Consider the following 72,089-nt stretch of genomic DNA (forward strand, 5'->3'; position numbering starts at 1 on the left):
GATTATAATCTGATTTATGCCAAGCTCTCATGCCAATTCTAGACCTGCAATCATAGCCTCATACTCCGCTTTATTGTTAGTTATGGAGTGACATTTAATAGCTTGTCGAATGGTTTCACCCGTAGGTGGTACCAAGACAATCCCTAAACCTGCACATTTTACATTAGATGAGCCATCAGTGAATAAAGTTCAAATTCCCGGGTTAGCTCCATTGAATACCTGTAATTCCTTTTCTGCTTCTAATTGCATCCCTAACTAAAATTGGCCACGAAATCAGCTAACACTTGTGATTTTATAGCAGTTCTAGGTTGGTATGTGATTTCATATTCATTTAACTCTATTTCCCACTTAGTTAACCTACCTGATAACTCATGCTTATGTAATATATTACGTAATGGGTAAGCAGTTACTACAGCGATAGGATGACACTGATAGTAAGGTCTTAACTTTCTAGATGCCATGATTAATACAAGTGCAAGTTTTTCTAACTGAGGATACCGAATCTCCGCATCTAACAAAGATTTACTAACATAATAGATAGGGGATTGTTTACATTATTCTTCTCGGACCAAAACAGTGCTTACCGCAACTTCCAAAAAAGCAAGGTAAATGAGTAGTCTTTCCCCAGCCTTTGGTTTTGCCAGCAAAGGTGGATTTGATAAGTACGTTTTCAAATTCCTGAGTGCCTGTTGACATTCCTCATTCCATTCAAAATGATCCTGCTTCTTAAGGGCTGAGAAGAATTTAAAACACTTCTCTGATGATTTAGAAATGAATCTTCCCAAGGCTGCAATTCTCCCTGTTAATCTTTGAACTTCTTTCTTATTTGAAAGTATATCAGGGATTTCTTCAATGGCCTTAATCTATGCAGGATTCACTTCAATACCACAGTTAGAAACAAGAAAACCCAAAAACTTACTTGATGCAATGCCAAATGCACATTTTTCGGGATTTAACTTCATATTAAATTTGCACAAAATTGGAAATGTGTCAGATAAGTGTGATATGTGATCTTTTGAATACTGAGTTTTAACAAGCATATCATCTATATATGCCTCCATAGTTCTTCCTAAATGCTCTTAAAACATTTTGGTAACTAACCTCTGATACATTGCACCTGCATTCTTTAGACCAAAGGGCATTACTTTATAACAGTAAGTCCCTCTGTCAGTTATGAATGAAGTTTTTTCTTCATCTCCCGGATCTATTTTAATCTGATTATAACCTGAATATGTATCTAAAAAACTTAATAGTTCGTGACCTGCAGTTGCATCAATCAATTGATCTATGTGTGGTAGTGGAAAAGAATCTTTAGGGCAGGCTTTATTAAGATCTCTGTTATCTACACAAACCCGCCACTTACCGTTCTTCTTTGGAACTACAACAGTGTTAGCTAACCAGTTAGGATACTTTACCTCACGAATGGAACCAATTTTTAGCAATTTTTGGACTTCTTCTTGAATCACCTGATTCTTGAAAGTTCCTTGCTTTCTTTTCTTTTGCTTGACAAGAGGGTATGATGGATCTTCATTTAGTTTATGAGTCATCACTTCCAGTGGTATTCCTGTCATGTTAGAGTGGGACCAAGCAAAGCAGTCCACGTTAGTTTTCAAAAATTTAATTAACTTACCTCTCATACCTTGGCTAAGATTGGCTCCAACATAGACTTTTTTATCAGGCCATTGAGCAAATAACACGACAGGCTCTAATTCCTCTATTGTTGTTTTGGTATTTTCATTCTCTTCTGGTTCTTGAATGGTATCAGGCCTTGAATCTACATCTGTTTGCCCTTGTTCAGTTGAGATTTGTGTTGTGGTGTCCTCAAGTACCTTCTGTGATTGCTATTTACCTTTATTTCTCGTGCTTGTATCTACAACAGAGTTGATAGCCCTGGCTATATGTTGATCTCCACGAATTTGACAGATTCCCCATGGCGATGGAAATTTAATAACTTGATGCAAGGTTGAAGGAAAACATCCATTTCGTGGATCTATGGTCTCCCAAGAATCATGTTGTAAGCCATCTCCATATTTACCACCTGGAACTTTGTATCTTTGACGACTCCTTCAGCGAATGTGGTGAGTGTTACCTCTCCTTTCATGAGGACACTAGAATTATCAAATCCAAATAGAGTATGCACCTTTGGTATCACTTTATCTTCAGCTTGCATCTCACGTAGTACTCTTAGCAAAATAATGTTCACGGAACTACCTAGATCAATCAAAACTCGTTTCACATTCGTATCATGTACAATTAAAGATATTACCAGTGCATCGTTATGAGGGGTTAATACGCCATCTACATCTGTGTCATTGAATGTAATATTGTCTTCCTCTAAAATATGCCGCACCCATTTCCCTTAGGTAATTATTACTTTGGAAATTTTGTTAGCTGCAGTATATGATATACCATTGACGTCTTCACCCCCACTTATAACGTTGACAGTTCTTTTGGGAGAATGTGGTTTTGCAGGCTCCTGCTTATTCTTCATGTAAGCTTGCTTGCCTTTCTCACTGAACAATTCAGTACGATATCCTTGTTTTAATAATTGATCAACTTCATTTTTTAAAAATCTGCAATCTGCTGTTTTATGTCAGTGGTCATTATGAAACTCGCACCAATGGTCAGGGTTGCGCCTGTTTGGATTCGATCTGATTTCCTTTGGCCATCGAACCTTATCTCCCATGCTTCTCAAAACAGCTACGAGCACGGAGGTGCTAACGTTGAAGTTGTAACCACTGAATCTCGCTTTTAAATTTCTATCATCATCTCGTGACTCATAGTTGTTTCGCTCGTTCCTGAATCTTGATGAAGAACCTGATTCTTTGTTTCTTGAGTTATGATCATACCTTTGATTATACTGCTTTGACCGTGAGTCTTTTCCCGCGGGTCCTATGTAAGTCTCGTACCTATTTTTACTGGATCTTTTTTGGTCTCCGCAAGTTTCGAACTTACCTTTTCTTCTTTTTGAAATCGTAGAACAGTATCTTCCTCAATCCTCAGCTTCGTGCTATACCTGTTATAAACATCATTCCACATTGTAGCTGGGAATTCTCGAAAGCTTTCCTTGAGTCTCCTCGTAGCTTCCGAGCTTTTTTCATTCAAATTACTTGTGAAAACTATAGATGCCCAGTTGTCAAGTACACGTGGCAATGTCATTCTTTCACGTTTAAATCTGTCCACGAATTCTCTAAGCAGTTCTGAGTCCCCTTGCTTGATTTTGAAAATATCCTCCATTCTTTTCTCTACTTTTTGAGCTCCTGAGTGTGCTTTGATGAAAGAATCTGCAAGCTCAGTAAAAGAATTTATAGAATTTTGGGGTAAAAGAGAATACCATGTTAGCGCTCCTTTGGTGAGCGTTTCACCAAATTTTTTGACTAATACTAATTCAATCTCCTGCTTAGTCAAATCGTTGCCTTTTACGCCCGTTGTGAATGCAGTCACGTGATCTCGTGGGTCTGTTGTTCCATCATATTTTGGAATATCAGGCATTTTGAACTTTTTTGGAATTGGGAGTGGAGCAGCACTTGGCTTCCAGGGTTGTTGCGAATATCTATCCATATCTACCCCTTTGATTATGGGTGACAGCCCGGGTATCTGCTCTATGCGCTCACTTTGCTCCTTGAGCTGTTTCTGCAAGGTTAGTACTAAATTTTGTAAATCAGAATTAATTACATTACTTAGTTCTCTCTCCTGTGATTCACTAGGAGTTCTACCGCTGCCTGAGTTAACAAGCCCGGAACGAGGGTTTTCCAAAGTATTATTATTTGGAGTAGGTGTGGGTGTTGCAACAGGTAACTGGTTAACAAGTTCCTCAATGGCTTTGTTGACCTGAGCAGCAATTAATTTCTGCAAAGCTTCATCAACAGCTTCAACATTTTCAAATTGAGCATGCTCGTTTATTTGAGACCCATCAGGAGTACCCTCACGAGATTGCCGTGGAGAGTCTCGTGGAGTAGGAACTTGAGTGTTAATATTCTGTGGATCTCTCTGATTTTGTTGGTTCTCTTGGTTTCTTTGAGTGTTGTCATTGTTGTTCGACATAATTGATGCAACAAGGAAAGTTAAGTGAAAAAAAAATAGATTATCAGTTTCCCGGTAACGGAACCAATTTGTTTAACCAAAAAATAAATTTTTAGTCAAAGCTAGAATTTAGAAGAGCACGAGTTACTGATAATCAAAAGAATGTATAAAAGGAAGTAATTTAGGTAGCAAGAGAGTAATCAAGAGAAAAAAAAGTAAACCAAAGTTTATTCCAATAGTATTTCGTGCCCTTACAATTGATTAGATATCTCCCTTTTATAGATATCTTGGAGATATACATTTTGCCCAAATCATAATGAGGTTATTATGAGTAATTAAAGACATTGAATGTTTCGTTACATAATCATTATATTCTATACAAATTCTCTAATGTATTCTACATTTAATGCCTATTAAATGCCGTACTGCATTCTTTTCTATTGTCAGATTCATTCCTTTTGATTATCGGACATAAATGACTTAGATAGGTACGGGCGTTGTTATTTGAATAATTGCCCGTGCCTCTTCCTCTGTCATTTGCTCGTATCTGTTGCAACTCGTGCCTCTTGGCTAGTTGTAATTCTTTGACTATTTGACCAGTCTACGTATCTCGACACGTCACCTTTATATTTAAATACAATTTTTCTCAATACAGGTAACAGTTAGGAGTTGCTTGCCCATAATGGATGTAATAATATACTTTGAATATCATTTCAATCCGAAAGTAAAACTATATTGTTCATTGTAGCTGGTGTCATAGAAAAAGAGAGAGTTGGTGAAGGGTGGTCAGCCGAAATTCTTAAAATACTATAATCCTATTTATAAGTCAAGTATTATATATACAAATTTGAACATTCTTAGTGAAATTTTTGATATCGCCGATGATAACATGGTATTCTAGTGGTGTTAGTCGTGTTCGCAATTTCTAAACCTTCCAATATCTAATATGGACGTTCTTGAACTTGCATGAAAATAGAAATAACTACTAGTAACAAAAAGTTATAATGTAATTTGCCAGACTTTGATAGATTACACAATATAAATGGGAATGAGCTATATAACAGGATCGTGGAGAACTGTAATGTGGAGTTGCAATTTGAGTTATATTATAAACCCAATAAGATTTGTATTACTTTATTAGCGATAGAATTGTCATTATTTAAGGTTTCAACCAAGGTAAGGCGCGAAAGCTCTCAGTAAAACGACAGAAACATAATACTCACGCACTTGTTTTTTTAAATAAACAAAAATAAACTAAATATCTTACATTGTTTATTCTAATTATTTCTGGGTTTAAGATGGAAAATGTCATCTTATATATGTGGACCAGCAGAGGTGATTGTTTGACTAAAAATATATTGAAATTTTTTCGATTAAATCAATAGAAACAATGAAGGGGTAAATCTTAGTTAAACGTAATACATTTCAGATCTATAAACTAATCGAAGAATAATGCATAAGATGAGATGAGATAATCAATCTTATTGATACTTTTCATTTTTGTCTCTCATTAATCAATGGAGGAAACCATTTTACATGTTCTCTCGGAGATTGCTTTGTTCCTCCTTTTACTAAGAAGGTTACAGAGGAAAGAGAGAGAGAGAGACCCCTTTCAGAAGGTTTTCCCCCACACATATAATTATGGAATCTTTGATATGTACTTGGTTGGATACTCTTTCATACTATGTCCGCCTTTGTCGTTCCCTGAACGTTGTTTTTTGGCTTGGGGGTATTGTGAGTACGGGATTTGGAATAAACCATGTCGTTTTTCGCTGCCTCGCCGCTTGGACGAGATGTCGGTCAAATTGACCGTAGCGATCAGATTTCGACCAATACAGTTAGTCCCTCTGTCTGCTGGGGTCGTCCCCTGTCGGGCCTGGCAGACAGACTATGATTGTTACATATCTGAGAGAAATCTGACTACTTACCCCTTGGGTTTGATCCTTAGGCTCAAGGGAGGTAACGACGCCCTTTCGATATCCTTGGACCGTTACGGCTGTTTCGGAACCGAAACATCGTTTGGACTGAAACGTTTTTTCATGGTTGACGCAATTATGACACACGTTCCTAGTGAATTAAAACGATTCATGCCCGATCAGATTCGATTGGCGACTCTTGGATTTCGTGCTTAGGGGATTTATGTCTCTTATAAATAGAAGGAGTACATCATTCGATTGACACACTTCTTTGCCTTTTACTTGAAAAAACTTTGTGAATATCCTTTCTTCCTGATACTTTGAATTTTTGATTTTCTCCAATTAGCCGAAAACTTTCATCCTTCCTTTTCTCTATCCATTTGCTTTACCAATTTGACACAATGGCTGGCGATTCTTCTTGCGCTGACCTCCCTATCACAATTCTGGCGCCGGAGAGTGATGTTCTGGCCACCGGAGGAGCAGAAGTGGTAGAGGATGAGGAGGTCCCATCGGTAGCCGAGATCTTGCCTTGCCTTGGGAAAGCATGGACCGACTTCTATAGTCCCGCCGGGGAGGAGCCGGAACCTGTTCACTCTGTTACAAATGAGGAGGCGATCGCAGAATTGAAGGCTAGGTGGGGAATTCCTCGCTACATCGAAATTCTGCCGGCGGTAGGGGACGACATAGTCCATTTTTACCGCCTAGGGCACTGCGTGTTCTACGTTTACCCCTTTCTTGTTGGATACACGCTCCCTCTCCCTTTCCTGGTGGTAGATTTGTGCCGCTTTTACCAGGTATGCCCTGCTCAACTTTCACCGTACCTGTATAAACTGTTCCTTATGTTGCTCAAGTTTGCGGATCTCGCAAGTCGTGAGATCACTTTGGGGAATATGCTCAATATCTTCGCCCTTCAACTTATTCCCGGCACGATGATTCACATACGCCATTGAGGGTCTAAGAGTCTGGTGGTGAAGATGGACGACAAGGCTAACCATCGCTTCTACGAGAATTACTTCTATGTGCGGATCGAGCACCTTGTGGCGGATCCTACGGGGTTCCCTGAGAAGTAAAACTTTGTACGTAAGTTTCTATACTTTTAGTCGGAGAGAGGTCCGATCGCTTTCCATTGTAGTACTAAACTCTGTTATGTTTTTGCAGCTGCAAAACTACCCCCTCCACCTGTTAAAAAGGGAAAAACAGAGTTTAGTACAACAATGGAAAGCGATCGGACCTCTCTCCGACTAATATTATAGAAACTTACGTACAAAGTTTAACTTCTTTTTCTCTTTTCAACAGCTCTCCACCTACAGGGTCCGCACATGGTCGACCTTTTATGAAAAATATAGACGCAAGCCCCTTATAGGTGAGATGGCATTTCTGTTCGCTATTTTTCCCTTTTCTCTTTTTACTTGGTTTTTTATGTGCTATTCGTCGATGTCAGGGAAAGTGCGGAGAGCGAGGGATCCTCCATTAGCTTTCCGCTAGCATGCATCGTTTGCTCGCCTTGATGTAGTGTCTACTGCTCGACCTTCATCGAGGGCTGCTTTGGTTGAGTCTACGGCTATGATCATACCTACAGAGGCCATCCCTTAGACTGAGGCTCCGACCCGTGTGCCTCATCCGATGGGTGAATCTTCCCGTGCTGAGGAATGAGAGGGGCCATCTAAGAGGCGGCGAGTGGAGTCTGGGACAACACACCCGGCTATAATACATTGGGAAGAAGACTCTCCCTTGATGGGATCTGGGGCGGGGGTTGATACTATTCCACCTGTACAGATGGCCAACATTGTATCTTCCCCATCGATGGAGATTCCTGCTTCTGTCGTTGATCAGCAACCTGACGCGATGGGGAAGGGGGGGTCAGACTTCTGAGGCAGTTGTTGTTGTTTCAGACGGGCCTTCGTCCTTAATACCTGGTCGTGCTTCCTCCTCGGACACTGAAAGGGGAAAGGGCGTCGTGGTCGATGACTACGAATTCGAGTCGGACCTCGATCCCGATGATGTTAGGATGTTTGAGGAGGTTCTTACCCGCTCGATGGTTCATGCAGGAGGCCCGTCCCGTATTCTTGAGATCCCATCGGATATTAATCTCTTGGGGGACACGGAAGATCTGGTGCCGCAATTCGACCTTTTGTGTTCTGGTGCCGAGAATGAGGCTCTTCGAAACGTTCCTGATATTGACTTAATGCATGAGGTGGCCACTATGGGCCTGAGGGTACGTTCTGCCATTCTTTCATCTTTCTTTTATCTTTCTAGATGATACGGTCTTAACCCATCTTTTCGTTTTTCAGACGTACATGTTGGAGATTGAGAGCGCTCGTAGGGCTGACATTCGGACTAAGATTTTCCTAAAGGTGTTGGAGAAATATAGGCGCTATCGCGATAAGTGACGTGAGATGCACGAGCGGCTGAAGGAGAATCCCGGTGCTCGATCCCTTGGTGAGGAGTTGGAGAAGAGGGACCAACAATTGATGGAGGCCATTCGCAGAAGTAGCATGCTCGAGAAGCAACTTCTTGCGAAGGATGAAGAGCTGGAGTTAGGCAAAGGGGTTGCTGCAGATGTAGACATGTGATTTTTGACCCTCCCCAAGATTTTACATATTTTAGCATTTAAATATTTAGTTTAGGTCTAATATAGCTATTTCAACTAGTTTTAACTTTTTTATTTTATTTTATCACAAAAAATAAAAATTACAAAAAATAGTTTCATTAATGTTTTGTAGTCATACTATTTTACTAGAGTTTTTATTTTTACATAATCTTGAAAAAATACCAAAAAATAGTTTCAGTTTAGGTTGATCTTTAATAGTTTATTTTAATTAATTAGGAGTGATTTTACATATTCATAGGTTCTTTATATTATTGTACAAGAAGAATTGAATTCACCAGACCCATCGCCGACACCCAATTGCCGCCTTTCCCCCTCAACCTCTGCTCATCAGATCCGGCCGCTGTCACCTTCACCCAACGGACCTTCTGCTTCTTCTCTGCCCATTTCCCTCACACCAAACATACACCAGCTCTTTTTCGCCATAGATAACCAACTGAAACTCCCATAAAACAAGACCAATACAACCCAAAATCAGTCCCAAAGAAACTCAAAAACCAGCAGAAGTTTAATTTCTATTGTTCTGGTTTAGTTCGATACTTTTGGCGAGCTTCAAGGTTGTCAGTGCTCATTGTTCAGGGGCTCCGTTACAGTCGTCCCCCACCCTTATTCACACCTAATTCAACCTTAATTTGGTTTTTTGATTTTGGTTTTCCATCTTTGATTTCAGTTTTTTTGTTTGATTTAATGCAAAAATCATAAAAAAAGAGAGATTCAGCTTCTGTTTTGACTTTTCGCTCGTGGAAATTGATTGAGAGGCCATTGACTTCGGAGTATCGGTCGCCGTTCAGTCCGATTGAGTTTACGATTTGGGTGTATCATTATTCTCAGTTTCTTCTACTTTGGTAAAAAGAGTTCCAGCTAAACAGAATCGGAAGGAACATGAAATGCTTGGATTTCTGTTTGGTCTAATTAACGTGATAGATTGATGTGAGGTTTGTGGTTCCAACTGAGTTTTATTGCTGTCTCGAGGCCCGATTGTGATCGTGACTCTATTCTGTTGGTGTAACTACTGGAACTCTCATTAAAGGAAAGCACATTTCAGGTCCATCTTTTCCCTTATCGTTTCTTTCCTTAGTATTGATTTGTGCTCGAAAGAGGTATTCGATACTCTGCTTGGTTGCTTGATGCCCTGTTTTGTTGATTAATATTCTATCATGTTTTGTCCTATGGTTTGATATATTTGAACGCAAGTGGCTGAAAAAAATGAAATCTTTAGGTAATGGCTTCATTCTGAGTTTGACTGATTGGCCTTCGACTCGTTGAAACTCTGATTCATTTGTCTTAGCTAGTTTCTTAACATCAGATTTGGGGTAATGTCTTTAGTGTTAAATACTATAATTATGTCGGGACCTTGTGGTGTTTTGATGATCAAATGTTTAATTTGTTGATTATTTCTGCCACTTAACAACTTGAATAATAGTTATGAGTTTAATCTCGAAAGGAAAGAAATTTTGGGCCTATGCCCATGATATACTGTTTATCTATTTGTAGAGTTATCCCATTTCCATGTTAATCTATAACATAGCCTACGTATTTACATAACTAGTTTTAGGGTACGCACCTTGCGCATGTACCCCACGTTAATAAATATAAAATTTTAAAAAGTTACATAAATAATAATATGCTTGAGTTATAAAATAAAAATTAAATAAAAAATATAAGTTCATGACAATGATGAATATATGGTTTTAGCCTTGTGTTTGTGGCATTCAACTTAATTTTTCTCCAAATTGTATTGTCATGTTTGTTATGCATATGTGAATCAATTTGGAGCTGAGAGACTAAATTTTGAAAGAAGATTCGCATCGTGGGAGACAATTTTAAGAATAACTTCATGCGTTTCTCGAGTTATGACGATTATTGCCTTTTTCAAAATGCATCTCTATAGACTTTTTTTTTTCTTCAGAAAATTGACTCTTGAAATATTAATGAAATCACTAAATGTAACTAAAATTCAAATTAAAGACAAATATGCTATAGTTTCCGTCTAAAAGTTCTCGTGTTGTTAGGAAAATAAAAATATAAGACATTTCTTCTGAATAAACATTTTAATTTTTATTATTTTGTAAGGTAAAATGTTAATATATTTTAAAGCCTTAAATTTTAGACTTTCTATCTGGTTTACATAAGGAAAGATTTAATAATCATATTTTTACTTATTTTTAATGTGCTAAATATTAGGAAAAATTATTAAATAACTACTTTGTTCGGTGTGAATTCTACTTTTAAGACTAAAAAAACCGAACAACATTTCACTAAGGACCTTCGTACTTTAAATATAACTGGTATTAAGATACAAGTTCTGCGCGTATCCATATTAATGAGTATATAATTTTATAAAATTATACAAATATTATTAACATTGTGTTAATTGAGTTATACAATAACACTAAAAAAGTGTCAATTCATTATTATGCTTTTGCAACTATTTATCAATTCTGGTTACGTTATGATATTCATGTTTGACAAAGATTAAAAAAATAATATGGAAAATTACCTCTAGAATAATTATATTTGGATAGGTTGAATTTGTGTGATTAAAATATCAATACATTAATTGTCGCATAAAGAAACTTAAGTGTCTTTTAATTTGACAAATGTGTTGAACTTTTTTCTCGTAAAATCTTCCAAAAGAAAAAGTTAGTCTTTGTAAAAGTTGATAAACATGTCTTTCGAATATTGAAAATTATTGTTCATGGTTGATATTTTTAAAAAAATATATAAAAAATATCAGTTTATGTAGATCTTAAAGAAAAAAAAGTCACAGATACTTATTTTCTCCTACTGTTAGAACAAATATCACCTTATTTTGATAGACAAAACAACTTTAATTAACAATCACTTCTTTACTTTTCTATTGATTCTCTTTAGTTTTTCAGTTTTGATATCACTTGTCTTTTACAAACTGATATGTTATACAAAACAAATATAAAAAGAATTTATATAAGATATTTATTACTAAAACTTTCTAAATCATTCAAATAAGGAAGAATTTAATACATAGTATTTAGTTGATTTAAAAAATCCTAAGGTTTAGGCTGAAACTCAATTGACCTAATTTAGTTTACATATGATTAAAATAATTCTTACAAAAAAAAAAGGACTAAAACTTAGACACAGATGCCTTCTACGATTCCTAAAATAAAGATCATTAAACCTAGGAAACTTAAAGTAGAAGAGTAAGATTCTTATCAGTTTTTACATAATTAGGAATAGGCGTGTAAAATTCACAAAGATCTTCGACTTCTAGGAAACTTAAAGTAGAAAAGTAGGATTTAAATAAGGAAAGTTTTAAGAATAAAATTTTTGTTGATTTTAGCATCCTAAATAGTAGGAAATATAAGTAAATTACTATTTTGTCCAATATGAATTATATTTTTTAAGGGTAAAAAAGACGAACGACATTTCGCTAAGGGCCTTCGTGCTTTTAATATAGTATAGTTTAATCCACTTGATACTCTTTAATAATGTACATAATCTATAGCCTTAGGTTAATTTCAAAGTAGTTTAGGAAAATAACTTGCAAACATTCGTAGAAATGCTTTAAGCGCGACTTAATATACCATCGTGGTTGTGTACACGTTCGGCGTGACATAATTACGATCTTAAAAATAAAATCGGAGTATCCGTTCGTGCAACTTTGACTAAAGTTTCTTAATAATAATAAAGCATCATTAATTATGGACACGTACACGTGACATAATTTTTGACGCGCCAAACAAATGAGTACATGTGCGCGTGACCTGTTTTAAGATAATTTCTTAATTAAAAGAGGTGAATGCACATAGGTTCTAAAAATAAGTAATTAGACAATTTGATTAAGCCAAGTATGATTTAAGCGACCGTGCTAAAACCACGAAACTTGAGAATGCCTAACACCTTCTTTCAGGTTAACAAAATTCCTTACCCGGATTAAAAGAGGTGAATGCACATAGGTTCTTTTAGGGATTTATAAACTTGTCAAGATCCTAACTAGTATATATATAATTTTTCATCAAATATATTGGTGTGTAAATTGATTCATCGTCTTATAACCTACTCAGATGCATCGTTGAATATTAAAAACAAAACGTCTCGACCTATATATATATATATATACTACTTTAACTACATATATAGCATGTTAGAGTATATTTTAGTGTATTCATCCCTTGTATTACAAAAGTGTTAACGGATTATATTTATATTATTTAGATAGTAAATACAAAAGTGATTTATAACTTTGATCAATGTTGACCTGAAAAGAGACCAACTTTCGTTGGTAATTATCCATAATTAAAAATTAGCGATCAACATTGGTCGCTAATTTTAAATAAGATTTATTTATATTTTATAAAATATTCTAAATAATAATATAATTATTAAATGTTATAACTGGGTCCCAAATTAGCGACCAAAGTTGGTCGCTACTTGCTTCCCCTTTCATAATCGACCAACTTTGGTCGCCAATTTTAAATAATTTTTATTTATATTTTATAAAATATTTTAAATAATAATATAATTATTAAAACGTTATAACTGGGTCCCACATTAGCGACCAAAGTTGGTCGCTAATTTCAATATTTCTTTGACCAAGCAAGTCTGACCAGCCCAGTCAACATGTTGACCATTTTATCGATCAAATAGCGACCAACCTTGGTCGGTAAATTATTTAAAATAATTATTTAATAATTTTCTCCACATTAACGACCAACGTTGGTCGCTTTTTTTGACCAACCAACTTTGGTCGCAAATTTTTGGTCGATAATTCCCAGATTTCTAGTAGTGTTTTTCATCCGCGATTTATCTTTCATAAACTCAAATCTCTTAATGTATTTTAATATAAAAATAAAATTAAATTATATTAAGAAAAATAAATATCGGCCTCCTAATTTTTATTCTTTGATAGTTTATATGTATAGCTGTTTATCAAACCTAATTAAAAGAAGCAAGTCTTGATTTCGTTAACAACATGTGGAATTGGTCGGAGTACTCCATTAAAATATGGATTTAAAATCCGGACCACTTTTTATTACATATTAATGTATGAAAACTTTGAGCAAATCTTTTTAATGAAGGTTTTGTAGATATTCGTCATTTTGAGTTCAGCACCCATGCCGCTAAAATGAGTTAACCTTTCATCGTTTGAGCTTATACATTTTTCTTTACATTTTATTTAAACCTAACACATATTTTAATAATATTTATGTTATGTTTAAAATATTTATACTCATTAATATGGGATACACGTGTAGATAGATAGATAAGCGTAACATACGTAATAAAGTACTATGCTCATGATCATAGAAATTAAGAAAAGAGAATTATTTTTTTTGAATCAAGCAACAAGGATATTACTACTAGTGTACGATTTCTAATGTAGTAGAACTCCGATCACTTGTTTTGGATGAAATAAGCAAGATGCTTTATCAAATCTTGAGATTTCTCGGCTTCAGGATTAACCACCTGAAAGCAGTGACCTTCACCTTCAACTTCGATGAACTCCAAATCTCCTCTCCACCCACTTTTCCTCATACCCTCAACAAAGCGAATCCCAATTTCTTTTGGAACATACTCATCTTTCTCCCCAATACATAACAACAATCTAGAGCACCCCAGCCCCGACAAGCATGGAAAATTAAGAGCAATGGAATAATCATTGGACTGTCAATCCCAGCATCAGATGGTGCGCTAATTGTGATCCAATTCTTGTATAATATTCCTTGTTTAATGTTCTCAAGTGGGACCAAGAAGTAAGGACAAACAAGAATTGAACTAGAGATGATAACATTTTCATTAATACCACCTTCTCTTCCAGCTCTCATGGCCATGTGATAAACAATATTACTGTATTGGAAAAAAATTGAATTTACATTGTAGGTGACGTGGCATGATACGTGGACTGGTCAAATGGTCAAAACACAATAAATAGTCAAGAGGCACGGGCGACAACAGATAAGGGAAAAAGAAAGCAACATAGGTGTGGACCGTTACTAAAATAGGTACGAGTCTCGTATCTATTCGAGTCATTTAAAGACCGAAGATCGGAAGAAGTTGAAGATACGAATCTGATGACGTAAAAGAGTCTAAATACAACATTAAATATCAAATACGTTAGAATATTTGAATTAAATAGAAATGATTGTGTAACGTTTCTTTTAATGTCATTTATTGCTCATAATTGCCTCATTAAGACAAAGGCATTACATCTTATCCTAGAATCAACTATAAAAGGAGAAGGACTCAACATATTGAGATCTTACTGAAATACAAAACTATTTACTGCTTTACCATCATTCTCAAAAACATTTTATTTTCGTCTCCTGATTATCAGTAACCCGAATTTCTTTAGCTTTGACCAAAGACTCAGATTTTTGGTTAAACAAATTGGTTCCGTTACTGGGAATCTGATAATCTTTTCTTTTAAGCTATATCTTGTCCATTGTTATCACCATGTCAAACAACAACACCGACAATAACAGTAATAACACATTGGGAAACCATGAAAATCAAATCCATCAAAATCAAGGTGACATGGTTCCCTCCCCTCCAGATTCACCATGTCAATCTCGTGAAAGCACTCCTGTTACTGAATCTCGTGCTGATCAACAAGAACAATCTGAACACTTTGAAGGAGGTACAAATGAAGCTTTACAAAAGCTAATTGATGCACAGGTCGGCAAAGCTCTTCAGACTCTAGTTAGTCGATTGCCTGCTGCACCACCCACACCAACTCCTAATAATAATACTTTGGAGAATCCCCGTTCTGGTCTTGTTAATTCTGGAAATGGAGGAACCTCCAGTGAACCACAAGAAGGGGGATCAGGTAATTCAAATAATTCCTGTTTGCAAAATTTAGTACTAACCTTGCAGAAATAGATTAAGGAACAAAATGAGCGTATTGAGCAAATCCCTGGAGTTCCGCATATAATAAAAGGAGTAGACATGGACAAATACTCACAACAACCTTGGAAGCCAAGTACTGCTCCCTTTCCAATTCCGAAAAAGTTCAAAATGCCTGACATCCCGAAATATGATGGTACTACAGACCCACGTGACCACGTGACTGCATTTACAACAGGCGTGAAAGGCAACGACTTGACCAAACAAGAAATTGAATCAGTACTGGTCAAGAAATTTGGAGAAACACTCACCAAGGGTGCATTAACCTGGTATTCTCTTTTATCTGAAAATTCTATAAATTCTTTTGCTGAGCTTGCAGATTCTTTTATTAAAGCACATTCGGGAGCACAAAAGGTTGAGAAAAGAATGGAAGATATTTTCAAAATCAAACAAGGGGATTCGGAGTTGCTTAGATATTTTGTTGATAGATTCCAGCGTGAAAGAATGACTCTACCCCGTGTGCTTGACAACTGGGCTGCAATAGCCTTTGCGAGTAATTTAAATGACAAAGGTTCTGAAGCCATGAAACGACTGAAAGAAAGCCTTCGAGAATTTCCTACAACCACGTGGAATGATGTTTACAACCGGTATAGTACAAAGTTGCGAATTGAAGAAGATACCGTACCTAAGTTTCATCATGAAGAAAGGGGTGGTTCCAGAAGATCAGAAACTGAAAAAAGATCAGGTAAAAACAGGTACGATCCATATATGGGACCTGCAGGAAAAGACCCACGGTCAAAACAAGATAGCCAGCAATATGATAAAAAATTGAGGTATAGGGACTCTGGTTCTTCTTCGAAATTCAGGAATGATCGGAACAGACAAGAGTCACGAGATGATGACAGAAGTTTAAAGGCACGATTCGGCGGATATATTTTTAATGTCTCTACCTCCGAGCTCGTGGCTATTTTGAGAAGCATGGAAGATAAGGTACGGTGGCCAAAAGAGATACAGTCAAATCCAAATAGATGCAATCCAGATCATTGGTGCGAATTCCACAATGATCACGGGCACAAAACTTCAGAATGTAGATTCTTGCAGAGTGAAGTGGATCATCTATTGAAGCAAGGGTACCTCACTGAGTTATTTAGTGAAAAAGGAAAATAAGCCTATATGAAAAATAGGCAAGAGCCACCAAAGCCTCCTTCACCCAAGAGAACAGTGAATGGTGGGGGAGAAGATATTCACGGCATAACCTACACAGCCTCCAACAAGGTTTCTAAGGTAACAATTACACACGGGAAACGGGTGCGGCAAGTTTTAGAAAATGAAAGTATTTCATTCGATGATGCAGATACCGAAGGAGCGATAACTCCACATAATGACGCTCTGGTAATATCTTTACTTGTACATGATACTAATGTAAGACGAGTTTTGATTGATCCAGGGAGTTTCGTAAATATTATACTACTAAGGGTATTACGTGAAATGCAAGATGAAGACAAAGTGATACCCAAGGCGCACACCTTGTCAGGCTTCGACAATTCAAGTGTGGTAACAAAAGGAGAGGTAATTCTAACAACTTTTGCTATAGGTGTTGTTAAAGAAACTAAATTTCAGGTAGTTGATATGGAAATGGCCTACAATATGATCATGGGGAGACCATGGATACATGATATGGATGCTGTCCCATCAACTCTACATCAAGTTATTAAATTCCCATCACCATGGGGAATTTGCCAAATTCGTGGGGATCAGCAGACATCTAGAAGTATCAACGCTGTAACAGGAACAAACACCATAAATAAAGAAAAATAGCAATTACAGGAAGCAGTTGAAGGTGTAAAAGATCAAACTTCAGCTGAACAAGAAAAGACAGATTTGGACTCGAGGCCTGATACAATTCAGGAACCTGAAGAAAATGAAAGCATCAAAACAACAATTGAAGAGCTCGAGGCAGTGATATTATTTGAGCAATGGCCTGAATGGAAGGTTTATGTCGGAGCCAATTTAAGCTCAGACATGCAAGGTATGATAATTGAATTTTTAAAAGCTAACGTAGACTGCTTTGCTTGGTCCCACGCTGATATGACAGGGATATCACCGGATGTGATGACTCACAAACTCAATGAGGACCCCTCTTTCACACCAATAAAGCAAAAGAAAAGAAAGCAAGGTGCTTTCAAGAACCAGGTGATTCAGGATGAGGTCCAAAAATTATTAAAAATCGGGTCGATCCGCGAGGTAAAGTATCCTAATTGGTTAGCTAACACGGTGGTCGTACCCAAGAAAAATGGTAAGTGGCGCGTTTGTGTGGATTATACCGATATAAATAAAGCCTGTCCAAAAGATTCTTTTCCTTTACCGCATATAAACCAACTAATTGATGCAACCGCAGGTCATGAACTTTTAAGCTTTTTAGATGCATATTCGGGATATAATCAAATTAAAATGGATCCTGGTGATGAAGAAAAAACTTCTTTCATCACAGACAGGGGAACTTACTGTTATAAAGTAATGCCCTTTGGTCTCAAAAATGCTGGGGAAACCTATCAAAGGTTGGTCACCAAAATGTTCCAAGAACATTTAGGGAAGACAATGGAGGTATATATAGACGATATGCTCGTCAAAACCCAGCAGTCTCATGATCATATTTCTCATCTATCTGTTACTTTTGATATTTTGTGAAAATTTAATATGAAACTCAACCCAGAAAAATGTGCATTTGGAGTTGCATCAGGTAAGTTTTTGGGTTTTCTTATTTCTAACCGTGGTATTGAGGTAAATCCTTCTCAGATCAAAGCAATAGAAGAAATCCCTGATATCCTTACTAATAAAAAGGAAGTCCAAAGATTAATGGGAAGAATTGCAGCTTTGGGGAGATTTATTTCCAAATCCTCAGAAAAGTGTTTTAAGTTTTTCTCTGCACTCAAAAAGCAAGATCATTTTGAATGGAATGAAGATTTTCAACAAGCCCTTAGAAATTTGAAAGCTTATTTGTCAAAACCACCGTTATTGGAAAAACCAAAGGTGGGGGAAAAACTTCTCATCTATCTGGCTGTATCTGAAGTTGCGGTAAGTGTTGTTTTAGTCCGAGAGGACCAAGGTAAACAATCTCCTATTTATTATGTAAGTAAGTCCTTATTAGATGCTGAGACACGATACCCACAGCTAGAAAAGTTAGCATTAGCTTTGATCATTACATCTAGAAAATTAAGACCTTATTTTCAATGTCATCCCATTATTGTAGTTACTGCTTTTCCGCTTCGAAATATTTTGCATAAACACGAACTTTCAGGAAGATTAGCAAAATGGGCTATAGAACTAAGTGAATACGAAATCATTTATCAACCCAGGACAACTATAAAATCTCAAGTACTAGCCGATTTCGTGGCTGATTTTAGTCAGGGGATGCATTTAGAAGCAGAAAAAGAATTACAAGTTTTTAATGGTGCAAACCTGGGGACTTGGGTTTTATTCACTGATGGTTCATCTAATGTAAAAGGGGCAGGCCTAGGGATAGTCCTCGTACCACCTACGGGTGAGACTATTAGACAGGCTATAAAATGTCACTCTATAACTAACAATGAAGCAGAGTATGAGGCTGTAATTGCAGGTCTAGAATTGGCACGAGAACTCGGCATAACACAGATTATAATCAAGAGTGATTCTCAACTCGTGGTCAATCAAATGCTGGGGACTTATACAGCCAGGGAGACGCGAATGCAAGAATACCTCGCAAAGGTACGGGAGTTAATAAAGCAATTCCAAACTTGGAAAGTAGTGCAGATCCCAAGAGATGAGAATGTAGAGGCATATACTTTAGCTAATCTCGCATATGCAGCAGACGTAGCAAATGATACAAATGCTTCAGTCATACATTTATTTCATTCCGTTCTCGAACCTGATAAAAATGAGGTAAATTTTAATCATTTAACATGGGATTGGAGAAACGAAATTGTTGCCTTTTTACAGCACGGTACCGTGCCTAATGACAAAGGAAAGGCTCAAGCGCTTCGCAAAAAAACTGCTCGATATTGTTTATATCAAAGAAATCTTTATCGAAAGATGTTCGGTGGACCACTAACAAGGTGTCTCGAACCCTCTAAAACAGAATATGTGATGAAAGAAGTGCACGAAGGACATTGTGGAAATCACGCAGGGGGGAGGTCACTGGTAAGAACATTAATTCGCGCAGGATATTATTGGCCTAAGATGGAAGAAGAGGCAAACAGTTTTGTGTCCAAATGTGATAAATGTCAAAGATTCAACAATAATATGCACATACCAGCTGAGTTACTACACCCTGTTATAGCCCCGTGGCCCTTTATGAAATGGGGAATGGATATTGTAGGTCAACTTCCACAAGCAAAAGGTCAGGTAAAGTTTCTACTTGTACTCACAGATTATTTCACTAAATGGGTAGAAGCAGGAGCATTTAAATAGGTACGAGAGAAGGAAGTTAAAGACTTCATATGGCGAAATATAATATGCCGCTTTGGAGCACCAAAGGATATCGTGTGTGACAATGGACCACAATTCATAGGAGCTCAAATCACAGAATTTCTTCGAAGTTGGAAAATTAAAAGGATAACGTCTACGCCATACCATCCAGTGGGTAATGGACAAGCGGAATCCACTAAAAAAGTCATTATCAACAACTTGAAGAAGAGGTTACAGGATTCAAAAGGTAATTGGTCTGAGGTGTTACCTGGAGTATTATGGGCTTATCGTACAACGACAAAAACAAGCACTAGAGAAACACCATTTTCAATGGTTTATGGTGTGGAAGCCTTAATTCTAGTTGAAATAGGTGAACCAAGCACACGGTATGATCGGGCAACGGAGGAATCTAATGATGAAGAGATGCGGGTCAACCTTGATTTGCTTGAAGGAAGAAGAAAAGCTGCATTGATGAGAATGGCAGCACAAAAGCAAGTAATTGAACGATATTACAATAGGAAAGCACGCCTCAGATTTTTCAAAATTGGGGACTTCGTACTTAAAAAGGCGTTCCAATCTGCAAAGGCTGCTAATTCAGGAAAGCTAAGTCCAACGTGGGAAGGACCATACAAAGTTCGTGACATTGCGGGAAAAGGAGCATACGAGTTGGAGACAATGGATGGCAAAGTTTTACCCTCACATTGGAATGCCGTCCATTTAAAGAGATATTACTTCTGAGAAAGTACCCACGGTTAGGTATCACCATGTTAAAATTTCTCTCTTGAATTATTAATGTTTTACTAATGATTTTAGATGCTAGGCAAAAACCCTAACTCGTGCCAAATGATGAGTCACAACCTGTAAGGCAAAATGGAGTATTCTTAATTTCCCATCCCAGGGTTACAATTAATCTGATGAAAATACACACGAGTTAGGCAATCTTCATCTATAATCGCACCTCCGAGTCCCATATATTTTTCTGTTTCAGGAAAAGGGCCAAAGTAAAAGAAATAAACAAGTGCTCGACGCTTCATACTTCACCGCTCAAACACTTGGGGGACTACATATTATACACAGATATTTGTAGAAAAACAGATACGAATATCGGACAAAAGTCGGCCACAAAGAGACAAGTGTTGAGAAAAAGTTACGAATTCTTCAGCATTCATGAGAACAACAAAGTCATCTCTCAAACTCATAAGCAAAGTCACCTCTCAAACCCTTCTTAATATATAAAGATAGGGTCATGACTATGTACTGAAACAGGTTATGAAGAAAAACCTTGTTTATTCTATGTTATGTACAAATCTGTTACAAGAAAAACAGTTACGAGAAAGTTGTAGATGTATTGTAATACATGTAATAGTCAAACACTTGTTAAAGTTCATGAATAAAAACTTGCCAAAGTTGTTTCATACAAAACATGTGTATTCCTATTTCTTTCATCGTATTATAACACCATTATGAAGTTGAGACGTCTTCTTCATTAAGTGTCGATAAAATAAAAGGGCCCTCTTTTATAAGCCTCATGTTAATAAGTCATGAGAAGAATCATAAAGCATTTTCAAAGGATAAAAATGCTAAACTATTCTATAAGTCCTAAATAAGTAAGGTAAGAATAAAATATACAGAAGTACCGATAAAACTTCTTAATATAAAAGACTAAGTACAAACTTAGTCAGCAAAATGTTTGTTTTTTACAAATGCCCCATTATGATAACTGGGGACTTCGTCAAAAGATCCCTTAAAGTTGCCAAGGGATAACACCACCAATTAATAAAAACAAAAACAAAAACAGCAGTAAAGTTTGAAATACATTCAACTAGTCACTGAAGGGGTTGGAACATCAGAAGTTGCAATTTCATTTTCAGGGGCAATCACAGGCACGATAACAACTTCTGAGGGAGCAGTAATAGGAGCAATTTCAATTAGGCTTGGAATGTTAAAATCACCGAGGGAAGAAATTGTCACGGGAGCTTCAGCTTCCATGGACTGTGTCATAGAAGTGTCACCCTCGGGAGCCGGAATTGCAACTCCAATTACCGCAGTAGCCACTTCTTCATTTAAAAGCTCTTCCGTTCCAGGAGCGTCAAGTGAAGGAGAAGGAGTATCAACAGGTTGTTGACTTTTCTCGATAGTGTCTAAGACTTTGGCTAATTCAGATTGCAAATCAAAGCTTTCCTGAGCAACTCCTATCAAAGCATCACGACGAGATTTCAAGAAAGCCCAACTTACCTCTATGTTGAAGTTCTCCTCCAGAAGTCCATACTCCCTTTCCCACATAGCAAGATCGTTCTTCAATATTTGGTGTTCAGCTAAATGGGAATCAAGGGAAGCTTCAAGGGAGGCATGAGAACTCTTCAAAGCTCGAATCTCGTCAGAGGAGGTCTGTAAGTCAGCTTGAGCTTGAGTCAAGCTTTGCACTAATTCTCCTGCATACTCTTCTTTCTTGGCTAAAAGTGCCTTAAGCTCCCTGACTTCTTCACTAGCCTTTGATAATTGTTCTGACAATGAGCACTCCAAAAGCTCTTTATCTCTTTTAAATTGGTTTGAAGAAGCCTTGGCAGTTGCTAGTTCGAAAGTCAAACCACGCTTTTGTTGCTCCACGAAATTTCTACTTTCTTGCAACTCCTCTATGGTCCCCTGAGCATTCTCAAACTGTTCTTTCTAATTAGCTGCTTCAAGCTGGGCTCCCCTGGCTATTTCCTCGGCCTCATGGATAGATTTTTCAGACTCACGGGTTTTTCTTTCCAGAAGGGAAATTTTTCCCATCAATTCTGTACCAATGAGGTTAGCCTACAGAGACAACTCATAGAAATGAGGATTTGTAGATTAAAAACAAAAAACTTGTTGGTAAAGGAAAAATACCTTCAAAGTAGAATGAACTATGTCATTCATCAGAGTCAGGCAGCTGTGGCTCTCCATCTTCTTCTTCTCAATATCTCCGATTAGAAGCTCGAGCCTTGTTCAAATCAAGTGCAGCATTAGCAGACATGCGAATGGCCATAGCTACATCAGCTGCCATTCCTCTAACACCAAATCCTGATTAAAAGAAGGATACATAATCAACATTGAGAAAAAGGTGCTTAACATGTAAAAAGAAAAAAACGTGTAAAAAGTGACATACCATGTGGTTTCACCTTCCAGCCATGTAAAAAAGAAATTGATTTCCAGGTTCTTTGATCCTTAGGAGCAATCTTCAAAATTGAATCTACCCAACCACGGAAGTCAGGAATAAGTTCCACATCTCCCATGGTTGCTACAAAAAACCAAAAAGAGACGAAGTTAGAAAAAGAATCGGAATTCTCAAAAATAGGTGCGGTAAATAAAAGGAAACTTACGTGCAAAATTCCACTTCTCGGGGAAGGGAATATTTGTTTCACCAAGCAAGTCCACCGTACGTACAACAACGTAACGGGTATACCATCCACGATCTCTGTCATCTTCAGGGCTTACCAAAACCTTTTTGCTTCTTGCAGTTAAGGTAAAAACCCCATGGCGCATTAAATTGGGATGGTATAAATGAATAAGGTGAGAAAAGGTGAAGTTGACATTGGCTTTGGCAGATAAGTATCTCAGACAAGCCACTGCTCTCCACACTAGGGGACCGACTTGGGCCAAACAGATTTTAAAGAAACGGCAAAAGTCAATAATGACTGGGTCAACCGGAGGATTAAAAGCCAAAGTAAAGGGGTAAGTATACACAAAAGAGTAACCACTTCTAAAGGAAGAAATTCTTTGATTTGGGGAAGGAATTGACATTCGAAGACTATTGCTCCAGTTACAATCCCTTCTGATGGTAGTAATTGTAAGCTCGGTCACTAATGAAGGATAAGTGTCAGCTTTTTCTAAATTTACAATTTGCTTTTGAAGAGACGTTCTATCACTCCCAAAAGACAAATCACTGGGAACAATTTCATCGACTAAAGGTTCTTGAGAAGAATCAAGGATTTCTTTACTTTTAGAAGAAGGGGTCTTCCAAATAGAACTCCCGATACTAGAAGAAGAAGAAGCAGGACCAGATAAACTACCACGAGCGGACCCTAGGCCCAAGCTCCGAAGCCTACCTCCTCTGCCTCTCCTATGTCTTACGGGGGCATTGGGGAAGTGATCGAGAATTGAAACTTTTCTAGGGTTAGGGTTTGGAGATGACATTGTTGAAGAAGGATGTACTAAAGGGAGAGAAAATACAAGTAAGTAAGAAATTGCTTGTTGAAGATCTATGAATAAGAAGGTAAACGAAAGAGGGTTAAAAATGCTTATAATGACAACCGTCAAACTTAGAAGTGCAATGATGGAAAGCCTATAATAAAGGCAACTATCATTTCGTGAATAGTGTGAATGAAGAAGTCTCGAAAAAGGGTGTAGAATTGCAGAACCAATCAGAAAGTGACACGTATGTAAAGCATTAAATAGAAGGGACAATTGAAGTGTCAGTATTGTCATAATATTAATTACGGCAAAAATTCCCTTTTTATGAAGATCCACTTCCCAATTATTTAATTGATAAATAAATGGAAAGTGGGGGGACTATCTGTATTGGAAAAAAACTGAATTTACATTGTAGGTGACGTGGCATGACACGTGGACTGGTCAAATGGTCAAAACACAATAAATAGCCAAGAGGCACGGGCGACAACAGATAAGGGAAAAAGAAAGCAACATAGGTGTGGACCGTTACTAAAATAGGTACGAGTCTCGTACCTATTCGAGTCATTTAAAGACCGAAGACCGGAAGAAGTTGAAGATACGAATCTGATGATGTAAAAGAGTCTAAATACAACATTAAATATCAAATACGTTAGAATATTTGAATTAAATAGAAATGATTGTGTAACGTTTCTTTTAATGTCATTTATTGCTCATAATTGCCTCATTAAGACAAATGCATTATATTTTCTCCTAGAATCAACTATAAAAGGAGAAGGACTCAACATCTGTAGGGACACGAAATACTATTGAGATCTTACTTAAATACAAAACTATTTACTGCTTTACCATTATTCTCAAAAATATTTTATTTTCGTCTCCTGATTATCAGTAACCCAAATTTCTTTAGTTTTGACCGAAGATCAAATTTTTGGTTAAACAATTACCACCAGCACTGTCCCCTGCTATGGACAACCTACTAAAGTCCCCGTGATTTTTTAACCACGGGTCATCGTTGTTATTAGCACTAGTGACTTTACCACTAACGTGTGACGCGACCCATTGAAGTGAAGTCCAACAGTCTTCGTAAATTGTTGGCACGTCATGCTCCGGGGCTAGCCTGTAGTCTACAGAAATACCAACAGCATTTGATACAGAAATCCGAGGTTGGATTAAACGAAATGAAAAAGTGAGAGAATAATGGTCATTCTTCTTTTTGTTTGGTAAAAGAAAAAAAAAAGAATTTACAGACGAATATGTACTTTTTTGGTATGTTTTAACAAATTGTAAAAAAACTATATATCCTATTTTTTCAGCTTGTCAATCTTAATTTCCTATATTAAGATATTAACGGGTAGGTTATGACTGCTTACATTGTAAGATTATTTAAAAGGTAATTAGTTGCATGGGTAAAATAAAATTCTTTATATTGTTAATATTAAGGTGAGGGTGAGTGCTTTCTCCGGCATACCAAAATGACGGCATTAAAATTCAACACAAATGTGATGCTTGGTACGGATTAACTTATATACCTTATACTTTTCCAAATTGATAAGTTGATCTGTTAAGGTGGCGGCGTTATTCTAAATAGCCAATACCAATTAGCCACCATAGGAATGAGGGAAATAGACAAAGACGAATTTGCTCTAATTCTTGAGTTCACCACCAAGTCAATATCTGTATATTGTACTTATAGCTAGCCTACGAAGCTTCTGAAGTTGATGGCAATTGACAAAACGTTATACAAGTTCAATTTTTACTTATTTTCCGTAATTCCACTAGAGAATCTTGGGCTCCCTTCTTAATGATCGCACTTTTGCATTGCCATATATATTAGAGCTGAAAAGGGAATGCTGTAGAGGGTAAAATCTGTCCATATTAACTAATCGTATAATAATGCGATACGTGAAATTAGAGATAGATAGAAGTCAAAACGGGGAGCAGCAATCTCGGTTGGCACCGGGAGGCCCTCAAAGGGGATGCTGCTCAAGAAGACATATGAATGCCTATACCCGATAACATTCAATGAAGAATATCCTGCAGTATTAAATGCATAGTCTGTTATAGGGGTGTACAAATGAAATCGACAAATCGCACCAACTCAATAATTCGAGTCAAACCGAGAAAAGAATCCGACTATGATTTGTTTTGATTTGGTTTGGTGTTGGAAAAAAGGCGACGATATTTTGTTTGGTTTGGTTTTAGCTAAAAAAAAAGTTAAACCGAAACCAAACCAACCCGACATTTTATGTATAGATATTTTAAATATTTTTAATATATAAATTTTTTTATTGTAGTATAGTTTATAAATATTTCTTAAGCTTTTTCGTAGTTTTATCTTTTAACGTATTATTTCAAGCTTGGATTTATAATTTTTGGATGCTCCAATAAGTTTTATAGTCCATAAATGTTAGTAACTCAAATAAATCGTACACAAAAATCAAATCAATACTAATGCTAATAAAAGACATTCCATTTATTGTACTATGAATAAAAATAGTGTTGGATATCTATTTTTTAGTTTTCCATGGTTTAGATAAAATGCATAACTTACTTTTCCTTTAGTGTTTAATCATGTAAATAATAGTACTTATTAGTCGTACTTATTTTAACAACTTACTAGTAATTTTAAATTATATTTGTTTTCAATATGGCTTATTAACCGTATTTATTTTATGCAATTTTATTATCTTTATTGTTGAAAATATTAGTACAATACCATGAATCATCCCATATTTATGTTATTTTATTTAAAAACACCTTATATAGTTTTGCCTTACTAGGATTAAAGAAATATTTGGAGCACAAATTTTATATTTTGTGCTATGAATATTTAGGAAAAAAAATCCTAAAAAACCTGAAAACTCAAAAACCCGAGATTTAAAAACCCGACTTCTATTAGTTTGGTTTGGTATTTAGATTTAATAACCAGATATAATTGATTTGGTTTGGTAATTGAAAAATCCAAACCAACCCAACCTATGTACACCCCTAGTCTGTTATATAGAATATGGCATTCATAGCCTGCCATTACACATTCTTCAATGACCTCCACAATTGTCATTTAAGAGGGGCTTGATCCTAGGACTTTGTTCCTTAGGTGCCACTATAAATAGGAATTTCAACAACCATTGTAGGGGGACGAATTTTGTAACAAACTTATGCTATATACTATTCAAAAGCTCAATAACATTTTATTTTTTGCTTATTAACATTGTTATTACTGCCTTCGGAAGTTCTACTCCCCGAACCACGCTATCTGTTGTCTTATCTCGATTTCAATTCTAAGTCTTGCATTCTTATTTAAATTATTTATCATTTTTAGATAAAATAGATTCGTTGGTCTATAAACTACGTATAAATTCAACTGTACTATTTTCCAAGTAATAGTTTGGCGCCCACCGTAGGGCTTAGATAGTTGCGTAATTGAGTTGATCCCTGCATCTATTACTAACCTGTTTGATTCTTTGTTTCTTAGTGAAAAGTCACAAAAATAGCAGATAACAATGTCAACGTCACATAAAATGTTGAGGTCCCAGGAAATTAGCCTCAACATGAAGACTGGATCAATGTTACCTGGAACGAGGGGGATGAGGCCACGTCGGTCCATGAAGGGAAATATCCATGACACATTCGAGTGGCGACCCCAGATGATGATGAAGACGAGCACGTCATGGAAACAATACGAATTCTTAGGGAGCAATATGAGGCTATTATGGGACATCTCTCGCGACAGAATCAAGTCATGACGGAGTTAAGGTAGGCATTGTCAAGTGCTTCCAACAATACAAATGGTCGAGGTACAGTCCCTCCCAGTCCTCCCGCAAACCAAACAATACAAAGGCTTGATAACAATATTCCGAGGGGCAAAGTCGACTTCGACAAGGCCCGGGGAAACGGTAGTGGATCCAGTAACAAAAATGAGAATGATCCATTTTAAACCGAACTCATGTGGTTTATGCAGGAAATAAACATCCGAATAGACCAAATCCCAGGTGCACTGCCAATATTGAAAGGACTAGATTCAAAGAAATACACCCAATTGTCGTTAAACCAAGCGCGACACCGGAGTTGATCCCGAAGCGGTTCAAGATGCCATATGTGCCAAAATATGATGGGACTTTGTATCCTTAAGATCACAACCCCACTTATACAATGGTGATGAAGGGAAACGACTAGCTCTACACGAAATTGAGTCAGTCTTGTTGAAAAAGTTCGGGGAAACCCTCACGAAAGGCGCCCTGATGTGGTATTCACTCTTACCCGAGCACTCAATAGATTCCTTCGAGATGCTCGCGAATTCTTTTATCAAGGCCCATGCTGGGGCCAATAAGGTACATGACCAAAAAGGCAACATATTCAGAATTGCGCAAGGAGAGTTCGAATTTCTATGGGAGTTCATGACCAGATTTCAGAAGGAAAGGATGCTGCTACCGGTCGTGCCAGACGAATGGGCACTAAGGCATTTACTAAAGGACTGAATCCGAGGAGTTACGACACTTCCTAAAAATTGAAAGAAAGTTTGCTTGAGTTTCAGGAAACAACATGGGGCGGATGGCCACAACCGGTACGAGTCAAAGATAAGAATTAAAGATGACTAGCTCAGTTTCCCGGCATCAACCAAGGGTCGAGATCGGGAGAAGAATAAGGAGAAGTTGAAGTATGATTTCGATACAGACCGACATTCTTCTAGAGGATGGTTTTTGCCCTACGAAAAGGCCGAAGGACGGTAGAGGTTTCCGATTGGCCGATAGGTTTGCCACCGATAAGAGAGCGGATCGCAGCCAAAATAACAGATCATTGTAATACAAAGAGGTAACTGGACCCGGGACTCTACCTACCCCATGCTATCTGAATACAATTTCAACGTCAGCATAATAGAACTAGTATCGACAATGAGGAACATTAAAGAAGCTTGTTTCTCGAGGCTGATGAGATCTGACGCCAGTCAGAAGGATCCTAATCTATAGTGTGAGTATCATGGAACTAACGGTCATTGGACTGGGGACTTCAAACATTTGCGTGGGGAGGTGGCGACTTTGCTGAAAAATGGACATCTTAGAGAGTTCTTAAGTGACAGGGCTAAAAACAACTATGGTTGTAACCGAGATAATGCGAAACGCTCAAAAGCGAGAGAAGATACCCCTTGTCTGACGATCAACATGATTTGTTTTTTTTTTGGGGGGGGGGGTGGGGAACGAGATTAATGGTGTAACTTTTTCGGCAGCGAAAAAGATAAAGGTATCATTGACCCATAGCAAGAGACTTGGGAAGCCGCTGAGGAAGACTTTACCTTCACAAAGGAGGACACAGATGGACTCCTACTACTACACAATGATGACTTGGCAATCTCTCTTAATATTTCTGATTTTAAGATTAAACATATTTTTGTAGACCAGGAAGTTCAGCCTACACTATCCAATAGAGAGTGTTGGAACAAGCCAAACTAACTGGAAGCATTATTCCGGTCACAAAGCTCCTTGATGGGTTCAATATAGCAAGCGTAACAACCAGAAGGGAAGTCCTGTTGCATATGAATGTCGAATGGGAAATGAAGATGACATTTTTCAAGTAGTAGATGGGGATATCGGTTACAATATCATTCTTGGAAGATCACGATTGAGCGAGATGAAGGTTGTGCCATCAACATACCATCAACTTCTAAAATTCCCAGCTTCGGAGAGAATTAACAGATAAGAGGAGATCAACCGACAGTAAGGAAGATAAACATGATCATAGTTTCAAGTAGCAAGGGCAAGGAGCGTGAAACATAGCAATTACATGAATCGACGCCTGCTCCCAAGACGAACAAAGACAATATGGGAAAAGAGTCGTTGGAATTCTATCAAGTACCAAGATATTTCCAGGTACTAGAAGAAATAGACGCAACCAAATCCACAGCGAAACAACTCGAGAAAATCGCATTATTTGAGAAATTCTTGGAAATGAAGTTCTACTTGGGGACAGGACTAAACCCCGAGCTCAGGTCAGGATTTATTGAATTTCTTAAACTTAACATTGACTGTTTTGTGTGTTTGCATACGAATTTGATAGGTATTTCGCCCGAAGTGGTTGTGCACAAGCTAAGCTTGGACCCTAACATCCCTCCAGTAAGGCAGAAGAAATGCCCTATTGTTGAGGTCAGAAACAAATTCTTCAAAGAAGAGGTAACTCGATTGCTTGATATTGGTTCAATCCAGGAGGTAAAGTATCCAGACTGGCTAGCTAACATTGTAGTAGTTCCAAAAAAGAACAACAAATTTCGCATATGCATAGATTATAAGGATCTCAATAAAGCATGCCCAAAAGAGTCATTCCCATTGCCTAACATTGATCAAATAATTGATGTGATGGCGAACATGAGTTGATGAGTTTCCTCGATGCATATTCCGGGTAAAGCCAAATCAAAATGAACCTGGAGGATCAAGAAAAGACTTCGTTCATAACGAACTTCGGCACATATATCTATAATGTGATGCCTTTCAGGCTTAAGAACGTCGGAGTCACTTATCAGAGGCTTGTAGAAAAATGTTTTGAAAATAAAAATTGGGAACACCGTGGAAATTTATAGATGATATGCTAGTTAAGTATATGAATCCAGGTGATCATCCTAAACACATGCAAGAAACCTCCGACATATTAAGGAAGCGCAATATGAAGCTTAACCCCGAAAAATATGAATTTATAATCAGCTCTGGTAAGTTCTTGGGGTTCCTAGTATCACAAAGGGGGATCAAAGTCAATCCAGATAAAATTAAAGGCATCGAGGACATCCTTGACCAGCTATGAAGCGTGAAAGAGGTTCAAAGGTTGACATGAAGGCTGGCCACCTTAAGCAGATTCATTTCTCGATCTTTAGAGAAGTTCCATAACTTCGTCTCACTTTTGAAGAAGAAGAAAATTTTTGAGTGATGATAGCAGGCCCTTAAAAATTTGAAAAGTTATTTATCGAGCCCTCCTTTACTATCAAAACCCGAGGAAGGCAAACAGTTACGTATTTGCTTAGCGGTCTCAGAGGTGGCTCTAAGTGCCGTTTTAATCTTTGAAGAAGAAGGTACACAATATCCTATTTATTATGTTAGTAAAAGTTTAACGGGAGCGGAAAATTGCTACCCGCACCTCGAAAAACTAGACCTAGCTCTCGTAGTCGTCGCTTGAAAGCTTAGGCCTTATTTCCAATGTCACTCGATAGCCGTGGTGACAACTTTTTCCTTGCAGAATATCCTTCATGAACCTGAACTTTCAGTTCGACTAGCCAAATGGCAATCGAAAGAGTGAATTTGACATAGAGTATAAACCTATGACTGTAATTAAGTTACAAGTTTTGGCCGACTTCGTGGCTGATTTTAGTCCAGGATTGATGCCTTTGGCTACCAAGGAAGCGGTGATGGTATTAGAATCGACATCGGAAGTCTAGACCTTGTTCAGGGATGGAGCTTCCAATGTGAAAGGGTTCGAGCTCAGTGTAGTACTAATCACGCCTTCGGGAAAAACCCTAAGGTAGGCCATAAGAAATGTTCCTCTACCTAATAATGAAACTGAGTAAGAGGATTTGATTGCAGGACTTGAGCTAGCCCAGGGACTAGACTCCGAGGTCTTAAAAATAAAATGTTATTCCCAAATGGTAGTTAATCAAGACCTTAGAATCTTCGATACCATAACGCATGCAACAATATGTAATGAAAGTCTAGGTTCTGCTCGCGCGGTTCAGGGAATGGTCCATTACCCATATTTGTAATGATCCGACTGGTCATTTTGAGCTCTAGTGTGTCATCCGATGGTTTGAGACTTTGAGCAGCTTCACTTCAGGTATTACGACTTGTATGTGTTGACAGAATTGAATTTCGGGAAGTTCAGAGTTGATTTGGAAAGGAAATTCTCATTTTGGAATCCTTAAGTTGGATGAATTGACTAAGATTATATTTTTGAGTAAACAACCTCAAAATTGGGATTTGAAGGTTCAAATAGGTCTTCGTGTTGATTTTGGACTTGGGCGCATGTCCGGATTGGGTTTTGGATAACCCGAGAGCATTTTTGTGCCTATTGTGGAAGTTAGCTTTTTGGAAGAATCTCATAAATCTGGGTTGAAGTGCATTTCAATGTTATCGATGTTAGTTTGGGATTTCGAGTCTGGGAATAGCTCCGTATGGTGATTCTGGTATTGGGAGCGCATCCAGAAGTGGATTCGGAGGTTCGTAGGTCATTTTGGAGTCGTTTGGCAAAAGTTAGAAATTTAAAGGTTTTTGAGAAGTTTGATCGGAAGTGGACTTTTTGATATCGGGGTCGAAATCCTATTCTGAATGTTGGAGTAGGTCTGTAACATCAAATATGACTTGTGTTCAAAATTTTAGGTCAATCCGACGTGAGTTGATCGGTTTCATTATCGAATGTAGAAGTTTGAAGTTCCAAAGTTCATTAAGCTTGGTTTGGGTTGAGATTTGTGATTTCGGCATTATTTGATGTGATTTGGGGCCTTGAGCAAGTTTGTGTTATGTTTTGGGACTGGTTGGTGTGATTGGATGGGGTCCGGGGGGCCTCGGTGTATTTTGGGGTGGTTTAGGGGCAATTTTGGTTAAGTTACTGTTGCTGGTTTGCTGGTGCTGATGTTGTTCTTCGCGAATGCAAAGGGCCTCACGCGTTCACAAAGAAGGAAATTGGACTGAGCTCTTTTTGTTCTATGTGTTCGCGAGTGGATAGACGCGTTCGCGAAGGGCTAGCATGTAAAGCTTCACATTCGCGGGCCTTGTCTCGCGTTCGCATAGAGGAGTTGGGGGGGGGGGGGCTGAGGCAGATTGTACTTCGCGAAAGCGAGGGTCTTGCCATATTCGCGAAGAAGGAATTCTAGGCGTGAGGGTTCTGAGCTTCGCGAACGCGAGGTATGTTCCCCGATTGCGATGAAGGGTCGTCTGGGCAGTGTTCTCTTTAAATCGGGGGTTTGGCTCATTTTTACTTCACTTCTTCCACGGGGGATGATTTTGTAGCAATTTTGGAGTGCTATTTTCATCATCAAATACGAGGTAAGATATTTCTACTAGTTGTGAGATAAATACATGGTCTATATACGGATTTAAACATGAAAATTAGTAAATATTGTGGGATTTGGAAGAAATCCTAGAAATTCATATTTTTGGATTTTGGCCACGAATTTGGGCATGAAATTGAGAATAAACCATATATTTGAGTTTGTAATGTTATGGGTAATGTTTATGTTCGAAAAATTTCGGAATCCGAGCACGTGTGCCCGAAGGTGGTTTTTATCGACTTTCTGAGCGGACTTGGGAATTGTTGTAAATAGAATTGCTATGAGTATTAGAATATATTTTCATTGGTTTGTGCATTGTTTGGCTAGTTTTGGAGAGCTGGGCATCAGTTTGAGGTGCTAGAATGGCGTTGGAGCCAGTTTTGAAACTTCATAGCGAGGTAAGTCGCATTTCTAACCTTGTAAGAGGGAATTAACCCCATAGGTGAACTAAATTATTATGTGCTTCTATTTATGGGGGCTACGTACGCATGAGGTGACGAGAGTTCGTATGTAGCTACTAGCTATGCCTTTGTCCGTGTATTTTTAGGCTTACATCACGCCTTGTTGATATTGTTATTGATTTATGTTTATTGTTTGCCTTGAAAGGGAGCGAGATTGAGTTTTCTTATTAAATGTTTTAAAAGGAGTTGAAATCGAAGAATTTAAGATTTAATAGGTTTCATTTGAACTTCGTAATTTTAAAAATAATTGAGGAATATTATAATAGCTTAAGAAATCTATGCGTAACCGCGTCATATGTATGTTTCGCGAGCGGGGTAATTCCCTTAAAAATCTATGAGTTGAATTTCCTAATTTCGAAAAGAATCAAGAAAGATATATGATTTTAATGTTAAATTTATATTTGACCGCGTCGCACGTATTATTCGCGAGCGGGGTACTTTCCTTCTACTACTCTTATGGGATCGGACCGTTCGCCTCGGCAGGATTTATGTACCACACTCTCATGGGAGTGGGCCGTTCGCCTTGGCAGGTTAATAGATGGATCTATGGTTTGCACCGTTCGATCCTCGGCATTGCACAATTTACTTATATGTTGGATCGGGTCTTACACCTCGGCATTTCCTATATATATAATCCTCATGGAATCGTGCATAATATTTGGCAAGAAGCCAGTGTATTTGAGGGATTTTCCCTGATTTGAATCATGACAATTTCTTTGATGAAATCCACTATATCTATGTATATGCTCCGGTTACGGAGGGAACTTGCTAGTTGAGAGCTGAGTAAATTGCAAAGAGGGGAATTGTACCACGTATTTTATACTTGTTTGTTTCATATACTTACTCTGTCTCATATTTATTCACTTCTTTACTGTACCTGATATTATTGGACCACTAGTAAGTGTCGAAGTTGATCCCTCGTCACTACTTCTTCGAGGTTAGACTGTATACTTACTAGGTACGCGTTGTTTTTGTACTCATACTACATGTGTTGTACATTTTGTTGTACATGCACATGTATGTCTAGTGGCCTAGTGGGCGCGACAACATGGTTGATATGGAGAATTAGATGAGCTGCATCCTATGAGCCGGTCCGCAGCCAGCAGAGTCTCCTTCAGTATATTTGTGTTTTCTTTTCTGTCCAATTTGTATTCCATAAAGTTACTGTATTTTATTTTATTTCCTAGTAATTGCTCATGCACTTATGACACTGGGTTCTAGGATGATTATGGGATATTCAGTATTGCAATTGTAAACATTTTTATTTATTCTATAAAGATTATCTTTTACTAGTTATATTGAAGGAAATTTACGATTTCAGAGATATTAAAAATGAGAATTTGATTAACTATTTAGTGTTGGCTAGCCTGGCAGTGGCGTTCGTCACCATCACAATCTCTAATGGATTTTGGGTCGTGACACACATCTTGAAGGAAGAAAATGCGGAAGTAGACTCATTAGGAAATCTGGGCTCGTCCACAAAAATAAAGGGATCAGACTCCGGTACGATGGTGCAGTTTATGTATTCAGTGTTGGATGTGGATGACTATTATTAAGTAAACATGGCCAATATGGTCTAGGACTGGAGGAATGAGATCATTGACTATCTCGAGCATGGAAAACTATCTAAAGATCCTAAGGTATCCCGGGTACTGCGCACTAAAGTAGCCTGATACTGCTTCAGGGGAGGCCAATTGTATAGAAAATCTTTTCAAGGACCGTTGGCACGATGTTTAGAAGCCTCCAAGGCTAATTACATCATTAGAGAAGTTAATGAAGGAATCGTTTGAGATCACTCGAGCACTTATTCCCAGGTATTAAAGCTAATTGGGGCAGGTTACTACTGGCCCCAGATGGAACAAGACGCTAAAGCTTATGTTCAGAAATGCGATAAGTGTCAACACCACGCACCGTTGGTGCATCAACCGGTAGAGCCATTGCACTCGATTTTGTCGCCCTGGCCATTAATGAATGGGGGATGGACATAGTCGGCCCCCTGTCGCCAGCTCCCGATAAGGTAAAATTTATTTTAATTTTAACTGATTACTTTTCTATGTGGGTTGAAACACGTCCATACCAGAAAATCAGTGAACACGAAGTAGTTGAATTCTTGTGGGAGAACATAATTTGCAAGTTTGGGATACCAAAAGAGATAGCTTGCGACAACGGGCCACAATTTATAGGCGCAAAGGTCACAAAATTCCTTGAAGACTTGAAAATCAAAAGAATTACATCATCGCCATACCACACAAGCTCCAACGGACATGCAAAATCAATGAACAAATTAATTATTCAAAATCTCAAAAGAGATTGGAAGCAACTAAAGTCAAATGGCCTGAAAAGCTACCGGGAGTGCTATTGGCATACCGAACAATGACTAAATCAAGCACAGGGGAGACACATCTCTCTCGTATATGGAGCAGAAGCCTTGATCCCGATGGAAGTAGGGGAACCTACCATGAGATACTTCCGGACGGATGAAGAAGCAAACAATGAAGCATTAATGGTCAGATTGGAGCTACTCGATGAACGTTGGGACCTGGCACATATAAGGATGCGGCCCAAAAATAAAGAATGAAAAATATTACCACTTAAGAGCCAATCTCCATTTTCTCAAAGCGGGAGACTTGGTTTTAAGGAAAGTGAGCCAAAATACCCAAGAGATTAACGTAGGAAAGCTGGGTCCAATATGGGAAGGCCCCTACCCGGTTTTAGCCGTCACCAAGAAAGAATTATATGAATTGGAAAATCAAGACGAAGTAAAGTTGTCGAGCAACTAGAACGTATACTATTGCTGATGAGCACCGTCTATACTGAAAGTATGTGCTGCACTCTTTTTCCATTCGTCCAATTTTTGTACCAATTAGGTTTTTGTGGTAAGGTTTTTAACGAGGAAGCAACATAAAGCATACTATAGAGAAAGCATCGTCAACATAAGTAAGACCTTTGAAAGACAAGGCATGAAAGCAATGACACTATGGTACAGTTAAATAGTCTTTTTCAGCACAACGAATGCTTATGTACTTTTGAAAATGGAATACATAAATAATGTCCTTTTATTTTTATCTGGTTTCTTGTCCTAACAATGAATTAATTGTATCATTTGAAAGTTAATCAAGTACTTCAAATGCTAGCGCCGTAATGAACAGGAGACGTCCTCTTCAAGAGAACGGTAAATAGAAGAGGGCCCTCTCTTATGAAACCCTCACAGTAAAAAGTTGGTTCTGGAAGAATTCATGCCAGGGATCCAAATACTATCAGGGAAAGAACACACCCGAAACCTATCATAACTCGACACAAAGAGAAAAATTTGCACAATACTTGAACAAAAAAGATTTTATATACCAAACGTGCCAATAGTACAAAATTATGAGGGGAGAACAAAAAGGAAAAAAAAAGCAAAACTCTAAATTACTGCATCCCCGGAAGCCAGGGGAAGAAGAGCATCTCCGGCCCTGGGAGAAGTAGGTGGATCAGCCGCCAACTCAATATCCTGACCTTCATCATCATCCCCTTCTAGTTCCTCTTCAGTTACCGAGAACTCAGAACCGAAACCAAAAGAGTCAATCACATCAGGTTCGACGAGGAGATCCCTTCGGGCAGTTGACTCCAGCTCACGGGCCTTGGTGATCTCGATATCAAAGTCAATGACACCCGCGTTGGCCTCATCCAAAGTTTTTCTCCTCATGCTGTACATAGAATATGTTTTTTCAACAATGAGGGAAGTCGCTCGGAACTGAAGCTCTTCCTTAAGCCGGAAAACACGGTCGAAAGTTTATTCCACTCGGATCTTGCGACTTGAAGGCTAACATCAAGATCACGAATAGTGTAGTTATAACCTTTATTATGCTCCATGAACTTCTTATACCTCTCTTCCATCGGAGCATGATTCTCCTCCACGGTAGCAGCTTCTTTAGCATTAGAGTTTAAGGCCGCCTCCAAATTATTTATTCTTTCAGTGGAGGAAGACTCGCGATCGGCGGAAGCATGTACATCAGTTTAGACCTCAACCTACTTCGCCTTGGCCTCTTCAAATTTTTCCCTTAACAGAGCGACCTCTTGGCTAAGGGTCACCACCCTTTGCTCGTTTTACTACGATCGAGCCTCCAAATCAATGGCATCGATAGCTTGTTCTTCCAGTGCAGGTATGTTACATCCCCCATTTTCGTATGTTAAAGTTTCGTCGTAAGTTAATCGACGTAAGTTCGGGAATGGGATTATTTTGAGATTATGCTATTTCAAACAAGTGATGAGTAAATTTGTGAAGGTGAGAGGGGAAGCAAGTCAAGTAAAATGAATTTTTGTCCAAGTTTGACATGTTACGATAAAATACGGCCCGAGCTAAAATACTCGGTATTTATGGACTAGTGTCATACAAGGTACCACATGAGCATGATAGTAAGGTGTATAAGGTATGTGAAAAGTGAGTAGTATTTTAAGTAAATCGAAGTATTTCTTAATTATGTGGGTAATTGATTAATTATTTGGTAATAGGACATTACCTAATTAATTAATAATTACTGGTGGATTAAATGAAGTTTTTGTATAAAGACTAAAGCAAAAGAAACGTGCGACCCTTTGAAACACAGTAAGTGACTCATAATATTGGTATGAAAGGTGGCTGGCCATTTAGATGTTTGGGTGTCTTCTTTATTTGGAAGTGGGGCTAAGAATATTAGCCATTTAAATGCTTTATTTATTTAAATAAATAAAACATCTTTATTTAAATGTTTGGGTGTCCATCACTACAAATTCAAAAAGATATTACAAAATATTTGACAAGATCCACCATACGGGCTCAAATGGGAACTTAGATGTCGGGTGGATGGAGACAAGGGTGAGAAAGCTTTTGACTAAAATATCTGTTTGGTGTTTGTTTCGCATGAGCAGTGCAGTGCCATCTTCAGATTCCAACGAGATTTCTTAGCACCGTAGTAACGTGAGATTTTGTGACTCTAAAGGAGTACAGTGCAACCTTTTCAAGAATATCATACGAAAATTTCTCTACTTCATGTATGTTAAGACTATCCTTTCTTTCTTTATAGCATGATCCAAAGGATACAAACGAAACGAGCAAATACACAACTTCCATAAATGATTATATTCATAGAATTTTTAGAGGTGTCTATGTTATTGAATTTTCATGTGTCATATTATTCTATCATCTGTTCATGGGTCTCAAAAATACGTAAGTTGGTAAGATTTGCTTCATGACAGTAATCAAAGGCAAAATGGTCTTATGGCACTCCGAAAGATTTTATTGACATATTTATCATGCATTGCATTTATTTACATGGACCTATGACCAGATGGTGTTATATATACACACACACACACACACACACATATATATATATATATATGGGATATGGGAAATGGTTAAAGCATTATATACGCACCACCACCTGATCAGCTGGTATACGTTGCTGATTTGACCACAGTGGCCGAGATGATATGATGGGATTCCCTCAGAGGCTTGATGATGTTATGAACGCATATACCCATGCATGGTATGACATTTATATGCATATGCATGACATTCTAAATATTAAAAGATTCATAAAGTTGTTCAGACTTATATGTCGAGTCTTTTACTCTATGTTTCTCTCATTTCTATTATTTACTGATTTTCATTCCTTACATACTCGGTATATTATTTGTACTGACGTCCCTTTTGCTTGGGGATGCTGCGTTTCATGCTCGCAGGTCCTGGTAGACAGGTCAAGAGTCCTCCAAGTAGGCTATCAGCTCAGCGGAAGAGGCTGGTGCGCTCCATTTGCTCCGGAGTTGCTTTTTTGGTCAGTATGATTTAGACTCGTATTATTTGGTATGGTGGGGTCTTGTCACGATCTTTATGTTAAGTATGTACTCTTAGAGGCTTGTAGACAGATGTCATGTATACGAATACTTGTGTGGCCTTGCCGTCCTATGTCTTGATTTTACAAATGATCATGTTGGGCCCGTATATCACATGTATAAGTTTTTATATCAGGTTGGGTCATTCCACATTGAGTACTCCCCTATGTTTATTCTAGTTAGCCCATGACGACCCTTTTGGCCAATTTGCCAATGAAAGTACAATAAGAAAGATATATTATATTGGTACTCGGTTAAGTAAGGTACTGAGTGCTTTTTGCGGCCCATAGGTTTGGATCAAGACAAAAAGTAAAATCATGCGGTTAGATAACCAGTTCTATAACACAAGATGTAGCAATATTCGTAATTTCAACAAAGTACCGAGCAAAGAACTTTAGTATACCTACAAGTGCCCTGAGGGACATTTTATCAAGATTTGAATATGTGTTCAAAGTGAGGCCTAGAGATTGGCTAGACGCTAGAGCAAAAAAAAAAGAGGGAAAAAGGGTCACATAAGCGCACTTACAAGGTCAGAGTCATACAGGCTAAATGACGGAAGGTAGCAACAGTTACGAGATTGAAAAGATTCCAACCAAAAGTCGTGGTACGGGGAAGAGGACTAAAGGGAGGAATGCCCTAGCCTTTTTGACTTATTCACAGAACAGTTGCCTAGATGGCAAGAGGAGCATTAAAGTATTCGTAAGAGCTATGGGATATGAGCATGATAAATGTATCAGTCAATATTTGAGGACGAATGTTCCAAACGGGGGGGATGATATTACATCCCGCATTTTCATATGTTAAAGTTTCATTGTAAGTTAATCGACGTAAGTTCGGGAATGAGATTATTTTGAGATTATAATCATTATGCTATTTCAGACAAGTGATGAGTAAATTCGTGAAGGTGAGAGGGGAAGCAAGTCAAGGAAAACGAATTTTCATCCAAGTTTGACATGTTGGAATAAAATACGGCCCGAGCTAAAATACTCGGTATTTATGGACTAGTGCCATACAAGGTACCACATGACCATGATAGTAAGGTGTATAAGATATGTGAAAAGTAATGAGTATTTTAAGTAAGTAAAAATAATTCTTAATTATGTGGGTAATTGGTTAATTATTGGATAATGGTACAATACCCTATTTAATTAATACTTAGTGATGGATTAGTTGAAGTATTTGGATAAAGACTAAAGCAAAAGAAACATGGTAGCCCCTTCAAACACATTAAGTGACTCATAATATTGGCATGTATGGTGGCCATTTAGATGTTTGGGTGTCATCTTTATTTGGAAGTGGGGCTAAGATTAGTAGCAAATTAAGTGCTTTATTCTTTTTTACCATGAAAATGGTAATTACAATTAGATTTGATTTTGTGGTTCTAAAAATATGTAATTTATTTTTGTGCTAGTCATTAAGCAGTAGATGCCAAATGTTAGACTAGTATATGAGATAAGAACTTTGAAAGCAGTATGTTTAAGCAAACCGAGGGGTGGAGAATTGGGGCCACGAGCCAGATTATACGGGGCCTCGAGGTCGAGCTAGATACTAAGTTGTGGACAGCCGATGAAGGACTAACAGTTTTGAGAGCTTTGATGAAGGCTCTTTAAGATCAACAACGAGTAATAAATGAAGAATAATTAATGAAATACAATAAATGGAAGTGATAAATATAAGTAATAGAATCAAGGGAGAATTTGTTTAGGTTAGAGAGCAGAAAATATTCTTGTTCTTATATTGAAGGTTGTATATTTCTACAAAATGACAAGGGTCCCCTTTATATATGAGGGAGAATCCTAACATAGTACAAATGCATTTATTACAAAGATATATGGTTGGTACAACCATTTAATGCCACGATACGGGCTCATACTAGCCTAATAAACTTAGTCATCCTGAATCACGTGCCTTGGGAACTTCCCATTTTTCCATCATAACTACTGATCTGCACTTCCCTGATGTCAAACGCTGATAACCCTAGGGGTTGAACCTCGACCATTGTCTCGAGCCTTTGGAGACGTGCCTACGAATCATCATAATGACTATAAAATCGGACCCTCTGATTTTTACCGCATACCAATAGTCCCCGCGTTTCTTAGAATGAAAATGACAAGAAACGATCTTGAATTCTTACCTCTTCTATACTACCCCCGTGACGTGAGCCTATCAGAGCATTAAATTCCATCACTCAAAAGACTACGCAGGGGTCGCTGTCAACACGACTCTCGAGAAGCCCATAAGCCGCTATTGGTTCAAACTTTCCACTTCCCAAATACTGCTCATGTGGCTTCTATGAATACCTCAACCATTTTGCCATTCATACTTTACAACGCCTTCAAGATTTTATAGTGAAGTTCACCATCTTCTGCATTATTCTCCCTTCTGCGCTTGCTTCTTCACTTTCCTTCCTAGAAGCCCCTCTTTTTCATAGTCATGGCCAGAACCTCTAGAATGGTACCTCAGAAGGAGGGCACAACCTCTTCGCCACGCCAATCGAAGGGAAAACCAAAAGTACCTCCAACTATTGAGTAGTGTACCCCTACCAAATTCGATACTGTATCCGAATTTTTAGTCGAAAACCCCCTACTACACCAGGCAGATGTGAAAACGTGTCTCGGTACATCAGCGTGGTGACCGATATGAATAGAGTGAAGAAAGACTGCCGATGGGGAGAGGCAACATTAGTAGAAATCCCCAATTCTAGCGACAACATAGTAGACCATAAAGGTGGCTTCTTCAGCGTGTATACATACCCATTTACTTTAGGCCCTACAGATTCTTTGGATCCTTCTTCCATGTTGATAGATCTGGTGATTCTCGATTTCTGCCATGAGTACTGAGTGACGCTTGGTCAGATCTATCCTTCTTTTTGGAGGATCGTTCATATGCTCCGGTACTTTTTAAGCCAGGTCGAGGGTATGACCTTCACCCTCAATCACTTGGTCAAATTATACAACCCTCACCTCTTTCGGGGTTTGATCAAGCTTTATCCTCGATCCACGAGGCCGTTCTTTTCGAGCATCCATGAGGACAAGGATCAGGGGTGGATGAGCCGATTTATCCAAGTGAGGACCTTGGACATTATCCTGATTAATAGGATGCCATTCCCGGTGGAGTGGAATATGAATCGTAAGTGCCTTTACCTTGAGCATATTTTATTGCCTTTTCATCCCTTTCTGAAAAAATGATCTTCTTTTGATTATGCAACTACCATTTGGTACCTTGACGCGGTTCAGAACCTATTGGGATGGATCAGATAGTTGGATTTCGCTTTACCTTATCTCGATCGTTCTTGGCACGACTTGGCCAAAATGCAGTGGCAGGCCAAGAACCACAGTATGCTCTTTACTACTATCTGTACCATGTTTCCTTATGAATATCTTTTATGGTGGTAAGTTCGATGCATCACGCTCGTGTAGGCCTCGGGGATGGAGTGTTGATGAGACCGTCTACTGATGGTGAGGAAGGGACCTCAAAGCCCCGTAAGGGCAAGGATAGGAAGAAAGAGGCGTCAGCTGCGTCTCCTAAATTAGAGAAACCTAAAGTTCAAAGGCCTCAGACTGATGCCAAAGTCTTGGCTTCGGTTGCTGTGGTGAGTCCCCATGTCGAGGATGAAGGTGATGAAGGCCCTTTGGTACAAAGGACGAGACGAGGTGCGGATGCTCTACAAGTTGTTGGGCAGAAAGTCATCGAATCGGGGGCGGTCGATATCGACCAAACCCATGCTAAGGAGACCCTCAAGGAGGGTGGGGGCATAGTCCTCGAGTTCTAAGTCGGACATTGTACAGTCCACGCTGATGAGCCTACCGCTGGTGACTCCGGAGGGCCTGAGCCTGAAGCTTCCCGAGGGCAAGATGAGACCCTTAGAGAAATTAATGCTCTAGGCTGCTTTAATTTAGGCCATTCGTACTCACCGGGGGAAATCAGGGATGTATAGGGCTCGGGTACTGCCGACATGGGGGCTTCTCATAGAGGGAAGATCTACTTGAAAACCTCTTCGACGGTGTCGACGAAAACATTGACCTCAATGCTCCTACCGCTCTCGACGTGGCGGAGAGGCTTCAGCAGCAGGTGATATCCTTTCACATATTTTTAGCACTTCAAATTGTTTGCCTTTGTTTTTCTAACTTCCCTTCTTTGTTGTAGGCCAAGAAAATGTATGACCATGCCTTTTCAAGGGTTCAAGACGAGCTTTTGTGCTGTGGGAAGGAGATCGAGAAGCTCAACTCGGAGCTAAAGGAGTCGAAGGCCTCCTCTGCCCAAAACGGGGAGGAGTTGAGCGGACTTCGGGCGAATTTGGAGGGAGTGCACCAGGAAAGGGCTGGCCTTACTGAGTAGGTATCACGTATGTATGAACTCATCTTTTATTCTTATAACTTGATGCTTACCGACTTGTTTTGCCTTTGTAGATTGGGCAAAAAGATGCCTTGGTGGGGCGACTTCAAGAAGAGGCTGCAGCCAAGGATGCGAATATCCTCGAGATGAAGGAGCAAAATGAGGCCGTGATCTTGGAGAGAAGTCTCTTGCGGACGGAGCTGACATTGATATAGGGTCTTCTTCGAAGTGCTCAGAAGGAGGCTGCTGCACTATCTGTGGCCAAGTCTGAGGCCGAAGAAAAAGTATCTTCATACATGAAGGATGCCGCTACTGCGAATGAATGAGCCCGAGAGATATCAGAGAAGGCCGAGCAGAAGCTGACTCAGGCCATCGCTTATGCCTGTTCAAAGGCAAGGAAGTAGGATCTCGAGTAAGCAAGCGCTAAAGGCACCGATCTCTCAGCTGAGATTGAGGAAGCCCGAGTCTTGGAGGAAGAATCGACATTTTTGGCCACTTCGAATGACGGTTCTGGAGATGATCTAGAGAGTAGTGATGGTGAAGAATAGATCCACTTCGTCTTCCTTTCTTTTTTATGTATGAATCTCTCGGGAGGGGGGGGAGTTGTAAAGACACCCCTTGTAAATATATTTTTGGTAATGTAAGAAGATTTTTCTGCTTCAAGTCTCCGAATTTTATATTTTAGCATTCACGCGGAGTTAGCCTTTGAATTTTGATGTTGGCTCTTCGGACCCCATACTTGGAGTAATCGGGACCCTCAAGATCGGGCACCATCTCGAGATTAGGTCAATAGCTTTTTAGAATTGATGCTTGTAATAACAGAAATTCTCGGGGTCTCAACGGCTCAAGAGTGCTATGTGACAGTATCATTTATGTGCCACGGTTGTGAAGGGATGGCCTTTATGATAGGCGAACAGTCTCTGCTTGCTCTATATATGCATTTGCTTAATCCTTTATCTGAGGACTCCGCTACTTTGAGTAACTATCCCTTTTATAGAGCTCTTTTTTTGTGCTAGTTCTCTCACCATTTCAAAAGCTTTCGCCGAAGACTTTACCTTCATTTTTTTTATTTTATCATAGCCATGGTTGCTACATCTAAACCCGTTCACCAAGGAGAGGAGAGTTTTGCCTCTGCTTCACGCTCGGTCGGTGGTACACCGCCGACATCTGGTGAGCTAACTTCGAGGTGCTTTGTCACAAGGATGGACTTTGCGTTCAAGAGACCTCCTAATGTTTAGGGCCATCGGGAGCATTCATCGAGGTTTATCTCCTCAATAGGGGGTGAGCACCTCGAGGCAGTAAGAAAAGATTGTGCATGGGGAGAAAAAGTGGCACTGCAGGTACCTTCCCCGGAAGAGAGAATCATGGCTCATGTCGAGGGGTTTTTGAATGTATATATGTACCCCTTTACATTGAGCCCTCTCGATAGGGTCGTGCTCGAATTTTATTGAAGATGTCGGGTTACCTTGGCATAGGTTCACCCGTTGTTTTGTATGATAGTGCTGATGATAAGGTATTTTGTAGATAAAGCCGGGCTCGAGTTCACCCTCAGTCATCTTCTTAAACTGTACTTGCCCTTGCATCATCGAGGCCTGATGTGTAATGTTGAATTGCTGACATACCTCTTTCATCAGATGACTATTTAGATTAGCCCCGTTATCTGTGATGATCACCTTTGATATCCCAAACCGGCAAATGATATTTGAGTGCACAAAATCAACCACCGCCTTCTTGGTTACAGACTTGAATGTTTTAGCTTCAACCCACTTGGTGAAATAATCAATAGCCACCAAAATAAACCTGTGCCCATTGGACGCTGTTGGCTCAATTGGTCCAATGACATCCATGCCCCACACAATAAAAGGCCATGGTGTAGACATTGTGTGCAATTCAGATGGTGGAGAATGAATTAAATCTCCGTGCACTTGGCACTGATGACACTTGCGCACGAAACTGATACAATCTCGCTCCATAGTGAGACAATAATAACCTGCTCGGAGGATCTTCTTTGCCAACACGTACCCGCTCATATGCAGTTCACAAACTCTAGAATGTACTTCGGTCATGATAGTTGTGGCCTGTCTAGCATTTATGCATCTCAACAATCCAAGATCCGAAGTCCTTTTGTACAAAACCCCTCCACTGAAGAAAAATCCACTTGCCAACCGCCAAATTGTTCTCTTTTGATCACCTGTGGATTGTACTAGATACACCCCCATCCTGATATATTTCTTGATATCATGAAACCAAGGCTCACCGTCAAGTTCTTCTTCCACCACATTACAGTAAGCATGCTAATCATGGACCTGAATATGCAAAGGGTCAACATAAGCCTTATCTGGGTGATGTAACATTGATGCCAGAGTAGCCAAAACATCGGCAACCTCATTATGGATCCTTGAAATATGCCTGAACTCTACTGATCGAAACCACTGACAAAGATCATGCAAACATTGCCGGTACGGTATGAGTTTTAAATCTTGTATTTCCCATTCCCCTTGGATCTGGTGCACCAGAAGGTCTGAGTCTCCCAAGTCCAAGACTTCCTGGACCCCCATGTCTGCAGCCAACCTCAAACCCAAAATGCATGCCTCGTACTCAACCATATTGTTAGTACAGTAGAAACGAAGTTGAGCGATAACAGGGTAGTGATTCCCCATTTCAGAAATAAGTACGACTCCTATCCCAACACCCTTCATGTTAGCAGCTCCGTCAAAGAAAAGTTTCCACCCTGGCTCCTCAACTGGTCCACACTCATCAATGTGCATTACCTCTTCATCAGGGAAGTAAGTCTTCAAAGGCTCATATTCCTCATCCACTGGGTTCTCAGCCAAATTATCGGCCAATGCCTGAGCTTTTATCGCAGTCCTAGTCACATAGACGATGTCAAATTCTATGAGCAAGATCTGCCATTTTGCGAGCCTCCCTGTAGGCATAGGCTTCTGAAAGATATACTTTAATGAATCCAAATGAGAGATGAGGTAAGTAGTGTAAGAGGACAAATAGTGCTTCAACTTCTGTGCTACCCAAGTTAGGGCGAACATGTCCTCTCAAGGTGAGTGTACTTAACCTCGTAAGATGTAAACTTCTTGCTGAGATAATAGATGGCTTGCTCCTTCCTGCCGGTGATGTCATGATGACCCAATACACAGCCAAAGGAATTATCTAGGGCCGTCAAATACAGAATCAAAGGCCTCCCCGGTTCTGGTAGCACCAACATAGGTGGGTTTGACAAATACCCTTTTATCTTATCAAATGCTTCTTGACACTCGTCTGTCCACTTGAACGCGACATCTTTCTTTAACAACTTGAAGATAGGATCATAGGTTGTCGTAAGCTGAGCAATGAACCTACTGATGTAGTTCAACCTCCCTAATAGACTCATTACTTCAATCTTGTTCCTTGGAGGTGGCAATTCTTGGATAGCTTTAATCTTTGAAGGGTCCAACTCAATACCTCGGCGGCTGATTATGAATCTTAGCAATCTTCCAGATGGCACACCGAATGCGCACTTTGCAGGATTGAGCTTAAGATTGTACCTGCGAAGCCATTGGAAGAACTTTCTCAAATCTCTGACATGGTCAGACTGCTTTCTAGACTTTATGATCACATCATCCACATAGACCTCAATCTCTCTGTGTATCATGTCATGGAATATGGTTGTCATTGCCCTCATGTAAGTTGCCCCAGCATTTTTCAAACCAAAAGGCATAACCCTATAGCAGTATGTTCCCCAGGTGTGATGAATGCCGTCTTCTCTCCATCTTCCTCATCCATTAGGATTTGATGATAGCCCGCATAACAATCCACAAAAGACCCAATCTCGTGTTTGGCATAATTATCAATCAGAATGTGGATATTTGGCAGTGAAAAGTTGTCCTTGGGACTCGCCTTATTAAGATCACGGTAATCAACACATACCCTGGTCTTGCCATCCTTCTTTGGCACAGGTACTACATTGGCTAACCAAGTGGGATATCGAGTGAAACGAATAACTTTTGCATCGAACTGCTTGGTAACCTCTTCTTTGATCTTCACATTCATATCAATTTTAAATTTCCTCAGCTTCTGCTTGACTGGATGGAATGCCGGGTCAATGGGCAACTTGTGAACCACCAAATCAGTGCTTAAACCTGGCATGTCGTCATATGACCATGCAAAAATATCTTTGTATTCAACCAATGTTTTAATGATCTCCTCCCTGAGATGAGGTTCAAGATGGACAATTATCTTAGTTTCTCTGATATTGTCTAGGTCCCCTAGATTGATTGCTTCTGTATCACTCAGGTTAGGCTTGGGTTTTTCTTCAAAATGGCTTAGTTCTTTACTAATCTCTTCAAAGGCTTCATCCTCGTCGTATTCTAATTCATTATCACACTCTATTTCTTGAATTACTATTTTCGAATTATATTGGCTTTTAAGACTGGGCCGAAGATTCCTCATGCATGTCATGTTATTGAAACCAACATAAAAAGAGTTGTACAAGGAAGAAAAGAAAATAAAACTGTCAGGAATGAGGAAAAGGGAAATTGCATTTCATTGAAATTAAAAGATAACAAGGTTTATACATCCAAATGGACGGAAGATAGAATCTGAATTACAACCCTGGAATAATCCAGATAAACTGAAAGAAAATCAAAGCAAACTACCAAAACTCCTTCCTGGAGGGGAGATGAGTAGCTTCCCAATTGTTATTATTTGCACCAGGCCCAACAAATTGCACATCTGCCTTGCTAGAACCCTCTCCAGCTGCCACCATGTTCACCTTGTCGAATAATTTCTCAAACCTTTCAAGAAACTCCTTATCAGGACCAACCACAGGATTGGGAACTGTTGTTGCTGGGTGTTTCTTGGCGCTGGGCCTGAAAAATGATCAGGAGAGACGGGGGATGGGCTTTGGGAGGACCCATGCCCTCTGTTTCAGCTTTCTGGATCTTTTTATGTCCACAACTATGGGCTTGAACCCCAAATCAAATGTATCCAAGTTTTTGGGGAGAGATACCGTCTGTACGATACCTTGCAGATATGCACCCAAACCCTTGCTTGGTATAAAACCATTTTTCAACATTTCAACGGCTACCATGACTACTGCAACGGCTACCCTCGGCGCTGGAACACACTTACCTTCTGGAATTTTCTCTACTGATACCGTGTCAAAAAACCTGATAAACCCATGGCCCCTTATTGTATTCAAACTCTATGAATGGAACAATGGCATCACTGTGGGCACACAAATTATCCTCGCCATGCACAATAATTTCCTGTCTATCCCATTCAAACTTGACTATTTGATGCAGGGTAGACGGGACCGCTTTTGCAGCATGAATCCAGTGCCGACCCAATAGTTGATTGTAAGAAACAACCACATAGAGCACCTGGAACTCCATGGTAAATTCAACAGCCCTATTGTAAGCTCTAGCACTATGTACCCGACTGAATCTTTCCCTCCACCGTCGAATCCCCGAACGCAGATACTGTTCTTGTGAATTCTTTCATCGTCCACCTTCAATTTGTTCAAAATGGAGAGAGGGCAAATGTTCGCACTGGAACCACTGTCGACTAGTACTCGGGTAACCACGGAATCTTCGCATTTCACCGTGAAATAGAGGGCTCTATTGTGCTCAGTGCCCTCTATGGGCAACTCATCATCAGAAAAAGTGACTCTGTTTACCTCAAATATCTTGTCAGCTATCTTTTCCAGGTGGTTTACTGAGATTTTGTCAGGAATGTGGGCCTCATTCAGGATCTTCATCAAAGCCTGACGGTGCTCGTCTGAATGGATCAATAATGACAATAGTGAGATCGGAGCCGATATCTTCCTCAACTGCTCCACAATGGAATAGTCCTGCACTTTTATCTTTCTCAAGAATTCCTCTGCTTCTTATTCGGTCACAACTTTCTTCACTAGCACTGGGTTGTCTTTGGAGCTTTTAGCCTTCTTCAATTCTTCAGGGGCAAAGTATCTCCCCGATCGAGTCAAACCATGGGTCTCACAAACTTCTTCTTTAACTTCTTTCCCCTTGTAAGTCAGTGTCACTCGTTCATAATTCCACGGGACCGCCCTACTGTTGACTATTGGTAATTGAGTTACCAGTTTGATAATGACAGGGTCTATGCGGGCACCTTCCACAATTACAACAAGCTTGTTTGTCACTCCTGGCACAACCACTTTCGCTCTTTCATGTTTCCCTGCAACGTCACTTGAGGACCCTGCTTGACCACCATTGATGGTTCACTATTTTCCCCATTCAACTTGATCACAAACTTCTCACTTGTTGACTTTTCAAATGGCCTGGCTTTACTGGACCGAATCATCATGATAGTTTGCGAAGGCTTCTTAGGCTTCCCTTCCTTATGCACTATCTCAATCATATTTGTCTCATGATGGGCCGACAATGGCTTCTAGTTAATATTAGGTGCCTCCGGAGCTTGGACCTCAATCCGATTAGTATCAATGAGCTCTTGAATAGCTGTTTTCAATTGTCAACATTTCTCTGTGTCGTTCCCTGGAGCACCAGAACAATATTCGCAACTCACAGAGTAATCAAGATTCCTCGGGGGAAGATTTGGCAGTTTCGGCTCGATCGGACTCAGCATACCCAATTGTCTCAACCTGCGGAACAAACTGGTATAGGATTCTCTCAATGGAGTGAAGGTTTTCTTCTTCTGAAACCTCTCATCCTTAAATGTTTGGTTGGGCCGGAAACCTAATCCAGGAGGGTTTTGGTAGGCTCTTAGGGGCTGATAGGCATTTTGTGAAGCTGGGTATGTATTTTGTGGGACTGGCGTACACCATTGTGCGTGAGCCGGAGGTTGGCTATATGTTTGGGCATGGTGGACAGAAAAATGGGGGACTGGTGGTGGGTAGTAGTGTTGTGGTGGGCTATATGGGGTGTGAGGGTAGGTTTGGTGGTGGAGTCGAGGCTGGTTATAGTAATGTGATGGACCCCTGGGTCTGAACCAAGCTCCTGAATCAATCGTTGCTATATCCTCCTTTTTCTTCTTTCCAATTACTCCCCCAGTTCCGCTTCGAATGGCCTGGGTGGTTGCCTTGATAGCCGAGTAACTCATGATTTTGTTTGTCTTGAGCCCTTCTTCTACCATACTGTCCATGTTTACCACTTTATTAAAAGAATTGCCTACAACTGATACCAGATGACCGTAATAAGTAGGTTCTAAGGCCTGTAGAAAATAATCCACCATTTCACTTTCTATCATTGGAGGGTCAAACCTTGCTGTCTACTCTCTCCACCTAAAACCATATTCCCTAAAACTTTCATTGTGCTTTTTCTCAAGTTTTGTCAAAGACAGACGGTCCGGAATAATCTCGAGATTGTATTGGAAGTGGCAAGCAAATGCTTGGGCTAGATCATCCCATGTGTACCATCTTCTGTGATCCTGCCGAGTATACCATTCTAGCGCTGATCCGCTCAGACTTTGACTGAAATACGCCATTAGTAGCTCGTCTTTTCTACCAGCTCCCCTCATTTTGCTACAAAAACCTCTCAAATGTGCCACTGGATCACCGTGCCCATCATACAAATCAAACTTGGGCATCTTAAACCCTACCGACAATTGCACATCTGGAAATAGACATAGATCTTTGTAAGACACACTTACTTGACCTCCCAACCCCCGCATGTCCCTGAATGATTGTTCCAGGATTTTAACTTTCCTGAACATCTCCTCTTGTTCGGGATTTTTAGATGGTTTTTCAGTTTCCGCAGGGAGGTCAAAATGATGAGTGTAGGAATAGGGTTCGGGAACCTTGAAAGTGGGCTTCGGGGGGTAATACTAGTTGTCATAAGTCTGGAACAGAGGCTCACTGGAGGATCAGTGTAATGTAGTAGGTGGAGGTGCTACAAAAACAGGAGTGACTGGTGGAGGAGGGTGCAATACTTGTTTGGGTGGTGGAGCTTGTGATATATGGGAAGTGGTGACATAGCACTGTTGGTAGAGGGGAAAGGCCGGAGATGAGTTCACAGTGGGAGGTTCCTGGGTTTGAGACAATGGCGGGATAAAAGCAGGGTTGGCGGGTAAATTGGTGGTGGGTGCACTTTTGCCCCTGCTTGGTACATTTCTGCCATCTGCTGCTTCAGCTTATACAACTCATCTTTCAGATTAACCACTGATTCTTCCACCTCTTTTGACGGATCGACAATACTTGCCTTAAGTTCCTGGTTGGCCATGTTCAACTTGTTTTTGGACCGGGTGTTGTAGGAGTGAGTTGCCAGAATGCCAATCAAACTAACTACCTGCCTAACTGGAAATCTCATAAATAACAAACTTGTTAGCGATGAGGGCTTTAATAGATAGGCAACCATACATTTGAGGAGTGAATGCACCTAAGCAGTTAACCTTTCTATTATGCATTTGATCGGTTGCTTGCGTCATTCTAACTTTTCGTTATTTCCATTTGCAACTTCTCTTTTCTCTCTCTTTTTCTCTTCTCTTTTTCTTTTCTCTTTTTTTTTCTCTTTTTCTTTCTTTCCTTCCTTTGCTTGATTTCCTTTTTACTCTCTCATTTCCCTCTCTTGTTTTGTCATTATTTCCTTCTCACGATTTCTTTTTCTCTCTTCCTTTTCTTTTCGCACTTATTTTTCTCTCCTTTTCTCTTCTTCATCTTTTTAGTTATCACTCTTTTTCTTTCTTTTGGGTTATGGTCAAATCCTATGGAGATTGCCTACGTATCATGACCCTGCATGAATCAGACCGAGCGTAGTTCAGGAGAAATAAATAACAAAATATTTAGGGATTTTCAATTTTCATAAAAAGCAAATGTTTTGATTACAAAGACTCAAAACTAACAGACTCCAAAAGCAACTAATAGACTCTGATAAAAAGACACAATACAGACTCCAAAAATAAACTATCATAATCCAATAAAAGAAAATACAGACTCAAAACATCTGACAGACTCCAGCAAAAAGAAAATACAGACTTAAAACAACTGACAGACTCTAGCGGAAAAGGAAATAAAGACTCAACTGAAAATCATGAATACATTAATGCTCCTGGTGCCCGCGGGACATCATTCGGTCTCGTCGCGGGCCTATTTGCAAGATCCCTTTGAAGTCTATCCAAGTCACTCATTATTTGTTTAACAAATGTCATCACTACTGCGAAGAAGGTGGTGCGAGTCATATCCTCACAGGCTTGGCACTTCACAACAATGTAATCGGTGATGGTTCTAATTCTCTCTCTTATGACACCTTTTTCTTGCAATAAACGCCCGATCTTCTGGGCCCTGGCTAGTTCATTTTCTACTTTGTTGAGATCAAAACTGTATTCTCCCACTTTCTGCCTCAGGTTATCTATAAGTTTTTCATCTTTGGCACTTCGGGCGGGGTTTTTTGCCGCTATTTTCATTTTCTGAATTTGGGCTCGAAGGGCCTCGTTTTCTTTGGCTAGCTTTTTCTTTTCACCTTCGTCCGCCGCGACTTGCAAGCTATTCTCGAATTGAAGTTCTTTGACTTGTCTTTCCAACTTTTCGATTGTGGCCCTGTACTCATTCTCCTTGGCCAACCAAGCCCACTGTTCTTGCGACGCCTCAACAAATTCCTGAATGTGAGGCTTTTTGGCTGGTCTTTCTGGTTCGGCCCTTGCAGTGTTCTTCTTTCTATACCAGGCAAGATAGGCGGGTGAGACTTTGCCTCTAGATAGGTCATGCACTCGAGTGTTCACCGTCAAATACTGGCATTCGTTCCAAATAGAACGAATTGTCTCTTCATGAAATTGGCCATCGGAACTGACCTCGACCGCATAAGCACTAAAATCTTCATTCGGGTGCATCACTTGACACCTTCTCAACTGTCTCATTACCCGGTAAGGAGCGTAGGGCTGAATACCTCGCAGGCCCATTAGGAGGAAGTAAGGACCGGTGGCGGGCATATACACAATTTCTTCAACAGGAAGCCAACCTAGTGTCCATTCTATTTGTCCTGCAGTGATGGAACGAAGGCGGGATACCCAATCTCCAAACCCCTCTGGCAGCTTGAACCCTGAAATCCTTATGTCAAACTCTTCAATGCAACTTTTCTCTGTGGATCCATAACTCATATACTGAGGGCGATGACACAGGTGCTCGATCATCCACATCTGTAATAGCAAATTGCATCCCTCGAAGAAATCTGCTCCAACTTTACAAGTTGTGAGAGCTCTGTATATCTCAGACACTATCATAGGGGCAAGAGTGCTCTTGGCGTTGGAAATCAGGACCTTGACGACTCTAGCCACCCGCAAATCGATATTCTCGTCTTTTCGGGGAAACACCACAATGCCTAAGAAAACTACCATGAAGGCGAAACGCCTATGCTCATCCCATTTTGTTCGGTTACCTTTGCTACAAACCCCGCTTTCTGGATCGTTGAACCCTCCTACATGCTCGTACCTCTGGTATATAAAATGTAGAGTGGAAAAACCACCCTCCAACTCGGAGTACAGGACTACCTTGCTTCTCTTTAGCAAATCCATGAATTTGTGAGAGTTAACGACTCTTGGAGCGATCAGATACTTATGCCTCAACCCTTCAGTACTTTTCATGTAACCTGCTATCTCTTCCAAGGTTGGGGTGAGTTCAAAATCCGAGAAGTGAAATACGTTATGGGCCGGGTCCCAAAACATAACTAAAGCCTTTATGATATCTTCTCTAGGTCTGATCTTTAACAACCCGGTGAGACCTCCCAAATGTAGACTGACCTTATCTTACTCCGATTTTCCCATATCCTCCCACTACATATGCAACTCCAAAGGGATCTTGTTCCTAACTGTTATCGACAAACTTGGACTCGTGCTCATTCTGCACATTTATTAGGGTGATTAAGCAAAAATCAAGACTCATTTGACTCAAAGACAAAGTTGACACACTTTTTTCTATTCTTCTCTTTTTTTTTTCAAAATTAAAAATAAAATCCAGTTTTGCAAATACGGCCTTTCAGCACCTTGAAGACGAAGATTTTAAGGCTGTGTTGGCTAACCGGCGGACACCTTGAAAAATGACCACATAAGGCTGTTCTTGCAAAAGCAGCCTTCCTGCGCCCTTTTAGGGACATTCGACTATTTTTGACAAGAATGACATCACCCTAATTATTTTCAAATAAAAGTAAAATTTTTGGTCTTTTGGGCTATTTTTGCAAAAGGGAAGTTGGACCCGATGAGGATTGCCTACGTATCCCACACCCTGTGAGAATCAAACTAGCGTAGTTCGGGCAATTTTAAAACAAAAACCAACTTTTTTTTTTCTTTTCTCTTTTTTTTTTCAAAATAAAATATTTTTTTTCCTTTTCAAAATTTAGGCAGAGTTTCAGTACCATTTGGACATTGGTTTTTAAAAACAGGTGATTATCTCACTTAGCCCTCACACTGCTATTCTCAACTTTCTCCTATTATTCAAAAGCCGGCCAGCATGTGACTCCGAAGCAAATAAATGCACAAGTAGCAAGTAAGATGCATCAGGATGGTCTTTTCATTTCAGGTACACCTGTCCTAGACAGACCCAACCCCTGTGTTGAGTCTCCAAAGTCAAAATGCACATGATGCAAACAAACGTTCCTACTAGGGATCCGACATGAGGTATTATTATACTAGGTTTAAAAACCTGGGTTTATTTGTTCTAGACCTGGCTTACCCGAGCGGACAACTCGAGCCGAGGGGGGGGGTTGCGTACCGATAACCAAAAGATCATCCCACTTTACAACTTGTCCGAACCTCGTTCTATTTGGGATATGACATTAACAGAAAGAAGTCACGACCAACGTGCACTCCTCGAGAGAGAGAAGAGAGGGGTTTCATAGCAGTTTATAAATACAGTTCAGATTATATCAAAACGGTAAAAAGCAACATTTAGCACATTAAGCCCAAACATGTAATAAAATCAGATAATAAATAAAGCCAAATATAACAATTCATCTAAGCTCGCATTCTGAACCCTGAATAAGAGATTCTGGGTTAGATCCCCAACAGAGTCGCCAGAGCTGTCACACATCCTTTTTCCTACACCCCCGGAAGAGGGTATATAAGGGAGTTTTTTCCAACTTAAAGTGACAATCGAAACGAGATTATTTACTTATTAAAAATTCAAAGTCGCCACTTGGGATAATTATGGTGTCCCAAGTCACCGGTTCAAATCCTGAATCGAGGAAAAAATTTACTCTGTATTACAGTCCGTGAAGCAGAAATTCGGGTAAGGAATTCTGTTAACCCGGGAGAAGGTGTTAGGCATTCCTGAGTTCCGTGGTTCTAGCACGGTCGCTCAACTGTTATTATTGGCTTAATTATCTGATTCTAAAACATTTTGAACCTATGTGCATTTTTACCTCAAAACCGCTTTTATTTATTTTAAAGAAGATTTAACGTCGCCTAAAACATGTCTTTGGATCGCGCCACATGAAATGCACCCGCAATCCGAAACACATTCTAATCAACGTTATTAAGATTTGGATTTGGGTCACATGAAATGCACACCCGAGTTTAGGGAAGTTAATTATTAAAATAACGCGCCTAAAGCGACTACGCGTTTTCACTTTGCAAGGGCCATGGAAAATTCGCTAAATAGCACACCTCGATTTCTAAAAAAAAAGCAAACACATTAACTAAATGAGGGCCGTGCATTTAAGATTGTTGGACGCGGAACACCTCAATTTGTTTTAAAAGGAATTCAAACTAGATTTCAGAGGGCCATAAATTATATTCTATTTAATATGGCACAATAATACTACAAATCCAACTCCATGAATTTGAACTGAAACCAAACACCTTAAATTTTAGGAATGCTTTCAAGAATCAATCATTTGAACAGAATAATTTTCCATGAAAAAAAAACAGTAGCGCTGAGTTAAGATTAAAAATAGAACGCCACTTTCTGAACTTCTTGTTTCTGCACATTTCGCATTAACTTGAACCAAATCTATCCACCTCGTAGATATACACAACAGAATCCCCAACCCCTAATTCTATGGAATAGTATCCATTCATATTTTATTAAACAAGATTGAGTAGCAGAATAAAATTCAACAAGAACCCGACTTATACGAAGAGATACAACAATTGGAGGCTTCAATTCCCTTGGTTTTAGACCCAAGGTTAATTGTTCAATACTTATGCGACGCAGATAGCCAGGACAGATTCCATAACAAGGCTAATAGTGTAGAATCTGCACTCAAACTGTGCAGATTTGCTACTTAATTAGTGCAAAATAAAGCAGATTTTCAGCAGGCTCACAATCCAAACAAATGTCCCAAAATACTGCACGTTTCAGCACGATTCATTGCTCGAATCAACTGTTTTTAGCAGTGTGAAAGAACTAAGTTCTTATAGCTGTAACGGTGCAGATAACTTTCGAGCAGGAGAAGGAAAATAGAGCAAATCTACACATATACAAGCAGCGAAACAGTTGAGTTTCAACACCAATTTAAACCAAGATCTGAAAAGAATGAATCGCCAAGCAGCGTACCAGATTCACAAATTCTTGCAGTCAACAAAGAATCCTACTGCCCGTGTCATTTAAGATGAAGAAACCAAGACAAACTAACACAGGTCTAACTTAGTAAAACATAAACCAATGCAGATTAGTGCCAGATTTTGAAATCAAACAGAACATGATACAACATGGATCACTAAGATTCAACCTAGACACTATTACTATCCTAAGAACTCAAGAAGAATTACCAAGACTTAGTTTTAGGATTTAAGTAACGTATCTCAAGTGCAACCTCAAGAAAACAGACAAAATGCTCAAAGGAACTGCTTCATGAATACAAATGATGCATAATTTTTACAGCATAAAGATCAGAGTGCATTTCCACATGGAGACAAGGAAACAACTCGATGCAAATGTCAAGCAGATGCTAGCAAAGACGAACAGATCAAGGACTTAATAAGCTGGAGACGAGTCGATCCAAGCAAACAGAGACAAGCATATTTAGACAATGAACCAAAGTGTTAGTGAAGTATTGCCAGCAGCTTAATTCAAAACTAAATTGCGACTTAGCCATTCTTACTCAACAACTAAACATGCTATTTGCCAAATTCAAATTGAATCATATAAGACTAAGAGAAAAGATCAAACACAACCTCAAAATGTTGAAACAAGTTCAAATATACCAGATATTGTACTCAAATCAGTCACCAATCGACCATTGCACGTTATTTCCTATTTTTTTATATCTTCTTCCTAAGTTCGAAAATATTATTGTTATTTTTAATCCTTCTGGATTCTCATATGTTTTCTCTTCTAATGCGAATTCTTCTTTATTCATCTTTTATCCTTTAGATAACAAACATATTTATATTCTGTTTTAGATATTATATCGATTAATTTGGACAGCCTAGCTTTGTTTATTTTTGTGATACTTAAGTATTCATATTCTATATATAGTTTCTTTAGTTTCTTCCTAATTTTCTGCGATTTCTTAGTTATTTTGATTGTTTCACTGTTTTGCGGGTTTGTACTATTAATGTCAGTGTTATTTTTCATGATTTGCTTCTTAATATAAATGTTTATTTTTCATAGCTCTGATACCATTTTGGGGGGGGGGTTGTTTGAGTTCATCTTATTTTTCATAGGATCTATTTTATGTAGTTGTGGAATTAAATGCTTTTTCATGATTATCTGTAGCTAACGAAATTAACCTTGAAATTTCTTTTATATTTTCAAGTGTGTATTCTAAGTATTTAATATCTTTAGTTTTTTGATATTCTTCTATATTTTTTTCTAATATTATTTTTGACATATTTATATGTTTTAGAATTTCTAACCAGTACTTAAAATATTTGTAACTATCAATTTTTGATTTGTTCATATTAATACTGAGATGTATACCTGTTGATACATATATCCATGGTTTCTATATTTCTCAGTGTTATTTCTTTTCTGTGTTGATAACTTTCAAGTTTATCTTCATAAAATTCAATTTCATTTTCTATAGTTAATAAAGCTTTATTACGTAATTTATTATATCTAATAATATCTTTGCAGGTTTTAATATTGTATTTAACACAATCTATTTTTCTATTTATGTTACTGAGGTTTTTAAGAAGTTTCCATTTCTGGGTATTATAGAATCTTATATAATGAAAAGTGTTATGTTTCATTTATAAACAGATTTTATTAACTTGATATGTGATCATTAGTCTGAATATAAATCTAGTTCATATAGATCTAATATATCTATTTCATGTGATACAATTAGTTCCGTAAATGCTTGTTCCATTACATATATTATTTCAAAAGTAACTAAAATATCGTAAATTTTTCTTTTAACATCGTTATTAAGTCTCTTAAAGATATATAACATAAGTATTTTGTAGTCAATATTTTCTTCTAATAAATACGTGTGGTTGTTCATTTAGATTTATTATTTATCCTTATCATGTGTTTACTAAACATATTCCCTCTAACCTCTTTGTTTATCATAGAGTTTATCATATTTTAATAAGTTATACTGAACAATCTTTTCTGGTCACTACCATGTTTTTCATGCTTCAATCATTTACCCTAACAGCGCCTCAACTCTGTGTACTCCCCTAAACGGCTTCCTTGCCTACTGGTTTCCACTTTAGGATGGCATAGTCTGGGCTTAACTACTCTCAGCATTATTAGACAGGCAAACTTTCTCAAGATGTTCTTTATAACAGTACTATAACATGATAAACAATTATGATATTTAAGAGATTATAAGGAATATAAGAGTTTAGTTAAACATGATTATAAATAAACTTACCTGGTTTTGTAACTCGTTTGAATGCTCCATAGCTGTTTTAGATACTTGTAAATAACTCAGATATTTCTTACAAGAGAGAAGATAAGAGAGAATATTAGAGAGAGAAGGTAAGGGTGAGGATGTCCTCCTTCCTCGGATTTACATTCTATATAAAGAAAATTAAAACGACTCTTACTGTTTACAAATGACTCCTACTATTCATGAACGACCTTTACTGTTCATGATTATGACATATACTATTTACTTTATGACTCTTACTATTCATGAACGACCTTTACTGTTCATGAATGCGACTAGTACTATTTACTTTACATTATATGTTTCCAGTAGCTGTCTTCTTCTTTTGTCTTCTTGTTGATACCTTCATTCTAGTTGGACTTCTGGTACATAGTTATCATCTCCGTTGCACTTTGAACATATGTGGTCTGGATATTTGTGTCCTACTAGTTTGCAGTATCTTGTTAATAACTCGTTTGAAATAAATTCTTTTTTCAATGCTCTGGTAGTTGGTTGCATTTCTGGTTTTAATAATGATAAAATCCATTTCTGGACTTCATCCATATCTCCTTGTCGTAGTTCCTTCGAGTTGGCATATATCATCAATTGGTCTCTGGAATAGTAGCTCCAGATAGCATTTCCTTGTAGATAATTGTTAGCTAGTTCTTGAATAATAGTTGCTATACCAATTATTCTTTTATTAGCATAGAAACTTGGTATCTCCATTTTCTGTATCTCCGGTTGTTTCTCTATCTCTTCCGGTATTATCATATCTCGTGTTAGTCCTATCTTTATCACCTGTATTATGGGTTTTATTTCATCATATAGTATTTCCGCTGGTGCTGTATAGAATTTGATGAAGAATAGGTTGCCTTTTGTAATTCTCTTGAAGGTGACAAATGCTTTGTATAGCTCTGGTATTCCAATTATTTCTTCTCCGTCATGGGTATATACTGTGCTAAGTAGTCCGTAGTTGTAACATGTTTTTACTAGGTTTGCTTTTGTTTTTGGCTGGGCTATAAGCCTATTATATCCCTGTAGTTTTTGGGTTACATAATCTTGTGTTGGATCTGTAGTAGTCGTTGATCTAGGGTTTAGGTTCAGAAATGTCTGGATTTTATATATATTCTCAATATATGTTTGAGTAATATGGTTATATACCTTTTTGTTGTGGTGTAGGCTATTAGCATAGGTTGAAGTTTGTGGGGCTATAACTATTGCTTCTCTTGGCTTTTTTGATGTAAATGGCTTATCAAATACGGTATTTAGGTTTACATTGATATGTGGTTTTTTGCTAACTTGTTTGCTTGTACCTGCAGCTGTATATAAAGCAACTGTGTTATGGGTTTTTTGGAGTTTCCCAACGTCTCCTTCTACCTCTGGAAGTTTAGAGTCTTCCGATCGACTTAGCTCCGCATTTTTATAGTCATGCTGCTGACTTTCTAGCTGTTGTAATCTTTTTCCCATACTCTCCATCTGTAAGGATAGAGTAGTAAGGATTGTAAATATGTCTTTTGATTCTTGGCTTTCATCTGTTTGGGTACCTTTGTCTTGATAGGTAGTCTGCAATAACATTCTTGTCAGTTCGTATTACTTCAATTGTAAATGTAAAATTTTGTATATTTAATACAAGTCTCCTTATTTCCTTTGTAGTTACTGAATCCTGTACTTTCCGAGTTATCCACCATTTTACTTGTGTATTATCTGTTCTTACTATAAATTTGTTATAAACAATATATGGCTCAAATGCTAACAAACATTTATATAATCCAAATAGTTCTTTCCTATTTATTTCCCATTTTAATTGTGGTTCCGTGTATGATCCGGAATAATATCTACAATGGTGTTCAATTTTTTCATTATCATATTTATATTTTAGAACTCCTCCGTAGCTGTGATCACTAGAATCAGTTTCTACAATATATGTAAATTGTTTCTTTTCATCTGGAAAATATAGTTTTGGTAATTTTTTACACATATTTTTTATCTTCTGTATATGTATTTTATCTTTTTCGTCAAAATGATATTCTATGTCCTTTTTTAATTTTTTCTGTAATGGTTTTAAGTTTTCTGCTAATTTAGGAATATATTCTCTTACTTGGTTAACCAATCCTAAAAATGATTGTAACTTCTTTTTTGTATCAAGTGTTTCATTCAAGTTAATTATTTTTTGTACTACATGGGTTTGCATTTTTATCCCGTTTTTATCTATTTGTATACCTAAAAATTCTATTTGATTTTTCATTACTTCTGCTTTCTTTTTACTTAAACTTATTCCTGATATTTCTACAATGTGTATGAATTTTTCTAGTAGTTTTATATGTTCGTTCTCTGTTCTAGAATATAGCAATATATCATCTATATATATTATACAATTTTCTAATTGGTTGAAGTAATTATCCATAAAATGTTGATACCTACCTGGTGCATTTTTATATCCAAAAGGTAATACGTTCCATTCGTAAAATCCTTGTGGTACTGTGAATGCTGTTAACTTTTTAGATTCATCTTCTAGTTTTAAATGGTAAAATCCTGATTTACAGTCAAATTTACTAAAATAGTTATATCCTTGTATTTGTCTAATTTTTAGTATTTTATTTGGTATCGGATAATTATATGTTTTTGTTTTTGCATTTAAATTTCTATAATCTATAACCATACGGCTTTTTCCTCTTTTTTGTTCACTATGCTTATTTACTATAAATGCTGGGCTAGTATGTTTACTATTACTTTCTTGTATGTAGTTATTATCTAATAATTCTTTTATATGCATTTTAAATTCTGTTAAATCATTAAAATTGTATTTTAAAGGTTTTTGTGTTATTATGCTATTTTCATCTATTAGTTCAATCTTTATTTTTGTTTGATGTTTTTCCCATCCTTGGAGTGGATTATCATTATATAGTAATTCTAGTTTATCTTGTAGTGGTTTTATCTTATTTATTGAGAAAATGATTATCTCTATATTATGGTTACTTTGTATTACATTTTCTAATTTTTGGGTAATCTTTTCACTTCCTTTAATCCAGGGTGTTGTTTTTCTTACTTTATTATTTACTCTTTTTGCTCCTAATTTTTGTTTACACGGGGTAGTAAACCACCAATGTGTTTTTGTTATAATATGTGGGTATAATTTATCTAAAAATGGCATTCCTAATAATATATCTTTATTTGTGAATTCGTAACTATATATTTCTTCTATGGTTAATATTTTATCCCATATTTGTATTTTTATATTTCTTGCTTTATATGTTATCATACTTCCTTCATTATTAAATCCTGTTACTACTATGGGGGTTTTTAGCTTTTCCCATTTACTTTCTGGTAAACAATTATGTCTACACATATTAGCTTCTGCTCCTGTATCCACCATAGGTGTATAATATCTATTATAATATCCTTCTACTATTATTTTGGCAAGTATGTATATCTTTGGCATTATATCAAAGTTCTTTTTATTATTATTTTCTTATTTTCATAACTTATTGTTAATTGCCTATCTTCTAATTTATATGGTTTGACTTTTTCTAACCATTTTATCCCTAGTGTAATATTTTTATCTCCTTGATATATTTTAAAATTTATTAATATTGGTATTCCTCCAATAATTAATTCTTTTTCAGTTGTTTCTTCGTTTTTTCTTAACGCTTTTGGTAGTTCTGAATTTTGTTGTTCTATTGTTACTATCTCTTGTTCTGGTATTAGTTCTCTTATAACATAATTCTCTTCCTGCCCTGTATTTATTAGTATTAAATATTTTCTTTGGTCCATTATTCCTGTTATATAATAATGATGTGGGTTTATTTCTTCTATTTTTTGTTCTATTAATTTTTGTGGAGTGGTATAATTTATTCTTTTTGATGTACTTCTTGATGATGTTTCTGGCATTTCATTATTTATTCGTTTTGATGTGCTTAATCTTTCTTTTACTATTTCTAAATCTTCATCCATGTCTATTTCTGTATAACTGTAATCATTGTTGTCTATAACTGATACTATTCTTTCGAATGGATTTTCTATTTTTATTTTATTTATTTTATTTTTAGCTGTTATCTTATGTTTTGTTGTTAAGACATATAGATTTTTACATCTTGCTGTGAATATTTTACTTCCTGGTGCTAATTCTATTCCAGACATTTTCCAGTATAATACTAATGATTTATCTATATTTTTATCATCTACTGCTACTGAATAGTTAGCACTTACTATAAATTTAAATTTTTGGTATATTAAGTTACCTCTTACAGCACTTATTATACTCTTTTCTATAGGTTGTACAATCCTATCATCTGCCAAGTATATTTCTATAGGGGTATCTATTCCTTCCCTAAAACATGCTTTTATTAGGATCTCCGTTCCTCCTAAGTGTACATATTTTATTGGATTTTTTGCTTTTATATCTTGTATTTCTTTATTTAGTAGTCTTTTATTTAAAATTGGTATTTGTGCTTTACCTTTGATGTATTTACAATCTATTATATGTTCTCTTTGGCTTACTACATAGTATTCTTCTTTTTGTCTTTTAAACCAATTCTTTATTGTTGGTACTTCTAATATTTTGTCTATACTTAGATCCAATTCTTTTCCTTTTATTTGTTCAAATATATTAGCGTCAAATATTATTTTTTGTTCTGAAGATTGTTCATCTTGGTGTTCTTCTTGTTGTATAATTTGTATATCTTTTTCAGTCATAATTTTCTTCATCTGACTCTTCTATATCCTTGTTTATTTCATTTTCAGAGAACTCATTTTCTGATATCTCATATATGCTGTCTTCACTGCTTAATTCATAATCTACATATTCTATTTGTGTATATTTATCATTATCAATTAGTATTTCGGTAATTTGTTTCTTCTTTGGGTTTTTTGGTAATTTACAATCTTTGGCTAAGTGTCCTAGCTTTCCACAATTATAGCAAGTACACTCTGTTAGTTTTTTCTTTTTCCTATATGGTTTTTTATGTTTATAGTTTTTTACATAATATCTTCTTCTTGGTTTCCTATATTTATATTTTGAATATTTTGATTTAAATTTCTTTTTCTTTCCTTCTTTTTTGTAATATTTATCTGTGCATCCAAATTGGGGTGCTATTCTACTTTTGCAACATGCCAAATTTTTTACTAATATTTTTTCCATTTTCATGTTTTCTTTATATTTTTCACATAATTCTATAAACCAGTTTTGTAGAAATTTTATCCTTGCTCCTAATGTATCTGCTAGTCCTGCTTCGTTCCAATTTTTTATTATTTTTGAGCTAAAGGGTTCTGGTAATTTTGTAAAATATAATTTTCTTATCTCTTTACTTTCATCTGGACTATATGTTCCTTTATAATAATAGTCTCTAAATGCACAAGTATATTCATCTATATAACACATATTACATATTGCTAATTTTGTCATTAAATTTCTATTTGTAATTTTTTCTTTATTTTGTTCTTCTACTTCTGTTGTCATACTACTAAATTCATTTCTTATTGCTATTTCATATTTATTTAATATATCTGTAACTGTTGTTGTAGTTGTACCGTCAAGTTTTTTATTACTCCTTAATGTGTCTAAGCTTTCACTTGATAAATTTTGTAACCATAATTTTACAGTTCCTATTAATGTTCTTTCTATATATCCTGGTGTTTCCGCTATTGTTATTTTATTATCTATTAGTTGTTTTGAGATATATCCTATCCATAATTGTATTGTTTTATTTATATCTGCTACACAATCTAGATCTAAAAAATTATATTGTTCAGTTATCTGTCTTGGTGCCCATTTCTTATTTAACCTTTTATCCCATAATGTTTTGTTTCTGTCATATGCATCATAACTTACTCTGTAATAGGTTGGGTTTAATTGTTTTGGATTTTTTATTCCTGATATGCTTGGTTTATCTTCGTTCATATCTCCTGTATTTATTTCTGGGTTTATTTTTATCTTTTCTGTTTTTTCTATAAGTTCTGTGTATGTTTCACTTGTTTCTGAATAGTTTTCTCCTAGTTCTGTGTCTTTATCACTTTGGTCATTTATTTCGTTTATACTTATTTTTGATGGACTCTCCTGTACTTCTTCTAACTGTAATTTGAATCTTTCTATCTCATTTGTTAGTTTTAGTTCTTCTTCTTCTTCTTTACGTTTTTCCTTTTCTTTTAGTTTATTTGCATACATCTGTTTTAGCATCTCTAATTCTTTTTCTAATTCTGTTATTTTAGTGTTTTTTACTTCCTCTATCTGTTGTATTTTTTCTTTAGCTTGCTGTTGTATTTCTTTAATCTCTCGTTTTTTATCTATTTCTTCGTTTTCTTTTGTTATTCTAACCATGGCGGTTAAAGACTAACTTTGATTGTGAGTATACAATGAGAAATCCAACGCTGAAAATCAAACAAACTGCGATGCAGGGACCAACAGCCACGAACAACAACAATATAGTTCAATAAAGCACTTGAACTCCCAGAATATTAGTCTCAAAGCAAAGGAAGAAAGAGTTCTCAATCTCAGCTTCAACACTTCAAATAATCCCCATGCTTAAGAAAATAGATTTAAAATCGATGTCCAATAGCGGAATCCATTTTCGGATTTGAGCAGAGTAGATCAGAAATAAACAACTTTTTTTCGTTTTTTTTTCTGTATCCCTAAAATCAGAAGAAACAAAACTTTGAAACTCAAAATTAAAACTCTATATCTCTTTTCTCTGTTCGGATGCCATGAAATTAAAAGAACAATTGAAAATAGAAGAATAAAATTTCTGAAGAGCAAAACCCAAAAAAGAAGAAGCCTCCAAAAATCCTTAAACCTTTTCTTCCATATATTTTTTCTACTCTCCCCAGTTTTTTTTACCAGAATTCTTTTTTTTTTTCTCAAAATCGGATGAGGTTCCCTTTTGAAAACGAACACTTGATGAATATGGGGCTCGGATTGAGTGAAATTAATCCAACGCCTCACATTCATCCAGCAAAATCGTTCCCCGAACCTTCCAATCGTGAGATATATCTCAAATTCGAGCGAGTGAGAGGAGAGGGGAATCTTGGCGCCAGAAACCATTAGAAAAGGCAAGATGAGAGATGGAGGGACGTGTGGTTATGAGTTTGGAATCACTCGCCATGGATTTGGCGAGTTTAAACGCGGCTTTGTGAAGAAGACGATGAAATAGTCGCGTGAGTTAGGGATTTTAATTTGTTGGGTCTCTGTATGTATTTGTGTGTGTATTTGTGAAGATGGGTCGGGTTTAGGGGCAGCTGGGCGAGTTTAGCAATTGGGCTGGGGAGGTTTAACGACTGGGCTGGGAAAAAACAATTAATCTTGGCCCAAAAATTCATTCCTTCAGCTAACTCCTTTTCTTTTTTTCATTTCTTCTTTTTTCTAATTTCTTTTTAATTTAAAACTAAAAATAAACCTAAATTTAATTCCTAATCCAAGTTATCTAATCAAATTAAATTAACCAACTTAAAAAAACAATTACCACGAATAATTAGGAAACAACTTAAAGGAAAAACTAACAAAGTTCAAAAATTAAAAGTAAAGTGCAAAAATAACTATTTTTGTGATTTTCTAATTTTTATAAAATCATTAATTACTAATTAATTCTTAAAAAAATGCAAAGTTAAATCCTAGATGCAAATGTAACATATTTTTTGTATTTTTTGTTAATTAATTAAAATAAATATGCACAGACAAATGCAGATACTTGACAGAAAATGCCACAAATATCCACAAAATTTGCAAATAATGGACAATTATTTTGTTTTGAATTTATGGGAGTAATTCATATAGGGCAAAAATCACGTGCTCACACCCGACTCTTCGACGGTTCGATAAGAACCTCGATTGTGAGTCGTTATGTGGTGATAGATAAGCACCTCGAGAGGTTTCGTTCGATGGCTAAATTGTTTCGAAGCCTATTGTTTGGATATGATATGATAGAAGCTCTTTTGCTTATGCCGAGGGTATCCTGATTAACCAGTTCGTTTTGAACTATTTTCGATGTAATTTGAAGGCCTGTGATTTTATAGAAACGGTCGGGCATCCCTGAGTTGCGTGAGTTTGTCCGGAGCCTTATGACCGGAGTCGTTGCATTTGGCCGTAGTCTTTCAATCCCTGAGTGAAGTAGTTTCGGCGTTTATATCGAGGGTATGCCCTTTTAGGGGTCTTACAAGTTCGAATATATAGCCTTAACTTTAAGATCGGGATGATGCCTTTTTGCAAGGTCTTATAAATTTTATCATGCCTTACTTGAGGTCTTACATATTTGGTTACTTGGTACAAGTATAATTCACGCCTTGCTTGAGGTCTTACAGATTTGGGGTTGCCTTATAGAGGTCTTATGGGCTCGAGGTTGCCCACATAGGGTCTTATGGCGGGTTTTCGAAAAATCGATGGGGTGACAGTCGGTTACAGTCCCCGAGTCATCGAAGTTTCTTGGCTCTGGAGCTGTTCCTTGTAAACTTGGTATTGCCTCATTTAGGGCTTACAAGTTCGAAGTTTCCGACCCGGAGGTCATGTGACCTCAATCTTTTGGCGTCAGTCCCCGAGTGTTCGAGAAATTTCTGGCTCTGGAGCATATTTCCTTAAATCGCAAAGCCTTTTAATGTAGGGGAAATATTCTTTCATTACTTGGTACAAGTATACATGTTTTTGCCGTCAAGGGCTTACGAGTTCATAGTTTCCGACCCGGAGGTCATGTGGGCTCGAGCTTTTGGCGTCAGTCCCTGTTGTTCGGGAAATTTCTGGCTCTGGAGCATACTTCTTTGAAGTGGCAAGTGTTTTGATGGAGGGGAAATATTATTTGATTACTTGGTACAAGTATACATGTTTTTCCCATCAAGGGCTCAATTATTCTATGCGGACATGGTTCATTCGACCGTTTGGCCCGATAAATCATTTTCCTATTGAGACCCTTTTTAGATCATGTTGACTTCTTCGAGAAGGTGATCTTCTGGGGGGATGCCCCCAGTGTTCGAGGTTGATTGAAAAGAAGCCTTGAACACTTGTGAAATTCTCCTTAGGTAGCATATAGATGTTGCCTTGTTAATAAACTTGCATGTAAAACCCTTCTTGGGATAAAACCCGATCGAAGGAAAAGAGTGTAACGTATGGTTTGAAACCTAAGGTCTTCGAGCTGGACAACGCTTTGATAGTTCTGATCGGGCACCTACACAAAGGTTAGTGTAAGATGTAAATAAAAAGGGAGATGGTTATACCTTAGTGGTGATGGCACTTTAAAGCACGATATGCTTCAAACATTTGCTTCAGGGACGCGGCACAGTCCTTTGCTTGTTTTATTCGGGTGTAGCTGAGAATGTGTCTCGTGATTTCTACTTCAATGTTTGCTTATCCTTTCTCTCCTTTGATGTTGAAGGCGTTGATGCCAGTGCCACATCGTGAACAACGAACATTTCCTTCACTGTATGTTGTTCCCCATACATAGTTTATATTCTGTCCTTCGTTGGAAACTTCGCCATTTGATGAAGGGTTGATGGTACTACTCTCATGTAGTATATCCATGGCCTTCCGAGCAAGGCAGTGTACCTCATGTCTCTTTCTATGACATGGAATTTGACATTTTGGGTGGTGTTGTCCACATTGATCGGGAGGGTGAATTCCCCTTTCATTGTTTCGCTCGCCATGTTGAATCCGTTGAGGACTCGAGAGGCGAGCACGATCTGGTCAAGCAGTCCGAGCTGCTCCATCACCCTCGACCTAATAATGTTGGATGAGCTACTTGGATCCACAAGCACACGCTTAATTTGAAATGTATTCACAAGAAAAGAAATTACCAAGGCATCGTTATGGGGTTGAGATAGGGTCTCGATGTCCTCGTCGCTGGGTTAGAGCATCTTCGGGTATGTAACCCCGAGTTCGCTTCTCCCTGTGATGGATATTTGTTTTTGACAATGGGTTCCTGCAGGATGTCGATTCCTCTAATGATCATGAGGATGACATGTTGCGGCTCATCTGTTTCATTCTTCCTATTCGCCTCTCTTTCCCGCAACTTATTTTGGCTCGGTCGCTAATGAACTCTCGGAGGTGCCCTTTGCTGAGTAGCCGGGCTGTTTCTTCTTGGAACTGTCTGCAGTCTTCTGTCCTATGATCGTGTGTGCCATGAAATTCATACACTTAGTTGGGGTTCCTCTGCGATGGATCTGATAGTACATGTCTTGGCCACCTGGTGTCTCTGATTTTACCGATAACAGATATGATGTCTGAAATGTCAACATTGAAGTTGTATTCCGACAGGTGGGGTACCTCTAACCATCATGTGTGTCTGTCGAATCCGGCTCTGCTCACGAGTCCCCGAGGATTCTGACCTCGATTTGTCCTTCGATCATTTTGGGGTATGTCACGCCTTGGGGCATCTCTCCTATCTTCGGTGTATGGTTGGTACCTTTCCTTGTTTGGCTTTGGCTCCTTCGCCAGGAGTCTTCTTGGATATACCAAGACCGAGGGGGCTCCTAGTTGGTCATCCTCGACCCTAATCTTCGACCAAATTCTGCTTCAGCTGCTTCACAGCCACCGAGCTTCGTTCATTCAAACCTTTGGTGAAGGCCTGCACTGCCCAGTCATCGGAGACCAATGGTTACTCCATTCGCTCCATTTGGAAGCGAGATACGAACTCCCACAGCATCTCATTTTCTCTTTGTTTGATTTGGAAGACGTTGGATTTCCTTGTAGCCACCTTGATGGCACCAGCATTTGCCTTTATGAAAGAGTCTTCCATCATGGCAAATGAGTCTATCGAATTCGGAGCTAGGTTGTGATACCATATCATGGCCCCTTTCAAAAGTGTTTCTCCGAACTTTTTTAGCAGGATGTATTTGATCTCGTCGTCCCTCAGTCCGTTGCCCTTCAAAGCACAAGTGTAAGCAGTGCCATGCTCGTTGGGTCTGAGGTTCCGTTGTACTTCAGAAGGTCGGGCATTCTAAATTTCTTCAAGATCGGCTTTGGAGCAGCATTTGACGGGAATGGCTTTTGTACGAATTTCCTTGAATCAACACCCTTCAGGATCAGGGGTGCGCTCGGGATCAGGTCGACCCTTGAATTGTAGGTCTCTACCTTTTTGTCGTTAGCTTCTATCATTTTTTTGCTCGATTCAATCCTCTTTGTGAGGTCCTCGAGCATCTTCATAATAGCGGGGTTGGCTGCTGACCCGTTGTTACTCGATCTTTCTGGTACCTGTTCGACTCGATGAGCTGTTTCCGGTGCTGCTGTGCTTGGAGTTTTTTGGTGGCTTTGCAGTTGATCAATCGCCAGCTGTTGTGCCTGTAACATCTCAAAAATAACGTAAAGGCTAACCTCTTGCTCCTCTCGCGCTGGGATTTCCTGAGCTTCTTGGTTTTCTTGGTGTATACTCTTGTTGGTGTGGGAGCTTATGTCAACGTGTTGGGCGTTGCGCAAGACCACATCTACGGGAATTGGTTATGGTTCATCCTCAGGGTTTCGTGGTGGTACACCAATACTTGGAACCGCTACACCATTCTCTCCATGGTCCTCAAGACTGTTGTTTTCATGTGCGTTTACTGAGTTAGACATTTTGACCTGAAATTAAAGATTCTTGGACAAGAAAAAGTGTGAAGAATAACTTGCATTATGTAGTAAACCAGCAAGAAAACAACCACTATTATTTTATCCCATGGTGGGCGCCAAACTGTTTACCTTGAAAATGGTAATTTCAATTAGATTTGATTTTATGGTTCTAAACATACGTGATTTATTTTTATTCTAGTTGTTAAGCAGTAGATGCTAAGTGTGAGACTAGAAAATGAGATAAGAACTTTGAAAGCAGTATGTTTAAGCAAACCGAGTGGTTGAGAATCGAGGCCTCGAGCCAGATTATACGGGGCCTCGAGGTCGATCTAGATACTAAGCTGTGGATAGTCGATGAAGGACTAAAAGTTTTGAGAGATTTGATGAGGCTCTTTAAGATCAATAACGAGTAATAAATGAAGAACAATTAAAGAAATACAATAAATGTAAGCGATAAATGTAAGTAATAGAATCAAGGGAGAATGTGTTTAGGTTAGAGAGCAGAGAAAGTTCTTGTTCTTATATTGAATATATTTCTACAAAATGCCAAGGGTACCCTTTATATATGAGGGGGAATCCCAACATAGTACAAATGCATTTATTACAACGGTATATGGCTGGTACAACCATTTAATGCCACTGTACGGGCTAATACTAGCCTAACAGACTTGGTCATCCTAAATCAAGTGCCTTGGGAACTTCCCATTTTTCAATCATAACTACCGATCTGCATTGTCCAGAGGTCAAACGTTGATAACCCCTCGGGGTTGAACCTCGACCATTGTCTCGAGCCTTTGGAGACGTGCTTAAGAAGCGTCATAATGACTATAAAATCGGACCCTCTGATTTTTACCTCATACATATTTTTCTAAATAAATAAAGCATCTTTATTTAAATGTTTGGGTATCCATCACTACAAATTCAAAAGGATACTACAAAATATTTGACAAGACACACCATGCATGCTCAAATGGGAACTTAAACGTCAGGTTGAAGTAGACAACGGTGAGAAAGTTTTTGACTAAAATATCTTTGTTTGGTGTTTGTTTCATATGAGTAGTGCAGCACCATCTTCAGATTCCACCGAGATTTCTTAGCACCGTAGCAACGTGAGATTTTGAAACTCTAAAGGAGTACGGTGCAATCTTTTAAAGAATATCATACGGATTTTTCCCTACTCCAGGTATTTTAAGGTTATCCCTTCTTTCTTTTTGGCATGATCC

General features: G+C 38.1%; 1 protein-coding gene and 1 pseudogene across 1 annotated transcript; both read right to left on the reverse strand.

The window, feature by feature from the left end:
• Window positions 1–13,923: 13,923 nt before the first annotated feature.
• LOC138870830 (hydrolase 3-like) lies at window positions 13,924–37,135 on the reverse strand (annotated as a pseudogene).
• A 6,879-nt stretch (window positions 37,136–44,014) lies between these two features.
• On the reverse strand, window positions 44,015–49,390 carry LOC138870836 (uncharacterized). Its single transcript, XM_070148678.1, has 6 exons — window positions 49,014–49,390; window positions 48,288–48,500; window positions 47,560–47,839; window positions 46,878–47,236; window positions 46,314–46,506; window positions 44,015–44,020 (listed from the first exon to the last, which is right to left on the reverse strand). Exons 1-6 carry the CDS (start codon window positions 49,388–49,390, stop codon window positions 44,015–44,017), a joined length of 1,428 nt encoding a protein of 475 aa, XP_070004779.1.
• Between the last annotated feature and the right edge of the window lie 22,699 nt (window positions 49,391–72,089).

Source organism: Nicotiana sylvestris, chromosome 1, assembly GCF_000393655.2.
Source record: "Nicotiana sylvestris chromosome 1, ASM39365v2, whole genome shotgun sequence".
In the NCBI taxonomy this organism is placed as follows: Eukaryota; Viridiplantae; Streptophyta; class Magnoliopsida; order Solanales; family Solanaceae; genus Nicotiana; species Nicotiana sylvestris.

Bases quoted from the DNA above. Each gene is read 5' to 3' on its own strand.
- LOC138870836 (XM_070148678.1), bottom strand. From the start codon at position 49,390: ATGAAGATCCTGAATGAGGCCCACATTCCTGACAAAATCTCAGTAAAC. The intron at 48,501-49,013 runs GTGCTCTATGTG...ATCATTTTTCAG, and splicing joins AATTTACCATGGAGTTCCAG to GCCCAGCGCCAAGAAACACC. The intron at 47,840-48,287 runs GTAGTTTGCTTT...ACCTCATCTCAG, and splicing joins CCCTCCAGGAAGGAGTTTTG to GGAGGAGATCATTAAAACAT.